The sequence below is a fragment of the Hibiscus syriacus genome, unplaced genomic scaffold (genome assembly GCF_006381635.1).
Source record: "Hibiscus syriacus cultivar Baekdansim isolate YM2019G1 unplaced genomic scaffold, ASM638163v2 tig00019138_pilon, whole genome shotgun sequence".
Classification (NCBI taxonomy): domain Eukaryota; kingdom Viridiplantae; phylum Streptophyta; class Magnoliopsida; order Malvales; family Malvaceae; genus Hibiscus; species Hibiscus syriacus.
Genome location: NW_024062464.1, coordinates 5,287 through 77,375, shown reverse-complemented (window position 1 = coordinate 77,375; position 72,089 = coordinate 5,287). Strand labels below are relative to the sequence as shown.

Here is a 72,089-nt window from a genome sequence, read left to right as displayed (position 1 = left end):
TTGATGCATCGATGCACTATGAATGTGCATCGGTGCACTTTGCCCAGAATCCTCTTTTTGAACCCGAAAGTTCATTCATTTGGATTAAATCCTTTATGTTTAATCCCCTTTTTCATTCTTAACTCTAGTACACATCCTTAAACCAATTTATACTCATTTATTTCATCTTAAACCTTCAAATCCTATCCTTTATATGAAATTCAAGAATTACATTAATAAATCAACATGTTTGAATTCTGTTTTTAACACTTCGTATATCTTAACTAGATTGATGACAAGTCAAATTTAACTTTCAATTCTAGTTATGAACTCTATTCCAAGATTTCATTTAAGAACTTCAAATCTTAAATCTCTCCTAACTCAATCATCCTTTGATGTTAAGATAACTTAAGCTTTCCTTAAGCTTAGTTATCATCTAATAATCAAAACCTAATATTAAATTTAACAAGAAACTCAATAATCAGAAATCTTACCTTTGCTTTGGTTCACACGTACAAGGAAGAAAGAAGAAGAAGATAACTCTGGAAGGCTTTGGTGTTCTCTTCTTTTCATTCCACTTGTACTCATATATATCCTTATCCCTTCTTTAATTAATTTTCCTTACAAATGACTCTTTTGCCCTTCCATTCCTTCTTCCTTTCAATTCAATCCTACACAATCATTTACATATAAATCTTTATACTATTTATTCATTCTATTTTAATCACCAAAATCTGAAACTTTCCAATTTAGTCACTAACCCGGTATTGAGGATGTTACATTTACTCTCGAAACACCGCTACAGAACAGTTTTGTTGTAGTGGCCGGTTGATGAAACACTTATGGAGATACGTTTCCGCTGTTTGTGAGTACTAAAATATGATGTGGATATGTGTGCAAGTATACACAATCGAACAAGTAATAAAGTAATGAGTGAGTATCGTTCTCCACAGGGATTGGGGGAAATCAAATAAGTTTGTCACGACACTTTACTTTGTCACCTAAGTAAAGTTAATAAAGGTATATACAAATGATAATGTTGTGGCAAAATGAAATGTATTCAGTGCAAACAAATGGAAATACCAAGGCAAAATGAAATGTAAATATAATATTTAATTGATAGGACTTTGTCTTTCTCACACGACAAGCTACTATGGGAATGAGTGATGGGAGTCAATCTGGAAAACCTAAGTTTACTTCTTAGAATGGTTTTACTTCTATGCCTAGTCTGCCCTATAGAGTCTCCTAAGGTGCCATAAGCTATCTCTAGTAAGGGACTCGACAGATTGAAGATGCCCTGGCAAAACCGATTGGCGTAAACCCCTGCAGTGATCCTATTGGTCCAGATAACAGGATATGTCTCGGCAATACCTTTTTGCGGCAGTATTAACATCTAACCAACGTTCAAGCACCACTCTTTTTAGTCGAATGAAATCATATCCTTATCTCTAAGGTGGATTAGGCCTAGTTACTACCTAGAACCCCTTCTGTTTATGTAGTTCCTCCCTAGTTTCTCTCGAACACTAAGGATGTTTTGCCAAGGTATTCTCTCAAACCCTAAAAACCTCCTAAGAAAAGACTACTCTCGTAGCTCCTACAACCTTAAGGTATTAAGTTTCATAAACAAAACAAAATAAAGCATAGAAAAATAACCATTCATTGAAATAAAAAGTTAAACATCCAAGCGAACTCCCACCAAATAGGATTAGTTCATGGTGGGGTACGAAATAACCAAGCACAAAGCAAGTATCATTCGTTCCTTACAACCCGAATAACAAAATATGAAAGCAAAGATCTAAGGGGAGGAGAAAAAGCCTTCAGCGTGCACTGCTAGAGCTTCCCTCAACCACCATGAACTGCTCCCAACGAGCTAGCTCCTCTCGGAGGCCTAGAACGCCACTCCCTCAAGCTTGTCACGGAGAAATGCCATGACAAAATGAATTGATGGAGAACGTTTTCTCCGAATTTTAGGCTCTTGTAGGCTTGTCAAAAGTCCCATTTCCATTGTGGCTTCATCCTCTATTTATAGGGGGAGAAAACCCTAAAGGTTTGTGTCAAAATTCTAAAGATACCCCAAATCATGTTTAATTCACGTGATGATCGGGTAGAGCTAGTAATGATTCTGTTGGGTAGCTGGCAATGGTCCAGCCTGGGTGGTTGACTGGGCAGGTAAGGATCTGCCCTGATCCAGGCAGATTTCTCGGTCATGATCAGAGATCCCGTGAAAATAGGGACAGTTGGCTCTAAAAATATCTTCTTTCATTTTGTTCGCTCTCGAAATGCCAATCCAGGTCGACATTTTCATTCTGCTAAGCAATCTTATTATGCCACGGCATTTCCTTTTTTTTTCTTTTCCTTGCTATCAAATCCTGCACATCATCAAACAAACACCTTCCCCATAAAACAACACCGATAACAAAATAAAATGCCACGGCAAATAGAATTCCACCTCATGCAGCTATATGCTCCTAAATACATCTAAATGATCCTAAATGGGCTCTTAGACATTCAATAACTTAAGTGAAAAGGTCCCAAAATATGACCTTTTTACGGAGTTATCAATACGTTACGGATATAACCGGTATGAGGTTGCATTACTTGTGAACCTACATTTGCGTACATCTGATTTGTCGGTGGGCTCTTCGAGGGATACTGCACCTGTAACCCCCCAGACTCGGTCTGTAAGTTAGACCCAAACCTAAGTGGTCACATGTCCCATTCAGAGGTTTTTTTAAAATATCTTACAATACATTAGATATAATACATAACAAAATGTATTAATAATACAGATATATCCAAAACGATAGCAAATACATGTCACCAAATATAACCGAAAAACATATAGAGATATATGGTCGTACAAAATAAGTAGTTGATCTCCCCTGATGCCAAATCTGCTAGCTTACGGTCTACTGTTATCTGAAAAAGGGTAAAAACTATAGAATGAGCTAAAAAGCCCAGTGTGCTTCAAACAATGTATAAAAACATACTAATAAAATATTTCAGTGAAATCATTTCATCAAACATGTTTGTTTTATTTAAAATATGAACACTACCTCCATCCGTCACGAACAAAATGTGTAGGTTCCCCAGAACCATACACCCCGTCACGTCCAGTAAGGCCCTGAGCACAAAGTCGAGGAGCCTGCAAGTATTCTTTCTCCAACAATATTTCCCCCAATGTCAGTAATAAACAAGTATGCATTCAAGTAAAATTGGTGAATAATTCATGCTTTAAAAAAACCATATACCGAAATACAGAAATAAGATATCAGGAAATCAATATTCGGGAATCAAGTATCATGTCATAACATTATTATGAATTATCACCAATCTAAAATAATTCAAATAATATTTTTTTTAAATAGTAAAATAACATTGTCATGAAACACACCTGTAACAGTCTGAGAAATCAGATAGGGAAGCTTATTACTGGGTTTGTCAATCACGCTCTGCTGCAATGCTAGATCCTACGAATTGGAAAAATCCATATTGGAATCATAATATAAATAATCTAAATATTATTTAAATAATATACGGAAACCTACCAGTAATTCTCGTAGTACGCGGTTCAGGCTGATCTAACGAATGAATAACTCCAGACCTAACTGATCTTCGTTCAGGTGAAACATGAGTACCTTCATAAAATATTTTACTGAATCAATTCCTTATCCAATTCTCAAATAAATAATCCAAATACTAAAATACTAAGCCTTTTTGGGTTCAAATGCTTGATTCGGGGATTTTGGGTCAGAATTTGACAAAACGACTTCGGAATCATATTCAGGACGTCGAAAACATAAAATATGACCTTTCGAAATTCTGAATTCTAGGTCAAAATCAAAGTCAACAGGTTTGACTAACAATTCGAAGACTTTCGGGTTTGAATTTTGTGAAACGGACCCCAAAAACAGATTCAGGACGTCGAAAAATGTCAGGATAAGTATTCTCGAAAAAGATTAACGGTTGTTTAATAGCCGGTCAAAGTTCTGGTCAAAAGTGGTCAACTATTTTACGAAATTAATATTTTTTTTTTCAAAATTACGAAAATAGCATTTTTTAAAAAAAATACAAAAATAGCACCATTTTCGAATTAATTCCCAATATATCACCAGTTTCAAAATAATTACTAAAATGTCACCCGATCACGGTCAACAGTCAACGGTCAACGGTCAACGGGTCGGGTCAAACCGGTCAACCATTGAAAATAACCGGTCATTTTGAGCTTCCCCACGCGCAGTGGCAGCGCGTGGGATCGTTTCTGGCAGCGAAAAATTCACGGAAAATTTCTAAAAATTATTTTGATCGATTTTGAGATACTTACAAAGATCGGTTCAAATTTTTGAACGGCGGAAAGCTCGATTTCATCAAATCGGAAACTTTGACCGCTTCACCTCCCCACGCGCCGCCGTCGACGGAGATCGAGGATGACACCGGCGGACTCAGAACGGTACAAGGAACACGATGGTGCGGGAGGTGTCGTAAACGGAGCAACGATGGACGATGAATTTAAGATTTTCTCGGTGATTGAGCTAAAAAAACATCGAGACTTTGACTGGAAATTCCCGGCGTTTCGCTTCAATTAATTTAAGAGGTTTGTTCCTCGCTCGATGATGAACACGATGGTGGTTTCAAAACGACGATCAAAATTCGGACGGCGTCGGGATCGTTGTCGGAAGTTGACGTTGGGGAAAGAAGTTTAGGCTCAATTTAAGAGCAATTGGTTTCTGATTTTTCAGAAACCAATTACCGTATATAATACCAAACTTCACCAAATTTTCTTGGGTAAATTCAGGGTTTGGTCCTAAATTTTCTTTAACTCTAAAATAAGCTACAAATTTTTAAAATCTTTTAATTTAGTCCCCAAATTTCACCAAATTAGTTAATTAAAACCTCAAATTACAATTATATATTTTTTTTCAAATTTCGGGTTGTTACAATTCTCCCCCTCTATAAGAAATTTCGTCCTCGAAATTTACCTTATGCAAATAGAGGAGGAAATTGAGCCTACATTGACTCCAATCTCCCAAGTAGCTTCTGAGGGACTACGATTACTCCACTGAATTTTGACCATTGGAATACGCCTATTCCGAAGAACTGGTTCATCCCTCTCTAAAACCTGAACATGCTCCTCCTCATATGACAAATCAGGTCTTAGTTCTACCTCATCAACTTGAATGATGTGATCTGGATCTGGACGGTATCGCCTCAACATAGACACATGAAAAACATCATGAATACGACTAAGCTGGGGAGGCAACTCAAGCTAATAAGCAACAGGTCCAACTTTCTTAAAAATACGATACGGCCCAATAAACCACGGACTCAATTTACCCTTACGTCCAAATCTCAATACCTTCTTCCATGGAGATACCTTGAGAAAAACCTTATCTCCAACCTCAAACTCGATATCCTTACGTCGCTTATCTGCGTATGATTTCTGCCTATCGAATGCCTCTTTTAAGCAATCACGGATCAATCTGACAGTATCTTCAATCTCTCGAACCATGTTTGGACCCAAAATTTTTCTATCATGCAACTCTGTGCAACATATAGGAGTACGACATCTACGTCCATACAGAGCCTCGTAAGGTGCCATGCGAATACTTGCCTGGTAACTATTATTGTAAGCAAACTCAGCTAATGGCAAGAAATCTTCCCAACTACCATGGAAATCAATCACACAACCCCGTAACATATCTTTCAACACCTGAATTACTCACTCAGACTGTCCATCAGTCTGAGGATGAAAAGATGTACTGAAATTCAAATGAGTACCCAGAGCCTCGTGCAAAGCTTTCCAGAACCTGGAAGTGAATCTCGATCTCAATCAGATATGATAGATAACGGAACACCATGAAGTCTAACGATCTCAGAAATGTACAACTTAGCCAGTTTGTCCAGAGAATAATTAATCCGGATAGGGATAAAGTGCGTGACTTGGTAAGTTGATCAACAATCACCCAAATAGAATCCTTTTTGGAAGGAGTCAGAGGAAGACCAGTAACAAAGTCCATCTTAATGAGCTCCCATTTCCACTCAGGAATCTTAATTGACTATAACAATCCAGATGGATGCTGGAGTTCTGCCTTAACCTGCTGACAAGTCAAACACCTTTCCACAAAATCTGAAATATTCTTTTTCATACCAGTCCAAAAGTAACTCTCCTTGAGATTATTGTACATTTTGTCCCCGCCAAGATGCATAGCATAAGGACTACTATGAGCCTCCTGAAGAATAACTCGTCTCAACTCATCATCTTTAGGTACGCAGTAACGACCGTGAAAACACAAAATACCATCCTGATTCACAATATACTCTGAACTCAATCCCTATTTAACTTGTTCAATAATGGGGAGAAATGAGTTATTCATAAGTTGTTTGGTCTTAATCTCCTCGGTCAAAGTGGGTTTAACCTGCAACTCTGCTAACAAACTGTTATCATCAAATAAACTCAAGTTGGCGAATAAGGCTCTGAGATCTGATATCGTCTTACGGCTCAAGGCATCTGCCACTACATTAGCCTTCCCTGAATGATATTCTATCTCTAAATCATAGTCTTTTAGAAGCTCCAACCAGCGGCGTTGTCTCAAATTCAATTCTTTCTGAGTATGTAGATACTTTAGACTTTTATGATCAGTATAAATATAACACTTTTATCCGTATAGGTAATGTCTCCAGATCTTTAAAGCAAAAACCATGGCAGCTAACTCCAGATCGTGAATAGGATAGTTACGCTCATGCGGCTTTAATTGACGCGAAGCATAAGCGACAACCTTCCTATCTTGCATCAAAACACAACCTAATCTAGAGTGAGAAGCATCACTGTAGACAGAAAAATCTTTCCCATATTCAGGCTGAATCAGTACTGGGGCTTGAGTTAGAACGGTCTTCAGTTTCTCAAAGCTAGCTTGTTGGTTCTCAGACCAGACAAATGGAACATCTTTCCTCAATAGTTTCGTTAGAGGAGCTGCAATAAGGGAGAACCCCTCAACGAAACGACGGTAGTAACTAGCTAAGCCCAAGAAACTACGAATCTCAGAAATGTTCCTGGGTTGCTTCCATTTCAGAATAGCCTCCACTTTGCTTGGATCCACCCGAATACCATCAGAAGAAACAATATGTCCAAGAAAAGTCACTTCGCTGAGCCAGAACTCACACTTGCTCAACTTAGCGTAAAGCTTATTCTCCCTGAGAATCTGTAGAACAATCTTTAAATGCTCCTTATGTTCTTTTTCACTTCTAGAATACACCAGTATGTCATCAATGAACACAACAACAAACTGGTCCAAATAAGGTCGAAACACTCGATGCATCAGATCCATAATGCAGCAGGGGCATTTGTCAACCCTAATGACATCACTAAAAACTCATAATGCCCATACCGGGTACGAAAAGCAGTCTTCGGAATATCTGAGTCTTTCACTTTGAGTTGATAATAACAGACCTCAAGTCTATTTTTGAAAAGATAGAAGCCCCTCGAAATTGGTCAAATAGATCATCGATTCGAGGCAGAGGATACTTGTTTTTAACCGTGAGCTTGTTCAGTTTCCTATAATCGATACAAAGTCTCAATGTCCCATATTTCTTCTTGACAAAGAGAACTGGGGCTCCCCACGGTGATACACTGGGTCGGATAAATCCCCTATCCAACAACTCCTGAAGTTGGACTTTCAGTTCCTTAAGCTCCTTTGGGGCCATAGGATAAGGAGCCATTGAAACCGGAGTAGAACCAGAATATACTTCAATTTCAAACTCAACCTCTCTATCCGGCGGTAATCCAGACAACTCCTCGGGAAAAACATCAGAAAAATCCTTGACAATTCGGATGCCTTCAATATCAGATTGAGAATTCTGGTATCCAATATATATGCAAGAAATGCCTCGGACCCTTTTCTGATCATCTTCTCAGCTACCGAAGCAGACACAACATTCGTTAGAAATCCACGGCGTTCCCTGATCATTACAATCTTTCGATTATCTAGGGTCTTCAGAACAGCTCTCTTGGTCTCAAAATCAATATTTACTTGATGTTTATCCAATCAATCTACGCCGAGAATCAAATCAAACTCTTCCAAAGGTAACTCCATAAGGTCGGCCAGAAAAATCTCCCCATTGATCTCTATAGGACACTTTCTAAAAATACGATCCAATACAATGGACTTGCCTAAAGGACTTTGAACTATCACCGAATGCTCAGTATTCTCAATAGGAATATTTAGACCCTCATAAACGGAATGCGATACATAGGAATTGGTAGAGCCACTATCAAATAATGCAAAGTAAGGAACTGAATGAATAGTATCAGTACCTGCAGTCACATTAGGTCTATCACGATCTTGTCGAAGTCTGGCAGTGTAAACCAATGAAGGCTATCTGGCATCAGATCTGATTGTACCCCTACTCTGAGATACTCGGCCACCGCTGGAGTCTGAGTAGTACTCTGAGTACGAGCTGGTGTCTGAACAAAATGAGATATCTCTGGACAATCCTTCAAATGATGGTCACCAGACCCACATTTATAACAAGTGCCCAATTTCATCCTACATTCCCCAAAATGATGTTTCCTACAGTAATCGCATGTTGGCAAGGATTGCGACCCAAAATAACCACCATGTCTAGAAGATTGAACATCTGAAGAACCAGATGCAACAGGTCTGACACTCTTACCACCTCTCTAAAAGGATTCACCCCTGCCTTTCTTGCTAGGGTGTGCTGAAGAATCAACAGAACCAGAAGGCCTCCTGAATCGGGTTTGAGCTCGATCACTATCTCTCTTGTGCTCCATACCAGTCGCTCTATTTCCTCAGCAATCTTGGTTATCTCAACCAAAGCATCAAAATTCATCTCTCGGTGGGTAGCGACTCGACTTCTGATCTCATACCTGAGTCCATTCTCGAACCTCAAGCATCGATCTATCTCCGTGTCAACAAGTTCAAGAGTATAACGGCTCAACCGGATGAACTCCACCTCGTAATCCATAACAGACATATTACCTTGCTCCAGATTCTGAAACTCCTGGCGTCGCTCCTGCAGATATCTCTCTCTGATGTAGTGACTCCGGAAGCGCGTCTTGAAAAGATCCCATGTTAATTGGTTCCTCGGAATACTACCAGAAATGGATTGCCACCATCTGAAGCTTTCTTTCTTCAACATAGTTAGGGCCCCCTTTAACTTTTGCTCAGGTCTGAGGTTCATCTCATCCATAATCCTCTCTGTGTCCTCCAACCAATATACTCAGCGTTGTCGGAGGTCCACCAATAATACCCACGAATGGAACTACACCAGCAGCAACCAGAGAATTTGAAATCTCAACCGCAATCATATTACTAGGGGCTCTTGCAGCTCTCTGAAACATGCGGAATATAGCTCTATTAATGATGTCTTCATTCACGTCAGTATCCTCATCTCCAGTGACGGGAGGATCTCTCACAGGAGTAAATTGGTCATCATGAGAAAGGGTCGGATCTACTTGCGGAACAGGAGGATCACGTGGAGACATCGGATCGTCGATCGTAATAGAAGGTCGAGCAACTCGCCCTCAACCACAGCCATGTCCTGTCCTACGACCTCTAGCAGCACTCATCGTTGGATCTATAAGGCTCTACAGAAAGAGTTTAAAACATATGTCAGATTAGCATCAGGGATCTCGAGAAAATTTTAAATCATAACATAAGGTGACATTTTCTTTTATTTCTTAAAAATCCAAAATTTAGGACCCATATACAGTCTGAGTGTTTAAAACCGAAGGCTCTGATACCACCAAATATAACCCCCAGACCCGGTCTATAAGCTGAACCCAAACCTAAGTGGTCACATGTCTCATTCAGAGGTTTTTTTAAAAAAATATCTTACAATACATTAGATATAATACAGAACAAAATATATTAATAATATAGATATATCCAAAACGATAGCAAATACATGTCACCAAATATAACCAAAAAACATATAGAGATATATGTTCGTACAAAATAAGTAGTTGATCTCCCCTGATGCCAAATCTGCTAGCTTATGGTATGTTGTTATCTGAAAAAGGGTAAAAACTATAGAATGAGTTAAAAAACCCAGTGTGCCTCAAACAATGTATAAAAACATACTAATAAAATATTTCAGTGAAATCATTTCATCAAATATGTTTGTTTTATTTAAAATATGAATACTACCCCTATCCACCACGAACAAAATGTGTAGATTCCCCATAACCATACACCCCGTCACGTCCAGTAAGGCTCTGAGCACAAAGCCGAGGAGCCTGCAAGTATTCTTCCTCCAACAATATTTCCCCCAATGTCAGTAATAAACAAGTATGTATTCAAGTAAAATTGGTGAATAATTCATGCTTTAAAAAAACTATATACCGAAATACAGAAATCATATCAGGAAATCAATATTCAGGAATCAAGTATCATGTATCATGTCATAACAGTATTATGAATTATCACCAATCTAAAATAATTCAAATAATATTTTTTTTAAATAGTAAAATTACACTGTCATGAATACACCTGTAACAGTCTGAGAAATCAGATAGGGAAGCTTATTACTGGGTTTGTCGATCACGCTCTGTTGCAGCGCTAGATCCTACGAATTAGAAATATCCATATTGGAATCCTAATATAAATAATATAAATATTATTTAAATAATATACGGAAACCTACCAGTAATTCTCGTAGTACGCGGTTCAGGCTGATCTAACGAATGAACAACTTCAGACCTAACTGATCCTCGTTTAGGTGAAACACGAGTACCTTCATAAAATATTTTACTGAATCAATTCCTTAACCAATTCTCAAATAAATAATCCAAATACTAAAATACTAAGCCTTTTTGGGTTCACATGCTTGATTCGGGGATTTTGGGTCAGAATTTGACAAAACGGACTTCGGAATCAGATTCAGGACGTCGAAAAACATAAAGTATGACCTTCTGAAATTCTGAATTCTAGGTCAAAATCAAAGTCAACGGGTTTGACTAACGATTCGAAGACTTTCAGGTTTGAATTTTGTGAAACATGCCCCAAAAACGAATTCGGGACGTCAAAAATGTCAAGATAAGTATTATCGAAAAAGATTAACGGTTGTTTAATAGCCGGTCAAAGTTCTGGTCAAAAGTGGTCAACCATTTTACGAAATTAATATTTTTTCAAAATTACAAAAATAGCACCATTTTAAAATTAATTACCAATATAGCATTATTTTCAAAATATTTACTAAAATGTGATTTTTCAAAAATTATGAAAATAACATTTTTTTAAAAAAATTACAAAAATAACGCCCTTTTCGAATTAATTCCCAATATGTCACCAGTTTCAAAATAATTACTAAAATGTCACTCGATCACGGTCAACGGGTCGGGTCGGGTCAAAACCGGTCAAACCGGTCAACCATTGAAAATAACCGGTCAAACCGGCCATTTTGAGCTTCCCCACGCGCAGTGGCGACATGTTGGGGCGAGTGGGATCGTTTCTAACAGCGTAAAATTCACGGAAAATTTCTAAAAATTATTTTGAGCGATTTCGAGATACTTACAAAGATCGGTTCAAATTTTTAAACGGCGGAGAGCTCGATTTCATCAAATCGGAAACTTTGACCGCTTCACCTCCCCACGCGCCACTGTCGACGGAGACCGAGGATGACACCGGCGGACTCAGAACGACACAAGGAACACGATGGTGCGGGAGGTGTCGTAAATGGAGCAACGATCGCGATGAATTTAAGATTTTCTCGACGATTGAGCTAAAAAAAACGTCGAGACTTTGATTGGAAATTCTTGGCGTTTGGCAGCGTTTCGCTTCAAATAATTTAAGTGGTTTGTTCCTCGCTCGATGATGAACACGATGGGGGTTTCAAAACGACGATCGGAATTCAGACGGCGTCAGGATCGTTGTCGGAAGTTGACGTTGGGGAAGGAAGTTTAGGCTCAATTTAGGAGCAATTGGTTTCAGAAACCAATTGCCGTATATAATACCAAACTTCACCAATTTTTTTAGGTAAATTCAGGGCTTGGTCCTGAATTTTCTTTAACTCTAAAACAAGCTACAAATTTTTATAATCTTTTAATTTAGTCCCCAAATTTCACCAAATTACTTAATTAAAACCTCAAATTACAATTATATTTTTTTTCAAATTTCCGGGTTGTTACAGCACCGGTTGCGGTGGATACGCTGCCTGTGTCGGCTGCTGGTTCAGCATGTTAGGGTAGGTTGGATTCGGATTGTACTGCATGTTTTGAGGTGGGTATGGCGCGGGCGACTACGGTAGAGGATAGGCTTGTTTAGGTTGTTGTGGTAGCTGTAGCTGTGCAGGTGATTGATACTGTGGTGGTTGCAGCTGCTGCTACAACGGAAGCTGTGGTTGCTGAGTTTGGGGATCCGTTCCAGGTGTGCTCATTTCGTACTGCAACCCTTGTTCATTGTGGTTCTGATAAGCCGGTGAATATTCCTCGGTTGTATTTGTAGTTATTTCGAGGTTTGGGTCATATTCTTGAGGGTAAAACTCGTACTCCGTCTGTGCTTGAAGAGTTTCAGAGTCTGTATCAGAGCGTCCAATGCCTCCTCCTCTCGCTAGTATCTTCCTTTGTGAGATAAAAGATGAAAGCAAAACAAGCTCTTATGGTTATTTATAACAATCCAAGCTTCTTAATATAAATGGAAACAAAAAATGAAGCCCAATGCCAGCTAAAGTCCAAAACTACGAAGCATCGAATTTTGAATATAATGTATAGTTAAGAAATTGTGCAATGTATATAGTTAGGAAAGTTGCAACAATTATAGTTGACTGTGGGGGGAGATGAGTATGAAGCCATGAGAGGAGGAATTAAACAATTATAGTTGACCTGGAGAGTTTTGATTCTAGGAAAGCTCATTTGAGTTGTTTATAATTTATTTAACAAAGTCTACTCCGACGTGAGAGATGGGTTGGAATGATCGGACGGTTTTCCATTAACTGTTGTGTAATCACCATTTTCACCTTGATAGCAGCCCTTCCACGTTGTAGCTCCACCTGACGGTTCCAGCAGCTTCCAAAGAAACACCAGTTGTCCCTCCACAACAGCAGTGTTCCATTAGTTTCCATCACCTCACCAGTTGTCCCTCCACACCGACAGTAACCCGTGGTTGCCCTTTTGTCAATGACATTGCCAATAACAACCACCCAGCTGGTTTCCTCTCCCGCCAGCAATGCAAGGTTCTAGATCAAATCATCACAAAAAAATCAGATTTTTATGTAATAAAGGTTAATCTATAAAACCCAAGAGTATTGTAATCTTTTGAGAGGACCCCGATCCAAAATAGAACAAAAAAAATTGTAATAGGATTTTTTTCTCTAATTCTTCAAAGCAGCAATACAACGGCAGAAATTACATTTCTCAGGTTTCCTCTTTGAATCTGTTATTATTATTATTATTATTATTATTATTATTATTATTATTATTATTATTATTATTATATTTTATTTTTCAAACTAGAGTAGCAGTATTAAAAAAAACGAACAGGGATTCGAAATAATAAAAAAATAAGAAAAAGGAAGAGGAGTGAGAGTTTACCTTCAATGGTTACCTCGCCGAGCCTCGGATCAATGGATGGTATAATTTGGGGTTGAGTGGCCGAAAGATAGTAGTATAGTTTGGGGTTCTTTTTTATTTTTTTTTGATTTAAAGAGAGATAGGGGCTGGGTTGTCGTTTGGTTTCCGTTGAATGAAAGAATGTATCCGGTCAGAGCGTAACGACCACCAAATCGGTGGCCAGCGTTGGTGAGCTCTTTCTGTTTAAGCTACGCCAAAATGAGGATGAGAAAAGAGAGAAGAGGAAAGGGCTGGAGAGATAGTGTGAACACAGGGAAGGGGGTATTGTTTTAGGAATATATTAAAGTTTGGGTTATATCCCCTCAAGCCCCTCTAGTTTAGTTGCATATTTTCATTTGGATGATTAATTTTGGAGTAATCACCCTTTTAGTCCTTCTTTACCACGTTTTGTATATAGATGTATGTGTTATAAAATATATATACGTATTATATAAGTGTTTATAACACTTTTATAAATATTGTGCAATCTATATAATATAAATAGTGTTATATATATAGGAATATTAAATATATGTTATACGTATGTTAATATACATATGTACATGCTTAAATATGTTGGTTTTTCTTTCATTTTTCTATGAATTTATATATTAGAAAGTTTACATTTTATTTTAAATGATATGCCTTTAATTTGATTTTTCATTTTATTTTATTTGTCTATAGTAAATACTTTCCCATATGTATATATATATATATATATATATATAATAATATAAATTATTTTAATCATGTTTTAATATTTATTTATTTTTCAATATTAAGAAAAGACAGTCTTAATGCGACTAGATGTTCTATTCAAATGTTTTAAAAATAAATAAATATTATTTATAAAAATATAAAATTATATTTTCTTAAAAATTACTAATAAATTTAAAATAATAGGATTATAAATTAAATATATTGTTGAATTCTTAAATTTCCAATAATAGAGACAACTTATAATTAATAAGTATCAATTTTGGACGCAATAGGGGTGCTAATCCTTCCCTAAACGTAACCGACCACGAACCCTTTTTATTATTAAAAAGAATAAATTTTTGGTTATACGCAAGATCAGTTTATCTTTTAAATTATGTTTTCTTAAAAACTATTTTAAAAGATTATTTTTTGGTATTTGACCTACATAACCCAAAAAGGTCAATGGCGACTCCCAAAATATTTTTTAAATCAAAATCATTTATTTATTCATTTTATTTTTCCTGCCAAGAAAAAAATTCGTACTCGAACGAAAACCGGTTACGACAGTTGCACACAAGCGGTAGACTTTCAAACGTCCCATTCTCGTATACAACGGAACGCCTCGCAGTAGATTAGATCCAAACCTAACACACACCGACCCAAACAATCAAGCCCAACTCTACCCCTATCCGCATCCAATAGTAATAAAACCCGGTTTCAAAACACGTCCAACATTCAACCTGCCCTCTCTGTAGTATCAAACCAACCATCCAACATTCACGAGCTGCTCACTCCCACCTTCAAACATTAGTAACCCTAGACATGGGTTCTCAGACAATTAATTCATAAACCAATAATATATAAACAGTTAATTCTGATTGTTTGCAACACTAGTCAATTAGCAACCTGGTAGAATGGCCTCCTTGCAAATGCATGTTTAAGATGTGGAACTTGGTACGGTTTGCAGACATCTGTGGACTGTGAGAGTGACGATCTCCACGTATATCACCACTTGCTGGAGCCTGCCATTTCAGTCTACCACCATCTGTAGCCACGTTTGCTTTGAATCAAACCTTCCAATGCAATCTTATCCATTACCATATGTTGTACAAAAAGTAGAGCCTGTCACGTGAAGGATCCCTACGTTGACTCATCTAACCACCTCACCATGTGTTCTTGCACGTGTTTCAAATTTACCAGCTGGAGTAAATTGTAAGTTTAACTAAACCTTGTGTGAACGGATAATAGATTTTAAAATTTAATTATGTAATAATACGTGGGGGGGGGGGGAATACAAAACTTTACTTCTAAATAATCAATGAAAATCCTTGACGTGGAATCTCCTCCTCCACCTTTGAAGTGGACCTCCTCCAACTGAAAAAACAGGGGCGCGAGCGTGCTGGATATTAATTAACCGACCTTCTTTTTTACTCCAAGTATCGCCGTTGTGAAAATACACAAGGAAGAAGAAACAATCCCTACATTTCTCTTATCCATTCTCTCTCTTCTTCTTCTTCTTTTCTGGATTTACCCCTTCGCTGTCTCTATCCGGTTCAGAAATTCAACGCAAATCAGGTTCTTCGATCCTTTTTCGTAGTTCTGGAAATCGAGAGATCGAATTTTTTGAAAGGAAGGGGAAAACTTGAACGAAGAGTAGTATTATGCGGCGATTCGTGGACAACGCCCTCGCCGTTACCAAAGAGTGAGTTTTTCTCATTTTTAAATTTCCATATATTTATGCGCATGTCGGTATATGCACGTCTCGGATCGTTTTTCTGATTTTATTTTTTTTGTAATGTCTTTGGATTTTTTTGGAGCTTTTTTTTATTGATTCGAAAATTTTCAGGGAACGTCTTTAAGATTTTATTGACAATGTTTTTAGAGAGAAGTAGTTGGGAGCTTTTATTAGCTGAATCAAGTTCAAGAAAAGGGGGAAAATTCATTTCTTGAACCTCTGGGTTGATGATTCGTTTGCATTTTGCTATTAGTTCTCTGTTTTTAGTTCATATATATTCGTTTTACTTTCTATTGAAAAGGAAAATGAAAAAAATGCCCACCCAATAGAACGTAAGTGTTTTCATTAGATTGAAGTATGAGTAGAGAATGCGTTCTTTTTGCAGGTCAGTAAAGACTTTTACGTATGAGTCTTTGAACAATATTGCGAGGTTGATAAATGGAGTGTCGGCACTTTTATTGGCCATTCTTGTCGGAAAGGCAAATAGTCTTGATGGTGCTCAAGGATGGGAGCTTAGGCCCACTTTTCATGGACCTCGATTTCCACGGTGGATGAGAAGTCTGTATTTTTTTCCTTCGATGTGAGAAAAAAATTGCTCGAGTATCATGGACTATGTTTTTATTTTGCATTACCCACTTGTAAACTTAAGTAAAACCTTTTGCCAGAGTGGTTTAATTCATTAACATCATCATTTAAGTTCATAGTTTCATTCTTAGATTTGTCTGTCTTTGATCTCTGTTGAGTAATTATTGGAGCACTAAAAGATTAAATGGAAGAGATCAAACAAGTTCTGCTGATTTTTCTTGTCAAGATATTCTGCTGGAGAAGTCTAGCGTTGCTTGCTGACATTTGTGTGTTCTTACATCATAGGTTCAATGTACCACCGTAGAGCCTCTCTTAATTGGCTTCTTAAAATGGTTTTGAATATAAATTTATGACTATTTGTTAATAATATGCCTAGAAATTTGCATATGGAAGCTTTTATTAAACTCAGATTTGTTGCACCACTTGGTTTCTTTGATGTTACTATCTGCAAAAGAATCCAAAGTAATAGTACTGCTGCATGCAAAAAAAAAAGCCATAGTAATTTTTTCCTCTTTTTTGGTAAAAGCAAATGTAATTTTGTTTTTACTTGACATATTTTTCTACTTTCATCTAAAATCTCTCCTCTTTGCCTCAATCCACACATAGATGAATTATTGAATTTGTGATAAGTGTCACTCTATAATGGAATTTTTACTGTATTAACTGATTGTAATTCCAATTAGTGGTTGACACTTTGGTTTTCTTGTTTATGACAGTGGTGTTTCCTCATTCAACCAGTTCATCCATGAGCTTTCTGTGGATGATACCTCAAGTGTAGAATACTTGTCCACAGAAGATGAGCCTGATGATGGAATATACCCTTTATCACCATCATCTCATGGGTCAAGAACCAGCAAAACAGACATTCACATCAACCACAATTCGCACTGGACAGACTGGGTGGCATACATATTTTCTTGGATTTTATTACCTGCTAGGGTTCTGCTGAGGATATCATTGCTTCTTTTTGTTTTGTTAAATAATCAGGAATCAAAGGCTTCTTCAGATACGGGGAGCCCCTTTCCTAGGACATTCCATTCCTTTAGGAAAGGACACACTTCAAAGGACTATGTTGTCCAGCGCACCATTGACAGGAGACGTGGAGTCATCGAGGTTTATATACTAGGACTTACATCTTACTTCCTTAAAGCTTAACTCCTTGTTATGAATGTGTATCAGGATCTTCATCTAGCAATTGAGATCTTCATAGAAGCTATATTTGACATGTTTCACAAGGCTACATATTATGTGTTCTCCCCATCCACAGCTTTCAGAATCTTTGGAAAATGGTTCTCATCTTCCTCTGCCGGTGATAAGGATATTGACGATGATACCTTGAATGCTTCAGTTTCCACTTCTACACTTGGAGCCAATCATCCAGCTCCTAGAGAAAGGAATATTACAATTCACCATGCTCTTAACACTGACGTGAGGACATGTCGGGATGTCATAACAGAGCTGGGGTAAGTGTGAGGTTATTTTCAGAATTTTGTTTCCTTTCTTTTCTTTAGCCACAGTAATGCTGCTTCTGTTTCTTACCCCATGTTCCTTGTTCCTGTTTTAGGTATCCATATGAAGCTATTCATGTTATTACTAATGATGGATACGTTATCCTTTTAGAAAGAATACCAAGGTATAATTATTCATTTTCTTTTCGAATTATCACTTTTGCTTGAATGCTATGGTTTTTTACGCCTCTAGTCTGATTTTGTAGACGGAATGCACGCAAGGCTGTCTTTTTACAGCATGGTATTATGGATTCATCTATGGGGTAAGTAACAACCTGCACTCTGCTTATGCACTAAATTAAGCTATATGCTTGACCCTTTTGCCAGAGCAGTTTTTTGTGGGTTTTGTTTTTTTAGTTATATTTGTCCTTTAACTGGTATTATATTTGGTATTGTTCCAATGGATTCCCAAGAGAAGTTTATTGACAACGCTGAACCATAATGCTTGATGTTGGTTTACCACAATAAACTGTTTCTTTCTGTTAATAGTATTTTGGATGATAACATTATCTGTACTTTGAAAATCCGGTTCATAAATATAATTATATTTCTAATTGAGTGAACTTTTGTTCCGGAAGTTTGATTAAAAGCTAATGTTACTAGTATCTTGGATGATAATATTATCGGTATCTTGAAAATCGGGTTCTCAACTATAATCTAATCAAGTGAACTTTTGCTCTGGTAGTTTAACTAAAAGCCACCACTTTGTTTGGAAGTACCAAGCCTTAACCCCTCGTAAATGTAATTAGCTAGACGAACTATTACTAATTCTCTTCTATCAAGAATGACAATAGTACAAGACTTGTTACATCTGAAGAATCTGTTTCTTTTTCTTCTTTTTCCTTAACCCCTATTAAATTTAATTAGCTAGACGAACTATTACTTATTCTCTTCTATCAAGAATGACAAGAGTAAAAGACTTATTACATCTGAAGAATCTGTTTCTTTTTCTTCTTTTTCCTTTTTAAATTTTGGGGGAAAGGGGGTTTTGAACCTAGCTCCTTGAGCACGCAAAATGTTGTGAACTGAATTCCCTTTTCTGCAAGAAAGAAAATACCCCTCAACCATGCTAGAACCCCTTGTTTGAATACGTAATATTGAATGATGGGAAAAAGAATGATTATTGTTCTTATTACAAAGTATATGCAGAATAGCTTACATATTTACATCCATTACTCGTGTCTCAAGTTTGAAAATGAAGATTTCCATGAACTATGACTATTGTCCCAGTATTTCTTAGGTGTTATTTTAAGTTGTAATGTCTCTAATATCCACTTTTGGTCTAATGGTTTCTTTTTAGAGGGGGAAAAAGATGTTTTGGCAATAGTTCCACTATTTTATGCATCAAAGGAATCATCAATCATTATTCTTGTGATGACATCAATAAATATTAGTACTTAGTGAGTTCTTATTTTTCTGATTTGTCACCATAGATTGGAATGAGTTGAAGAAGAGGATTTATGTACATGTCTAGCTGTTTTTAAAACTAAATATCAGATCACTGGACCAGCATTTATATGGAATATATGATCTTGCATCTATTGAGAACTTGAATGCATACATGTGACATCAATTAACATAATCCCTTCATTGTCTTCTTATTGTTATCATTGTCGAAACCTTATTATTTACTTCCCCTACTACTTGTAACTCCTTTTCCCTTTTTACTAAAATATTTCAGTTGGGGAAGTTCTCATGTGTTGATTTGTTTTCTCAGTTGGGTTTCCAATGGCGTTGTTGGTTCTCCAGCTTTTGCAGCATTTGACCAAGGTTTATTTTACGCTTGAAACTATTTGTGTCATCCATAGTAAATTGGTATAAAATTGCAGTGAATGATGTTATTGCTTGAATTACAGGCTATGACGTATTCCTTGGGAATTTTCGTGGTTTAGTCTCTAGAGAGCATGTGGATAAAAATATCTCCTTAGGACAGTAAGTAAATATATGATTCAATTGTCATTATCTTTGGTTTATTATCTCTCAGACATTTGAACTAGAAATTGAAGAAATATATATTCAACATGTCCTGTTTTCTGTCACTAATTTGATCGCTACATAGGAGCACATTCATCCATCCAAGAATTGTTTATCTATCTTTTACTTGTCACTAAACCATGCTATTTTGAGCCAGATATTGGCGATTCTCCATAAATGAGCATGGGACAGAGGATGTTCCAGCTATGATAGATAAGATTCACAAAGTTAAGACTGCTGAATTGAAACTTAGCCAACCCGATGGAGAAATAAAAGACGAGCAGCCATACAAACTTTGTGCAATCTCACATAGCATGGGTGGAGCTGCTATGCTGATGTATGTTATAATTCGCCGGATCGAAGAAAAACCTCACAGGCTCTCAAGATTGATTTTGCTTTCACCTGCAGGTTTTCATGACGAGACTAGTTTTTTCTTAACAATGGCGCATTATGTTTGTCTTCTTTTGGCCCCTATCCTGGCGCTTTTCGTGCCTGCCTTGTATATACCTACCAGGTTCTTTAGAATGCTGTTCAACAAGTTGGTCAGAGACTTCCATAACTACCCTGCCGTTGGGGGACTGGTTCAAACTATATTGAGTTATGGCTTCGGCGGAGATAGCTCAAATTGGGTTGGGGTGCTGGGATTACCTCACTATAACATGAATGACATGCCGGGTCTGTCGTTTCGTGTGGTCCACCACCTCGCACAAATAAAAAGAACGAAGAAATTTAGAATGTATGATTTCGGGAATGCAGCAGTCAATATGGAGGTGTATGGATCGCCGGAACCAATAGACTTGGGCGAGTATTATTCGCTGATAGATATTCCAGTCGATTTGCTGGCTGGGCGGAAGGACCAGATAATTAGTTCATCGATGGTTTCAAAGCACTATAGGTTGATGAAGGATGTAGGTGTAAATGTATCATACAACGAATTCGAGTACGGGCACTTAGACTTCACATTTGCCCACCATGAAGAACTCTTGGCATTCGTGATGTCAAGCCTGCTCCTTATGGTGGAGCCTGATCTGAAGCGCCACTCTAGTCAAAGGAAGGCTCTAAAGTTGAGAAAAAGGGGACAGTCTAGCCCTGAAGTCTCCTCCGAATGATTGATTGAGTACGTACAAAACCATCCATTTCCATGTGTTTTTGCTTTTGGATTCGGCATGGTATCTTGTTGTATCGGATGTTGGGACTTTGTTGTATGTGAATGAATTGCTGGATCATCAGATACATTGTTGTAATTAGTAAAACAAGTACTGAATGGGTTGACTCATTTGCTGACGTTAACATACAACTTGTGACTTTGAAGCTCGAGTTTAATATACTCTACTTCATTTAAGATAGACGAGGTTTGGACCTATTTTCAGTCATACCACGGTTTGTACGTAATCGGGGATACGGACCAGTTTTATGGCCGTCATGAGTTGGATATGAAAATTGAAGACTTTTTGTCTGGATGTTTGATGATGTCTTATCTGTACCTTACAGGCTATACATGCAAAACCTAAAACAGACAAAAGGAAGAGTTAATCATTTCTCACCTCGACCCTGAGAATGATTCACCAGTTCATAACCAGTAGAGAGAAAGCAACAAGACCAAAGAGGTTGACTGAAACTAGTTAAAGTCGAGCAATAACAGGAAATTATAGATCAAAGCAATATCATAAATGGACAAGGGTGCAAGTATAGAGTGCAAACCCCATGGAGGGTCGGTTTCTTGAGGAATGGAGAGGTAGGTTTTACATCTTCACAACATGCATTGTGTAATCACCATTTTTACCTTAGCCTCCAGCAGTTGCCAACACTTCAACAGCAGTTGTCCCTCCACGTCCACGTTCCAGCATCTTCCACCAACAGCAGCTGGTCATCCACGTTTCAGTAGCTCTCCAACAACTGCCAACACTTCAACAACAGTTGTCCCTCCACGCGCACCAACAAACAAGCAACAACACAAAAATTATCATATGTAATTTTCATTTTTTCTTTTATCTTACACATGTAAAACCAGGGTTATAAAAACCCAAAGAAAGATTGTAAGAGACAGGCAGCAGTAGATGGTAAAAAACAAGAGCAATACAAAGAAAATCAGAAACAAAAATACAGGTTCTCTTCAATTTAGTTTTTTCTTTTATTTTTCAGCTTTATATATATATATATATATTCAAAATAAAACAGCAAATATAAGAGAAAAATATAGGATTTTTACCTTGGGGTTTCGGGTACCACGTCACCGTCGAAGTCAGGTATAGCGTCGGGAGGTGAGCTTACGCGGTGGTTGAATTTTTTAGGGGCATCGGTCATATAAGAGGAAGAGAGTAAGAGATGAAAAGGGAGATAAGCCTTGGGTTTAGGCTCGTTTAAGGAGCGTTTTAGCCTTCCTCGGTTGAAGGAGTTACCGGTCGGAGTGTGAGGACCACCAAATCGGTGGCTAGCGATGGTGGGTTGTTTTGGTTGAGCGGCGCTGAAGTGAGGGGATAAGAAAAGGAGAGGAGATGAACGGGGAAGGGAAGAAGAACGTTTAAGTTTTTTTTAGGTTTTAATTTTAGTTTTTTTAGATAAATATATTAGGATTTATTTTAATTTAAAAAAATTTCTTTTCATACCCCTAAACATTTACAACATTTTTACATTTTAAACCAATAGTTTTAGGGTTAAATCACATTTAAATCCCTTATATTTCCTACGTTTTTTCGTTTTGGTCACTGATATCCTTTCTTTATTTTTATTTTTGAATTTGAGCATATTAATTTTATTTTGTTTCTATTCTAGTCATATTTACATTTTATTTTATTTTAACATTGATATTATTTTTATTTATTTATGTTTTGGTTATTGTTATATTTTATTATTTTATTTTAATGTGTTGTTTGGTTTGTTCACAATTTTGTCATTTACGTTTTATCTTATTTTAAATTTTTGATATATTGTTTTTGTTTGATTATATTTTTGTCAATGTCTAAATTATAATTTGGTTATTGCTTTTATTTTATTTTTAATATTGTCATTTATTTTTCAATACTTTAAATTTAGTATTTTAATTATTGCTCTTTATTATTTCTCTTTATTATTATTTTTATTTTATTTTAGTCATATTAATATATATTATTTGATTAATTTTATAAATTGATAATATTTATTTATTTTTTTATATCAAAGAAAGGGACAGTCTTAAAGCAACTAGATGTCCTATTCAGATATTCTTAAATAAATAAATATCCTTATTTTATAAATTATATATATTTTAAATTATTAGGAAAATGTTTTTATTTATTTATTTATCAATATTAAGAAAGGACAGTCTTAAAATAATTGGATGTTCATTTTCTGATATTTTTAAATGAATAAATAACATAATTATAATAACTTAAATACATATATATATATATATATTTACTTTACTTTTATATTTTAATATATTTTCTTAGAATTATCTTAGGATTGTAAATTAAATTCGAATTCAAATTCTTAAATTCTATTATTAGAGACAATATATAATCGACAGGTACCAATTTTGGGCGTTGTGGGGGTGCTAATCCTTCCCCAAACGTAACCGACCACAGATCCCTTTTTATTAATAAAAAGAATAAATTTTTGGTTATAAACGCATATTGGTTTATTTTTTTTTTTAAATGGTGTTTTCTTAAAAACTTTTTTAAAAGATGATTTTTAGGTATTCGACCTACCTAACCCAAAAAGGTTGATGGCGACTCTCAAAACATTTTTAATCAAAATCATTTTTATCCACATTACTTTTTCAACCAAGTAAAAAATTCGTGCACGGGCGAAAACCAGTTACGACAGCTTGGTGACTCTGCTGGGGACCGGTCAAACTTTAAAATCAATTATAAATTGTCTCTATCAATTAGAAATTAAAAATTCATATTTATTTAATTTTTAATTCTTTTCTTTCAAAATTTTTATTACTTATTATTTTCATAATATTTATATGTATATTATTTTTATTAATATTTTTATTTTATTTAAATTTCATATTATTTTGTTTGTCAGAGGGTTGAATATTTCTCCTCACACACATCACTTGCATTTGCATAAAATAAGCTTTATAATCAAGCTTGTCCCTTTTAAGTGGGAGTGAAAGCGACGTCTTCGTGAGAATTTATTCTCCGTGTCAAACCTAGCAAGTAGCTTCCGGGGTTCATATGCTCTATGTCTTCGTGAGAATTTATTCTCCGTGTCAGGCATAGGGAAATGTATCCCCTCGAATTGAACTCGATCCACTTAAGTCTGTAATGGACTAGGATTGAGGGTTTGGCAGCCCAAGGGGGCACCGACAAGGACAGTTCGAGTACCTTTACTATTAGAACTGAAACCCTACATATAATAAACCCTAGAAATTCACCTGATCTAAGACAATGTTGAACCTATGTCCATAGGTGTACACAAAGGAGAAATAAGCTCTAGCTTTTAATTTATTTTATTCTTTTTCCTGAATAAATGCATGCGAACTAGAAATCATGCAATTAGGTTAATTTTTCCAAACAAAGCATGGAACTAGAAAGCATGAGGTTAGGATTTATACCTTGATAGATAGAATTTTTTTTCTTTATATTAATTGGTACTAACCATTTCATTTTATTTTATTTTTTTTTTATTTTTTATATGTTGCTCTAATTTGTTCATATTGATTACTTTTGTTTGCATTGCATGATCATGGCATAACCAAAAGGTGTTGGCTTGAAAGACTGTTCATCCTATTGGAAAGAATTCATAAATGGACAAAAAAGCTTTATGATCAAACAAAATATGACGCATCCATTGAATGGCATCCTGAGGGAACTCCGAAGATAGAGGAGAGCTATACACCCAAAGATCGTATGCCCATTGAAGAGCAAAAGGAGATACGAGAAATAAGAGAGCAAATGTCCAAGATGATGAGTAGAATATCTGTTTTGGACAAAGGAAAAGAGATTCCTGCACAAAAAGAAAGAGAGGTCAATGAATATAACCCTATAATTTCAGATACGCAAGGGACTTCAAATCTTAACCAATTTGAGAAATTACAGACAATCATCATTCGTATTCACAAATCGTCTGGAGATACCAAAGAAATGGTGATAACTGTAAAAGCTCCCAGAGATGAGAAGAAATCATGTAATCTGAAATCGTCGAAATCTAGTTTGCTCCCGACGTTTAAAACTCAGGTTCAATCCAAGACAAAAGGCGGTTCTCATTTTGATGCTATCCCCATATCATATAAAGAGTTATATGATAAGCTACTTGAAGCGCAAGAAGTGGCTTCGTACTACATAAAACCGTTCCAACCTCCGTATCCGAATTGGTATGACATCAACGTTTATTGTGAATATCATGCCAGAGTTGTTAAACATCTCGACATGATATGGTCCAAGTTGCCTTATTCGAGATCTGATTAGATGTGAAGACATGAAAGGAATTAGGATAAATCCTCCTTGTGATGTGTTTCAAGAGTCAAATCAGAACAGACTCTACTCTCCTAATTAATCTCTGCAGAGTTTGACATATCTACATCTATACTCTTCAAAGATGATATATTCTCTTTTCAAAGATGAAAGCTTTATTGAATTTCTGCACAAGTCCAAGCAGAGAAAGTTGGTTTTATCCAAGACAAAATGGGGCATCAAGGTTATAATTTTGATTACGGCAAGAGTTCAATAAATGAAACATTTCTTCTGAGACTTAAATGAAGCAAAAAAGACATAAAGATTGCTCTTCCAAATCAGAAATGCAGTTTGAAATGACATTTTGACCAAGTGAAGAAAGACCAAGTTCACCACTTTGAAATCAAATAAAAATGAACTTAATATTCATGCATCATATTTAGGCATTTGCAAAAGGTGCATTTCCATTCATTTTATCCATGTTAAATTTTGACATGAATTTCAAAGATTTTAGCAAAGATTCAAATCCATCACAATGGATCAATATTTCCAAAGAAAGTTCAGAATGGGAAGAACTCATCTGAAGAAGGAAGAAGAAGTTCATAATGAGAAGAGCTTGTTCAACCTTTTGCTCAAATCCATCACTTGATGGATCAGCTTTTCCAGAGAAAGTTCATAATGAGATGAACTCATCTGAAGAAGGAAGAAGAAGTTCATAATGAGAAGAGCTTGTTCAACCTTTTGCTCAAATCCATCACTTGATGGATCAGCTTTTCCAGAGAAAGTTCATAATGAGATGAACTCATCTGAAGAAGGAAGAAGAAGTTCATAATGAGAAGAGCTTGTTCAACCTTTTGCTCAAATCCATCACTTGATGGATCAGCTTTTCCAGAGAAAGTTCATAATGAGAAGAACTCATCTGAAGAAGGAAGAAGAAGTTCATAATGAGAAGAATTTGTTCAACCTTTTGTTTGAATTCATCATTTGATGGATCAGCATTGCCAGGTAGAGTTCATAATGAGAAGAACTCATCTGAAGAAGGAAGAAGAAATTCATAATGAGAAGAATTTGTTTAACATTTTTCTCGAATTCATCACTCGATGGATTAACTTTTCCAGAGAAAGTTCATAATGAGAAGAACTTATCTGAAGAAGAAAAAGAAGTTCATAATAAGAAGAACTTGTTCAACCTTTTTCTTGACTCTATCACAGAAGGATATAGATCAGCATCAACATTTCCAGATAAAGTTCATAATGAGAAGAACTTATCTGAAGAGAAAGAAGAAGTTCATAATGAGAAGAACTTGTTCGACTTTAGCTTGATTCATCACCTATGGAGTTGAATGAAAGAAGAACCTCACTTGAGGATCAATATTTTCAGAGAAAGTTCATAATGAGAAGAACTCGTCTAAAAAGGAAGAAGAAGTTCATAATGACAAGAACTTATTCAACCTTGCCTTAATTCATCACATATGAAGTTGAATCAACACCTCTTTTGAGGATCATCATTTCCAGAAGGAGTTCATAATGAGAAGAACTCACCTGAAGAAGAAAAAGAAGTTCATAATAAGAAGAACTTGTTCAACCTCTTATTAGATTTTATCACAGAAAAAGATAGATCATCATTCTAGTGGAAAAGTTCATAATAAGAAGAACTCGTCTGAAGTGAGCGAAAAAATCATAATGAGAAGAACTTATAGCTCAGAAGTTTGAACAATTCAAGCTAAAATTGGTGCTTTATGTCTTTGCTCCATTCTTATTCCACAACAACGAGCAAAGAGGGGCAGCTGTAATCACCATTTTCACCTTGATAGCAGCCCTTCCACATTGTAGCTCCACCTGACGGTTCCAGCAGCTTCCAAAGAAACACCAGTTGTCCATCCACAACAGCAGTGTTCCATTAGTTTACATCACCTCACCAGTTGTCCCTCCACACCGACATTAACCCGTGGTTGCCCTTTTGTCAATGACATTGCGCCAACAACAACCACCCAGCTGGTTTCCTCTCCCGCCAGCAATGCAAGGTTCTAGATCAAATCATCACAAAAAAATTAGATTTTTATGTAATAAGGGTTAATCTATAAAACCCAAGAGTATTGTAATCGTTTGAGAGGACCCCGATCCAAAATAGAACAAAAAAAATTGTAATAGGATTTTTTTCTCTAATTCTTCAAAGCAGCAATACAATGGCAGAAATTACATTTCTAAGGTTTCCTCTTTGAATCTGTTATTATTATTATTATTATTATTATTTTATTTTATTTTTCAAACTAGAGTAGCAGTATTAAAAAAAAGACGAACAGGGGATTCAAAATAATAAAAAAATAAGAAAAAGGAAGAGGAGTGAGAGTTTACCTTAAATGGTTACCTCGCCGGAGCCTCGGATCAATGGATGGTATAATTTGGGGTTGAGTGGCCGAAAAATAGTAGTATAGTTTGGGGTTCTTTTTTTATTTTTTTTATTTAAAATAGAGATAGGGGCTGGGTTGTCGTTTGGTTTCTGTTGAATGGAAAGAATGTATCCGGTCAGAGCGTAACGACCACCAAATCGGTGGCCAGCGTTGGTGAGCTCTTTCTGTTTAAGCTACGCCAAAATGAGGATGAGAAAAGAGAGAAGAGGAAAGGGCTGGAGAGATAGTGTGAACACAGGGAAGGGGGTATTGTTTTAGGAATATATTAAAGTTTGGGTTATATCCCCTCAAGCCCCTCTAGTTTAGCTGCATATTTTCATTTGGATGATTAATTTTGGGGTAATCACCCTTTTAGTCCTTCTTTACCACGTTTTGCATATAGATGTATGTGTTATTATAAATATATATATATATATGTATTATATAAGTGTTTATAACACTTTTATAAATATTGTGCAATCTATATAATATAAATAGTGTTATATATATAGGAATATTAAATATATGTTATACGTATGTTAATATACATATGTACATGCTTAAATATGTTGGTTTTTCTTTTATTTTTCTATGAATTTATATATTAGAAAGTTTACATTTTATTTTAAATGATATGCCTTTAATTTGATTTTTCATTTTTATTTTATTTGTCTATAGTAAATACTTTCCCATATGTGTATATATATATATATATAATTTAATATAAATTATTTTAATCATGTTTTAATATTTATTTATTTTTCAATATTAAGAAAAGGATAGTCTTAATGCGACTAGATGTTTTATTCAGATGTTTTAAAAATAAATAAATATCTTATTTATAAAAATATAAAAATAAATATATTTTCTTAAAAATTACTAATAAATTTGAAATAATAGGATTATAAATTAAATATATTGTTGAATTCTTAAATTTCCAATAAGAGAGACAACTTATAATTAATAAATACCAATTTTGGGTGCAATAGGGGTGCTAATCCTTCCCTAAACGTAACCGACCACGAACCCTTTTTATTATTAAAAAGAATAAATTTTTGGTTATACACAAGATCAGTTTATCTTTTAAATTATGTTTTCTTAAAAACTATTTTAAAAGATTGTTTTTTGGTATTTGACCTACCTAACCCAAAAAGGTCAATGGCGACTCCCAAAATATTTTTTAAATCAAAATCATTTATTTATTCTTTTCAAAATTTTTATATATACTTATTATTTTCATAATATTTATATTATTTTATTAATGTTTCATTTTATTTTTCAAGTATTTTATTTCATTATTTATCTGTCAGAGGTTTGAACATTTATCCTCACACACAACACATGCATTGCATAAACATAATCTCTATAACTGAGATTTGTCCCTTTTAAGTGGGAGTGAAAGCGACGTCTTCGTGAGAATTTATTCTCCGTGTCAGACCTAGCAAGTAGCTTTCTGGGTTCATATGCTCTATGTCTTCGTGAGAATTTATTCTCCATGTCAGACATAAAGAAATGTGTCCCCTCGAATTGAACTCGGTCTGCTTATGTCTGTAGTGGACTAGGATTGAGGGTTGGCAGCCCAAGGGGGCATCAACAAGGACAATTCAAGTACCTTTACTCCTAGAACTGAAACTCTGCATATAATAAACCCTATAAATTCACCTTATCTAAGACAGTACTGAACCTCTGTTCATAGGTATACACAAAGGAGAAATAAGTTCTAACTTTTCGTCTTTTGATTTATTTTATTTTCTTTTTCCTAAATAAATGCATGCGAACTAGAAATCATGCAGTTAGGTTAATTTTTCCAAACAAAGTATGGAACTAGAAAGCATGAGGTTAAGATTTATACCTTGATAGATAGAATTTTATTTTGTTTGCATTGCATGATCATGGCATAATCAAAAGGTGTTGACTTGAAAGACTGTTCATCAAATTGGAAAGAAATCGTAAATGGACAAAAAGTTTTATGATCAAACAAAATATGATGCGGCCAAATAAAGACATCCTGAGGAAACTCCGAGGATAGAAGCAAGCAAAGCACACAGAGATCCTATTATATTAATATCAAAAGTACACCACAAAGATCCTGCCAGATTGATACCAAAAGCAATCTATGGTAAGAGTATCAGTCAGGGCATTCAGAGTAGAGAAGGTTTTTATGAAGCTCAAGCATGTTATTTGAAGGACTTGAATGACCAAAACAAGAAATTGAGCACAGAAGTGGAAACCATGCATGAAGATTTCCAAAAGATCAGTCAAGCTTTTCAAAATGTTGGCATAGGAGATACCCCAGAAGAGTGGATAACATGGGTTACCAAACTAAAAAAGAACTGCAACATATATGAAGATCTAATCCAAGAACTTCTTGGACAAAAAAGTTCTCTTACAAAGGAAAATGAGCAACTCCGAGAAGTGACACAGAAGATGAAGAAACACCAGAATGTCATGGAAGAAGCTACAGTCCAGACAAGCAATATGACCCATAAACTGATAAACCAAGCTGACTTTACAAAGAATTAAAGCATACTGATAACTCAACTTTTGAGCATGAATAGAAACTAACATGGCTTTAGAGAAGTTATGAGGGAAAGTTATCCCCTATATATGAAGTTTTAGATAGGACTGAAAGTTGTCCCCTACCTGTAAAAGTTTTGTTTGATGCACGGAAACTTTTGTGTTCAATGAAATCTGTTCTAAGATGATTACTCTTGAGTAACACCTTTTCATACATGCATTTGCATTTTGCATCTGTACATTTTTACGTTTGTATTTACATTTACATTTTTAAACTTACATCATGCATTAAAACATATTTAATTAAATAATAATGTTTATTTATTTTCAATATCAAATAAAAGGGCAGTCTTAATATAACTGGATGTCATATTCTGGTATTTTAAATAATTTACATTTACATTTGCATTTGGTATCTTTTCATTTTTCTATCATAATACATTAAAACATTCATTCATTAAAATAAAGATTTCAATCGAAGTGATCTTGGTTTTTCCTTGTAGCAAGAACGCTTAGCACAACACAAGAAAAATGCCTAAAGAAACTGAGGATAGGCTATCCAAATTAGAGATAGAGCAAAAGGAGATACAGGAAGAATTGAGGAGCAAGTTGGCACAAATCGAAGCTAATTCTCAGATCGATCTACTGAACAATATGAAAGAAATGATTGAGAAGCATTTGACTGCTAGAAAGAGTCTTGTTGAAAACTCCACAAATACTCTGGGTATTACACATGTTCACATTCCTGAGCACACCTCTGTACGTCAAGAAATCCAATCACCAGTTCACTTCACTGTTAAGAACCAACAATATCAGGCTGGAGTTTCGTTCCCCACCGACTGTCTTACTGCTTCTGGGTTAAAGCCAAATGAATTATGTACTACTTCGAGAGAGACGGTTGAGTCATTTTATGAGTTTGACGCCAAAGAACTGAACTTGGTCCCCGACTTAATTCTCCCACCAAATTTTAAAATTCCAGATTTTGAGAAGTATAATGGGACCACATGTCCTGAATATCATATCACTATGTACTGTCGTCGTATGACTGGCTATGTAGAGAATGAAAAATTATTGATCCACTGTTTCCAAGACAATTTATCCGGGTCTGCATCCAAATGGTATAATCAGCTAAAATGTACTCAAATACGTTCTTGAAGGGACTTATCTCAAGCCTTTTTGGGTCAATACAATCACATGGATGATATGGCTACTGATTGAACAATGTTGCAAAACATGAATATAAAGTGTAATGAAAGTTTTCGACAGTATTCACAATGATGGAATGACGTCGCTTTTCAAGTGCATCCACCATTGACTGAAAGGGAGTTCACTACTTTGTTCACCAGTACATTAAAATTTCCCTATATTAATCACATGATAGGGGCTGCCATTAATAATTTCTCTGACATTGTCATGATTGGAGAAATGATCGAAATAGCTATCAAGAATGGCAAGATAAGTGGCTCTGACAATACTGACGTCGAGAAAGAAGCTGAGGTTAATATAATGAGGTCTTATTCAGTTAAACATGGTGCCAAACCTTATAAAGTGGTCAAGAAGAAAAAGAATGTGCAGGGTTTTCAATTTCCTCCCTTCCATTATTCGAGTGAAAAACTGCATTCAAAAATGCTCTCAGCCATATTAACTACTCCATGACTTGTTCCACCACAGTGGCCTCCAAATGAGAATTGGACCAATAAGGAGGTTCCTTGGATAAATCAGACTGGAATTTCAAATTGTTCAGCTAAGGTTCCTGGTAACCTCAAGGGAAATTTCCAAGATCCTTTAGAGCAAGCAATTCAAAAATATAAGGTAAAAGAAGGGGTGAAGGTTAAATGTTAAGAAATTGTTGCTTCAACAGAGACTAATGTGACCAAATCCTGCAAAGAATATCAGGTGCAAGAAAATCAAAAGACTTCCATGGATGTAATTCGAGATTGGCCCATAGGTCTAAGAAAGAATGGAGCAGAAATAACCCAGAAGACACCTGAGATACCTATATCAGATTTTCTGAAAACTAGTAAGGCAAGGAGCAACTTAAGGAGTCTGGTTAATAATACCCCAGTTGTAGCTGAAATGAACTTCCAGAACCCCCTCGATCACAGGAGGGCATTTATTCGCACAGAACGATCAAAGAAAGTGATAATCTCTCGAGCGAGAAAAACTCTGAAGGTGTTTCAAGAATCTATCTTAGATATGTACCCTCATTTGGTTAAATGTCAATACATTACACCAAGATTGGTGAAAGTGTCACCAAAGCCTTATGTCCATTGCTATGATCAAAATAGCTTATGTAATTTTCACTTGGGGGTATCTGGGCATTCAACAGGGAATTGCTGGTCATTGTTAAAAGAAATAAAGATGCTCGTTGACAAGGGAGTCTTGACACAAGAAATGATCAAGAAATGGGGGACAAATAAGGATGAGAATCCTGAGCCAAGTACACACCCAACATTCAAGGAATAATATATGCAAGCTAAATAAACAAGTGGAAGTAGTTATCTACCACTGTAGTACCTTCTATTTTCAGCATCTTGTTTGAACATGTTTTTTGTTCCTTTCTCCGCCTTGTGTGCAATAAATAAACTTGTGTTGCTTTTATGGTTATGAACAAAGAATTAAATTTTAATCTTTAAATTCTTGAGTATCAAGTAGATTAAATATTCTTTTAATTTTTCAAGAATTATAGATCTTTGGCAAGTGGTAAAATTATATCTTCCATATCTCATCCAACGCCAATTACCCGATCCTTACCAAAACCAAATCCTGACACTACAATTATCTGAGATTCTGAAGAAATATCTATACCTTTTTTTGAGACACCAACTCCAGATGTTTACCTTCTCGGGTAGAGTTGATTGATGATACCACCTTCCACCATATATATGACTTCAAAAGTCACACATTTGTCCTTCCAAATACAAAACCATCATAAACCAAAAGACCTCAAAAGAACCAAACTTTCAATTATCCGTGAATCTTCCTGCAAGAAGAGACGAGATGAGGCATCATGGATCAATTTATCGAAGATAATTTCGAGTGATTAGGGCATACTCAAAGAAGAAAAAAAGGGATTGATTTAAATAAATATATCATGCATTAATTACATTGTTTTCATGTAAATGAAAGTTAATCTTGAATATTCATCCCCCTGGAGATATCTCTTTTTACAAACACTTCTAGGTATGAGACGACTGAACTTTGTACACAGTTCAGGCATGCAAATTCAGTGACTTATTGCCCAAAGATGAATGGGGCGATTGAAGGAGAAAATAAGAACGTTAAGAGAATCATTACAAAGATCACTAAAATTTACAAAGGATTGACACGATAAGCTACATTTTGCCTTATATACATGTTGAAATATTGTTTGAACATCACTGGGGTAACACCTTATTGTTCAGTCTTACCGATTTGAGTTAAGATCCCACCACTTTATATCTTGAAGAAGGTAAAATTGGAGGAGGCTGAAGGGATCCAAGCTCGATTTGATCAATTAAACCTTATTGATGAGATAAGATTGAAAGCTATTTGCCATGAGCAGATATATCAAAAACGGATGATGAAAGATCATAACAAGAACGTACATCCAAGAGAGTTCCAAGATGTTGATATAGTGCTAAAAAAGGAGACTGAATAGATCCAAGCTTGATTTGATCAATTAAGCCTTATTGATGAGATGAGATTGAAAGTTATTTGCCATAGGCATATATATAAAAAACGGATGATGAAGGATCATAACAAGAAAGTACATCCAAGAGAGTTCCAAGATGTTTATCTAGTGCTAAAAAGGAGACTGAATAGATCCAAGCTTGATTTGATCAATTAAGGTTTATTGATGGGAATGTATTGAAAGTTATTTGCCATGGGCAGATGTATCAGAAGTGGATGATGAAAGATCACAACAAGAAAGTACATCTGAGAGAGTTCCAAGAGAGCGATCTAGTGGTTAAAAGGATATTGCCTATACATAAAGATTTCCATGGGAAATGAATATCAAATTGGGAAGGGTCATATGTTGTAAAAAAAAGACCTTTTCCGGAGGAGCATTGAATTTGGCAGAAATGGAAAGGAAAGTTCTGAGAAACCAAATAAACTCAGATTTTGTCAAGAAGTATTATGCTTGAAAAAAATAGAAAAAAGGAAAAAAAAAGGAAAAGAAGAAAAAAGGAAAAAAAGAAAAATTGAACCAAGATGGGTGACTCATAGAGCCTCAAGTTACAAAATTGATCAAGTAAAATTAGTTCAAAGATTCATATTCAGCTTGAAACGCAAGAAGTGTTGGAGATATAAGAAAATGAAAATTGGTAGTCTAGAGGGATCTAGATGATGGAAAAATCCCCAATAAAGCAGATCCAAGTCAAGCAAAGCAAGATTGAATGCATCCAATTAAGAGAGAATATCTTCAGAATTCATTCCGCCTCTCAAGATTGATTTTTATTTGCAAAAATTGGTTTTTAAAATCTTTAATGCATGATATAAAAAATGATAAAAGGGGGTTCAAGATGTAAATTTTTAAATAACATCTTGAAACCAAAGGAGGATTCGTGTTGAAAACCTGAAAAGGCGGCTCGAATATTGAATGGTGCAACAACGACATAAGAGACGATCTTAAGCTCTTAATAAAGCACCACACATCCCAAAGATGTTCCTGAGAGTTAGACACAAGAAGTATCTCTATGAGATGAGCATAACAACGAGAAGTATCTCTACAAGATGAGCATAACAATCATTTCTTCATGTTAACCAAAAGAGACATATATGTTGGACTAACCTGAGAGACCTTACTTTACCAGAATCCACCTACACCTTAAATCAGTCAATAGTTTTGACACTTGCCATAGGACTATGATTTTTGAATGAGTTAAAAGAGTAGTTGATTTATTTGATATTCATTAATTTCATGTCTTATGATTTCATTCTATTGTGAACCTGTAAAGGACAATATTTTACAAAATTTGTCATTCTTTGATAAAGAAATGAGGAAAAACATTTTTCAAACAAGACAGTCTCAAATGAGGAAGGTCCTTAAAGCAGATTGTTGCCTATTCTACATCTATTGTAGAAAGAATAAGTCAGACCAGAATGATGAAACATTCTTGAAATCAAGTGGTCTGAAAAGCCATAAAGTTTGGAAAATTGAACTTGTGACACTCTCCTGTAACATCATTAGCAGTTCATCAAGAAAGATTATCACTTATCTCATGTTAAAGATGATAAAGCATCACCAGACTAATTATTTTCCCCAACCATCAATCCATGTCTCTAGCAGATTCTCCAATCACATGGTCATAATTCCCATTAAGTGTATTATGTGAATGAACAAGTCACCACTTTCACTCTGGTTATACTGTGATACTGTTCTCAAGTCCTGGTACATCATTGCTAATTCTTCCATGTCGATCATTTTCCTTATCAGGATTATATCCATTATGTCATTCAGAAGATTGTTGAACTTAAATAAGACATTAGAATAGATTCTACACTTGTATGCCTTTCATATTGGGTAACATTAGTTACATGATTCCAAAAGTAAAGATAACCAGTTTTACCATCAACTAAACCCTTCCATGGTTCGGGAAAAGTGAGATATAGCAGTGAATATCTTGAAACAGCAAAAGAGACAGTCACTGTAGCAGTCATTCCAAGAAAATGCACCAACAAAAATCTTCTAGTTCATCCCTATGATGTTTATTTCTTCCAGTAAGGTTGTTACACTGGATGCCACCGACAACAAGGTCGAATCCGTTAAATCTACTCATCAATTGCTCCAAACGATCACATTCAATTCTTGAACATTTCAAGGATATGCCAAGACAGTAAAAGGCAACATCTGCATCACTGATTCTAGAGAAAAAAGACAGAACATTGATACCACCTGGGAACATGTCTTTAGCAGATCCTCCTCCTCGTGTATGGTTTTTAGGGAAACCTAGAAGCATTTCCACCTCATCAGGTTCAAGAGGAACAACTTTATTCCTTCCAACCCATACCAGATTCCATTTTCGGCAATCATCAAGAACATACTTTTGGACACTCGAAGAAGACTCATCATAAGCTTCAAGAGCCTTACGGATCCTTTTTGTCAATTTGGCACTTCCTGTATATATTTGTAAACAGATCAACTTTGTTCTGGGAGCCCAGAAAGGCCACCATTTTGTGTCAATGAAAAAGCATCATGTATGGTGCAAGGAGGAAGCAGAATAAAAGTAAATCTGTTCTCAATTGGCAGATTATGAATATAGCTCATTTTCCGTGCAGCAGCACAAAAATACTTCAAATCTACAAATTCTGGATTTACATCGTATAAGTACCATGACATTTCAGTTCAAGCACCAACTGGAGCAAGTGCCACGTTTTCATAGTAGAAATAAGGAGACCCAATAGCATCTTCTGGAAGTGTTCTTTGAGTTATCTGATCTGGTTTGGTATGAACCCCAAAACCAATCATTAGATTTGAAAGATGAATTTGCTCATAGTAGAAATAAGAAGACCCAATAGCATCTTCTAAAAGTGTTCTTTGAGTTATCTGATCTGGTTCGGTATGAACCCTAAAACCAATCATTAGATTTGAAAGATGAATTTGATGATAGTCTTCATTAAGAAGCTTCTTTTCAAGCTTCCTCTGCTTCTTCCTTTTCAAAAATATCATAACCCGAGTTTTGCCTTTTCTTGTAATTAGGATCATTTCATAATGGCTTCTTATCTTCTCTTGAAAGAAGTGCGTTAGCAGCCTTAGCCATTTGAGCAGTATATATAAAATATGTCAACTCTGCAATTGATGAATTTGGATCACATATCTCCATGGCTATTGAAGCCTCAGGCTCTGAGTACCCCATTTTCGTCAAGTATAACAGTTTATTCTCCTCATCAGAATAAAAAATTCAGGATTTCCTCAGTAGCAGAAGAACTATCAATATCTGTGAAATCATCCTGAAAGATCACTTCATAATCAGATGAGTAGTTATCAGAATCAACATGTTGTATGGAAAAGTATATTCTAGAAATAGCCTTCACTGAAAAAAGGTTCACTGTGTCAGCCTGGAATGAGTTACCAAACGATTTATACCGCTCTGTCCAACTAGATCCTTCCAGATCCAAGAAGTGGGCACCTCATTCAGAAGAGGCACATATCTCAATCATTTCCGTCAGAATGATTGAGCACTTCTTAAGTTTGTGACAACATAAAGAGATTTCCTCAAGTTACTTGACAACTGCTGTTTAGTGACACCAGAATGAGAGTATTCAAGATAAACATATTTGAGGCACGAATAAAGCTACAAGTACCCACAACAGTACATTGTCAAAATTGAACCTCGTGGGGATCACGATATTGAAATCAAACAAACGTTGGAAGTAAGCCTTACAGTTTAGAAGGTTGGGGGCATTCTAAAGGTCCAATTCAGACAGATTCATACGGGACATCTTGAAACCCATTTCAAATAGAAATAGAATAGTGGGGCATTTTGGGTATTCTTGGAGGCTCATTTCAACCAGAAATAGAATGTTGGGACATTTTGAAGGTTACTTCAGACAGATCCATATGGGGCATTTTGAAGTCTCAGATTAACAAGAAGCAAATATTGGGCATGTTGAAAGCCCCTTTCAAATATAATCAGGAATATTGATGTATTTTAAATGTTGGGGCATATCGAAAGCCCATTTCAGACAGAAATGATTCATGTGGGACATTCTGAGGGCCCACGTCAGTATGAATATTTGGGCATTTTGAAAGCTCACATCAACAAGAAGCAAATGTTGGGGTATGCTGAAAACATATTTCAATCATAATCAGGAACATTGACGCATTTTGAATGTTTACGTCAACAAATGTTGGGGCTTACTGCAAGCCCATTTCAATCAATTGGAATGTTGACACATTTTGAATGTTTGTATTAGCTAATGTTGGGGCACACTGAAGGCCCACATCGTCATGTGTTAAAGATCATTGATTTTGACCAAATATTTCTAATCAGACAGAAAGACATGAAGAATGAAAAAGGTAAAACAGTGACAGTCGAGCTATCTATACATAATTACTTCGTTCATCAGGCAGTTACATCAGGGTCATGTTGTTGAACAAATATTTACTCAGCAAGTATGGTTTCAAATACCCAATCTTCTTAACCATGTGTCACATGACAGTGTGTTCTTTGTTAATCTATATCATGATTGCATGAATAAAGATGGTCCTCAGGCAAACCAGTCGATCCAGGGTTCAATTCCTCAAAATCTCGGCTTTGAATTTTATATTTTGTGTGTCGGTGATGATTGAAAATATTTCTTTGAGATTCCTGACAGTTAGTTTCAACCATAATGTTGAGGTTACGAAGCTGTTTTTCACATCAGTTGTTGTTTGCTTGATGACATTGAATAAAGAGGCTCAGATTGCATTACCCTTACTCCCATTGTTATTGGTGTTATCATTGCCAGCCAGGGTGAACGGAGTTTTCATATATTTTGGTTTTATCATGGGCGTTTCATCCCCAGCGACAAGAATTTCATGGATATCGTTCTATACATGGCTCTTATAGCTGATGTGTTTTCATTTCTTACAACACTCATTATGGAAGAAAACATGATCGGTATTACACTTTCCCTTGCCCAAGTTGATATCAAGATCAGTTGGTATCTCTTATTCAATTCGACACTAGCATATCTTGTGAATTGGACCAATTTTTTGGTCATGCCAGCATTCCATTTGTATTCCCACTGAATTTTGTTTTCAAGAGGTCTTGTGACATCATACAAAAGCTTTGAACACTGTGCAAAGAGCTTCACTGACCAGAAATCTGTGCAGAAGTCACAAGAAATGATGAATGTTTTTCAAATACTTTACAAACATCTTAGCAGAAACCACATGAGATGATGAATGTGTTGTCAAATATTTTACGAACCAGTTATTCTGGTACTGAACCAATGTTGCAATCATATGGTATTTCCATTTATGGATCCAAGATGAAGTTTTTCTTCTTCAACCCCAAGGTCAGAAGTGAGACATGATGAATATTTCTTTCCATTGAAGGGAAGCAGAAATTTTAACAACAAGAAACTAGTGGAGCCAACTAATGTTGAACGACAGGATGTTGTTAAACATCTCGACATGATATGGTCCAAGTTGCCTTATTCGAGATCTGATTAGATGTGAAGACATGAAAGGAATTAGGATAAATCCTCCTTGTGATGTGTTTCAAGAGTCAAATCAGAACAGACTCTACTCTCCTAATTAATCTCTGCAGAGTTTGACATATCTACATCTATACTCTTCAAAGATGATAGATTCTCTTTTCAAAGATGAAAGCTTTATTGAATTTCTGCACAAGTCCAAGCAGAGAAAGTTGGTTTTATCCAAGACAAAATGGGGCATCAAGGTTATAATTTTGATTACGGCAAGAGTTCAATAAATGAAACATTTCTTCTGAGACTTAAATGAAGCAAAAAAGACACAAAGATTGCTCTTCCAAATCAGAAATGCAGTTTGAAATGACATTTTGACCAAGTGAAGAAAGACCAAGTTCACCACTTTGAAATCAAATAAAAATGAACTTAATATTCATGCATCATATTTAGGCATTTGCAAAAATAGGTGCATTTCCATTCATTTTATCCATGTTAAATGTTGACATGAATTTCAAAGATTTTAGCAAAGATTCAAATCCATCACAATGGATCAACATTTCCAAAGAAAGTTCATAATGAGAGGAACTCATATGAAGAAGGAAGAAGAAGTTCATAATGAGAAGAGCTTGTTCAACCTTTTGCTCAAATCCATCACTTGATGGATCAGCTTTTCCAGAGAAAGTTCATAATGAGATGAACTCATCTGAAGAAGGAAGAAGAAGTTCATAATGAGAAGAGCTTGTTCAACCTTTTGCTCAAATCCATCACTTGATGGATCAGCTTTTCTAGAGAAAGTTCATAATGAGAAGAACTCATCTGAAGAAGGAAGAAGAAGTTCATAATGAGAAGAATTTGTTCAACATTTTGTTTGAATTCATCATTTGATGGATCATCATTGCCAGGTAGAGTTCATAATAAGAAGAACTCATCTGAAGAAGGAAGAAGAAATTCATAATGAGAAAATTTTGTTTAACATTTTTCTCGAATTCATCACTCGATGGATTAACTTTTCCAGAGAAAGTTCATAATGAGAAGAACTTATCTAAAGAAGAAAAAGAAGTTCATAATAAGAAGAACTTGTTCAACCTTTTGCTTGACTCTATCAAAGAAGGATATAGATCAGCATCAACATTTCCAGATAAAGTTCATAATGAGAAGAACTTATCTGAAGAGGAAGAAGAAGTTCATAATGAGAAGAACTTGTTCGACTTTAGCTTGATTCATCACCTATGGAGTTGAATGAAAGAAGAACCTCACTTGAGGATCAACATTTTCAGAGGAAGTTCATAATGAGAAGAACTCGTCTGAAAAGGAAGAAGAAGTTCATAATGACAAGAACTTATTCAACCTTGCCTTAATTCATCACATATGAAGTTGAATCAACACCTCTTTTGAGGATCATCATTTCCAGAAGGAGTTCATAATGAGAAGAACTCACCTGAAGAAGAAAAAGAAGTTCATAATAAGAAGAACTTGTTCAACCTCTTATTAGATTTTATCACAGAAAAAGATAGATCATCATTCTAGTGGAAAAGTTCATAATAAGAAGAACTCGTCTGAAGTGAGCGAAAAAATCATAATGAGAAGAACTTATAGCTCAGAAGTTTGAACAATTCAAGCTAAAATTGGTGCTTTATGTCTTTGCTCCATTCTTATTCCACAACAACGAGCAAAGAGGGGCAGCTGTAATCACCATTTTCACCTTGATAGCAGCCCTTCCACATTGTAGCTCCACCTGACGGTTCCAGCAGCTTCCAAAGAAACACCAGTTGTCCATCCACAACAGCAGTGTTCCATTAGTTTCCATCACCTCACCAGTTGTCCCTCCACACCGACATTAACCCGTGGTTGCCCTTTTGTCAATGACATTGCGCCAACAACAACCACCCAGCTGGTTTCCTCTCCCGCCAGCAATGCAAGGTTCTAGATCAAATCATCACAAAAAAATCAGATTTTTATGTAATAAGGGTTAATCTATAAAACCCAAGAGTATTGTAATCTTTTGAGAGGGCCCCGATCCAAAATAGAACAAAAAAAATTGTAATAGGATTTTTTTCTCTAATTCTTCAAAGCAGCAATACAACGGCAGAAATTACATTTCTAAGGTTTTCTCTTTGAATCTGTTATTATTATTATTATTATTATTATTATTATTTTATTTTTCAAACTAGAGTAGCAGTATTAAAAAAAAGACGAACAGGGGATTCGAAATAATAAAAAAAAGAAAAAGGAAGAGGAGTGAGAGTTTACCTTCAATGGTTACCTCGCCGGAGCCTCGGATCAATGGATGGTATAATTTGGGGTTGAGTGGCCGAAAGATAGTAGTATAGTTTGGGGTTCTTTTTTTATTTATTTTTTGATTTAAAAGAGAGATAGGGGCTGAGTTGTCGTTTGGTTTCCGTTGAATGGAAAGAATGTATCCGGTCAGAGCGTAACGACCACCAAATCGGTGGCCAGCGTTGGTGAGCTCTTTCTGTTTAAGCTACGCCAAAATGAGGATGAGAAAAGAGAAAAGAGGAAAGGGCTGGAGAGATAGTGTGAACACAGGGAAGGGGGGTATTGTTTTAGGAATATATTAAAGTTTGGGTTATATCCCCTCAAGCCCCTCTAGTTTAGCTGCATATTTTCATTTGGATGATTAATTTTGGAGTAATCACCCTTTTAGTCCTTCTTTACCACGTTTTGTATATAGATGTATGTGTTATTATAAATATATATATACGTATTATATAAGTGTTTATAACACTTTTATAAATATTGTGCAATCTATATAATATAAATAGTGTTATATATATAGGAATATTAAATATATGTTATACGTATGTTAATATACATATGTACATGCTTAAATATGTTGGTTTTTCTTTCATTTTTCTATGAATTTATATATTAGAAAGTTTACATTTTATTTTAAATGATATGCCTTTAATTTGATTTTTCATTTTATTTTATTTGTCTATAGTAAATACTTTCCCATATATATATATATATATATATATATATATAATTTAATATAAATTATTTTAATCATGTTTTAATATTTATTTATTTTTCAATATTAAGAAAAAGACAGTCTTAATGCGACTAGATGTTCTATTCAGATGTTTTAAAAATAAATAAATATATTATTTATAAAAATATAAAAATTAATATATTTTCTTAAAAATTACTAATAAATTTGAAATAATAGGATTATAAATTAAATATATTGTTGAATTCTTAAATTTCCAATAATAGAGACAACTTATAATTAATAAGTACCAATTTTGGACGCAATAGGGGTGCTAATCCTTCCCTAAACGTAACCGACCACGAACCCTTTTTATTATTAAAAAGAATAAATTTTTGGTTATACGCAAGATCAGTTTATCTTTTAAATTATGTTTTCTTAAAAACTATTTTAAAAGATTATTTTTTGGTATTTGACCTACATAACCCAAAAAGGTCAATGGCGACTCCCAAAATATTTTTTAAATCAAAATCATTTATTTATTCATTTTATTTTTCCTGCCAAGAAAAAAATTCGTACCCGAACGAAAACCGGTTACGACAGTTGCACACAAGCGGTAGACTTTCAAACGTCCCATTCTCGTATACAACGGAACGCCTCGCAGTAGATTAGATCCAAACCTAACACACACCGACCCAAACAATCAAGCCCAACTCTACCCCTATCCGCATCCAATAGTAATAAAACCCGGTTTCAAAACACGTCCAACATTCAACCTGCCCTCTCTGTAGTATCAAACCAACCATCCAACATTCACGAGCTGCTCACTCCCACCTTCAAACATTAGTAACCCTAGACATGGGTTCTCAGACAATTAATTCATAAACCAATAATATATAAACAGTTAATTCTGATTGTTTGCAACACTAGTCAATTAGCAACCTGGTAGAATGGCCTCCTTGCAAATGCATGTTTAAGATGTGGAACTTGGTACGGTTTGCAGACATCTGTGGACTGTGAGAGTGACGATCTCCACGTATATCACCACTTGCTGGAGCCTGCCATTTCAGTCTACCACCATCTGTAGCCACGTTTGCTTTGAATCAAACCTTCCAATGCAATCTTATCCATTACCATATGTTGTACAAAAAGTAGAGCCTGTCACGTGAAGGATCCCTACGTTGACTCATCTAACCACCTCACCATGTGTTCTTGCACGTGTTTCAAATTTACCAGCTGGAGTAAATTGTAAGTTTAACTAAACCTTGTGTGAACGGATAATAGATTTTAAAATTTAATTATGTAATAATACGTGGGGGGGGGGGGGGAATACAAAACTTTACTTCTAAATAATCAATGAAAATCCTTGACGTGGAATCTCCTCCTCCACCTTTGAAGTGGACCTCCTCCAACTGAAAAAACAGGGGCGCGAGCGTGCTGGATATTAATTAACCGACCTTCTTTTTTACTCCAAGTATCGCCGTTGTGAAAATACACAAGGAAGAAGAAACAATCCCTACATTTCTCTTATCCATTCTCTCTCTTCTTCTTCTTCTTTTCTGGATTTACCCCTTCGCTGTCTCTATCCGGTTCAGAAATTCAACGCAAATCAGGTTCTTCGATCCTTTTTCGTAGTTCTGGAAATCGAGAGATCGAATTTTTTGAAAGGAAGGGGAAAACTTGAACGAAGAGTAGTATTATGCGGCGATTCGTGGACAACGCCCTCGCCGTTACCAAAGAGTGAGTTTTTCTCATTTTTAAATTTCCATATATTTATGCGCATGTCGGTATATGCACGTCTCGGATCGTTTTTCTGATTTTTTTTTTTTTTTGTAATGTCTTTGGATTTTTTTGGAGCTTTTTTTTATTGATTCGAAAATTTTCAGGGAACGTCTTTAAGATTTTATTGACAATGTTTTTAGAGAGAAGTAGTTGGGAGCTTTTATTAGCTGAATCAAGTTCAAGAAAAGGGGGAAAATTCATTTCTTGAACCTCTGGGTTGATGATTCGTTTGCATTTTGCTATTAGTTCTCTGTTTTTAGTTCATATATATTCGTTTTACTTTCTATTGAAAAGGAAAATGAAAAAAATGCCCACCCAATAGAACGTAAGTGTTTTCATTAGATTGAAGTATGAGTAGAGAATGCGTTCTTTTTGCAGGTCAGTAAAGACTTTTACGTATGAGTCTTTGAACAATATTGCGAGGTTGATAAATGGAGTGTCGGCACTTTTATTGGCCATTCTTGTCGGAAAGGCAAATAGTCTTGATGGTGCTCAAGGATGGGAGCTTAGGCCCACTTTTCATGGACCTCGATTTCCACGGTGGATGAAGAAGTCTGTATTTTTTTCCTTCGATGTGAGAAAAAAATTGCTCGAGTATCATGGACTATGTTTTTATTTTGCATTACCCACTTGTAAACTTAAGTAAAACCTTTTGCCAGAGTGGTTTAATTCATTAACATCATCATTTAAGTTCATAGTTTCCTTCTTAGATTTGTCTGTCTTTGATCTCTGTTGAGTAATTATTGGAGCACTAAAAGATTAAATGGAAGAGATCAAACAAGTTCTGCTGATTTTTCTTGTCAAGATATTCTGCTGGAGAAGTCTAGCGTTGCTTGCTGACATTTGTGTGTTCTTACATCATAGGTTCAATGTACCACCGTAGAGCCTCTCTTAATTGGCTTCTTAAAATGGTTTTGAATATAAATTTATGACTATCTTGTTAATAATATGCCTAGAAATTTGCATATGGAAGCTTTTATTAAACTCAGATTTGTTGCACCACTTGGTTTCTTTGATGTTACTATCTGCAAAAGAATCCAAAGTAATAGTACTGCTGCATGCAAAAAAAAAAGCCATAGTAATTTTTTCCTCTTTTTTGGTAAAAGCAAATGTAATTTTGTTTTTACTTGACATATTTTTCTACTTTCATCTAAAATCTCTCCTCTTTGCCTCAATCCACACATAGATGAATTATTGAATTTGTGATAAGTGTCACTCTATAATGGAATTTTTACTGTATTAACTGATTGTAATTCCAATTAGTGGTTGACACTTTGGTTTTCTTGTTTATGACAGTGGTGTTTCCTCATTCAACCAGTTCATCCATGAGCTTTCTGTGGATGATACCTCAAGTGTAGAATACTTGTCCACAGAAGATGAGCCTGATGATGGAATATACCCTTTATCACCATCATCTCATGGGTCAAGAACCAGCAAAACAGACATTCACATCAACCACAATTCGCACTGGACAGACTGGGTGGCATACATATTTTCTTGGATTTTATTACCTGCTAGGGTTCTGCTGAGGATATCATTGCTTCTTTTTGTTTTGTTAAATAATCAGGAATCAAAGGCTTCTTCAGATACGGGGAGCCCCTTTCCTAGGACATTCCATTCCTTTAGGAAAGGACACACTTCAAAGGACTATGTTGTCCAGCGCACCATTGACAGGAGACGTGGAGTCATCGAGGTTTATATACTAGGACTTACATCTTACTTCCTCTTCAGCTTATCTGTTTTATTGCCTCTTTGTTTATTTTTCCTTAAACCTTAACTCCTTGTTATGAATGTGTATCAGGATCTTCATCTAGCAATTGAGATCTTCATAGAAGCTATATTTGACATGTTTCACAAGGCTACATATTATGTGTTCTCCCCATCCACAACTTTCAGAATCTTTGGAAAATGGTTCTCATCTTCCTCTGCCGGTGATAAGGATATTGACGATGATACCTTGAATGCTTCAGTTTCCACTTCTACACTTGGAGCCAATCATCCAGCTCCTAGAGAAAGGAATATTACGATTCACCATGCTCTTAACACTGACGCGAGGACATGTCGGGATGTCATAACAGAGCTGGGGTAAGTGTGAGGTTATTTTCAGAATTTTGTTTCCTTTCTTTTCTTTAGCCACAGTAATGCTGCTTCTGTTTCTTACCCCATGTTCCTTGTTCCTGTTTTAGGTATCCATATGAAGCTATTCATCTTATTACTAATGATGGATACGTTATCCTTTTAGAAAGAATACCAAGGTATAATTATTCATTTTCTTTTCGAATTATCACTTTTGCTTGAATGCTATGGTTTTTTACGCCTCTAGTCTGATTTTGTAGACGGAATGCACGCAAGGCTGTCTTTTTACAGCATGGTATTATGGATTCATCTATGGGGTAAGTAAATGCTTGACCCTTTTGCCAGAGCAGTTTTTTGTGGGTTTTGTTTTTTTAGTTATATTTGTCCTTTAACTGGTATTATATTTGGTATTGTTCCAATGGATTCCCAAGAGAAGTTTATTGACATCGCTGAACCATAATGCTTGATGTTGGTTTACCACAATAAACTGTTTCTTTCTGTTAATAGTATTTTGGATGATAACATTATCTGTATTTTGAAAATCCGGTTCATAAATATAATTATATTTCTAATTGAGTGAACTTTTGTTCTGGAAGTTTGATTAAAAGCTAATGTTACTAGTATCTTGGATGATAATATTATCGGTATCTTGAAAATCGGGTTCTCAACTATAATCTAATCAAGTGAACTTTTGCTCTGGTAGTTTAACTAAAAGCCACCACTTTGTTTGGAAGTACCAAGCCTTAACCCCTCGTAAATGTAATTAGCTAGACGAACTATTACTTATTCTCTTCTATCAAGAATGACAATAGTACAAGACTTGTTACATCTGAAGAATCTGTTTCTTTTTCTTCTTTTTCCTTAACCCCTATTAAATGTAATTAGCTAGACGAACTATTACTTATTCTCTTCTATCAAGAATGACAAGAGTACAAGACTTATTACATCTGAAGAATCTGTTTCTTTTTCTTCTTTTTCCTTTTTAAATTTTGGGGGAAAGGGGGTTTTGAACCTAGCTCCTTGAGCACGCAAAATGTTGTGAACTGAATTCCCTTTTCTGCAAGAAAGAAAATACCCCTCAACCATGCTAGAACCCCTTGTTTGAATACGTAATATTGAATGATGGGAAAAAGAATGATTATTGTTCTTATTACAAAGTATATGCATAATAGCTTACATATTTACATCCATTACTCGTGTCTCAAGTTTGAAAATGAAGATTTCCATGAACTATGACTATTGTCCCAGTATTTCTTAGGTGTTATTTTAAGTTGTAATGTCTCTAATATCCACTTTTTGGTCTAATGGTTTCTTTTTAGAGGGGGAAAAAGATGTTTTTGGCAATAGTTCCACTATTTTATGCATCAAAGGAATCATCAATCATTATTCTTGTGATGACATCAATAAATATTAGTACTTAGTGAGTTCTTATTTTTCTGATTTGTCACCATAGATTGGAATGAGTTGAAGAAGAGGATTTATGTACATGTCTAGCTGTTTTTAAAACTAAATATCAGATCACTGGACCAGCATTTATATGGAATATATGATCTTGCATCTATTGAGAACTTGAATGCATACATGTGACATCAATTAACATAATCCCTTCATTGTCTTCTTATTGTTATCATTGTCGAAACCTTATTATTTACTTCCCCTACTACTTGTAACTCCTTTTCCCTTTTTACTAAAATATTTCAGTTGGGGAAGTTCTCATGTGTTGATTTGTTTTCTCAGTTGGGTTTCCAATGGCGTTGTTGGTTCTCCAGCTTTTGCAGCATTTGACCAAGGTTTATTTTACGCTTGAAACTATTTGTGTCATCCATAGTACATTGGTATAAAATTGCAGTGAATGATGTTATTGCTTGAATTACAGGCTATGACGTATTCCTTGGGAATTTTCGTGGTTTAGTCTCTAGAGAGCATGTGGATAAAAATATCTCCTTAGGACAGTAAGTAAATATATGATTCAATTGTCATTATCTTTGGTTTATACCAATGAATTGTTTATCTATCTTTTACTTGTCACTAAACCATGCTATTTTGAGCCAGATATTGGCGATTCTCCATAAATGAGCATGGGACAGAGGATGTTCCAGCTATGATAGATAAGATTCACGAAGTTAAGACTGCTGAATTGAAACTTAGCCAACCCGATGGAGAAATAAAAGACGAGCAGCCATACAAACTTTGTGCAATCTCACATAGCATGGGTGGAGCTGCTATGCTGATGTATGTTATAATTCGCCGGATCGAAGAAAAACCTCACAGGCTCTCAAGATTGATTTTGCTTTCACCTGCAGGTTTTCATGACGAGACTAGTTTTTTCTTAACAATGGCGCATTATGTTTGTCTTCTTTTGGCCCCTATCCTGGCGCTTTTCGTGCCTGCCTTGTATATACCTACCAGGTTCTTTAGAATGCTGTTCAACAAGTTGGTCAGAGACTTCCATAACTACCCTGCCGTTGGGGGACTGGTTCAAACTATATTGAGTTATGGCTTCGGCGGAGATAGCTCAAATTGGGTTGGGGTGCTGGGATTACCTCACTATAACATGAATGACATGCCGGGTCTGTCGTTTCGTGTGGTCCACCACCTCGCACAAATAAAAAGAACGAAGAAATTTAGAATGTATGATTTCGGGAATGCAGCAGTCAATATGGAGGTGTATGGATCGCCGGAACCAATAGACTTGGGCGAGTATTATTCGCTGATAGATATTCCGGTCGATTTGCTGGCTGGGCGGAAGGACCAGATAATTAGTTCATCGATGGTTTCAAAGCACTATAGGTTGATGAAGGATGTAGGTGTAAATGTATCATACAACGAATTCGAGTACGGGCACTTAGACTTCACATTTGCCCACCATGAAGAACTCTTGGCATTCGTGATGTCAAGCCTGCTCCTTATGGTGGAGCCTGATCTGAAGCGCCACTCTAGTCAAAGGAAGGCTCTAAAGTTGAGAAAAAGGGGACAGTCTAGCCCTGAAGTCTCCTCCGAATGATTGATTGAGTACGTACAAAACCATCCATTTCCATGTGTTTTTGCTTTTGGATTCGGCATGGTATCTTGTTGTATCGGATGTTGGGACTTTGTTGTATGTGAATGAATTGCTGGATCATCAGATACATTGTTGTAATTAGTAAAACAAGTACTGAATGGGTTTTGACTCATTTGCTGACGTTAACATACAACTTGTGACTTTGAAGCTCGAGTTTAATATACTCTACTTCATTTAAGATAGACGAGGTTTGGACCTATTTTCAGTCATACCACGGTTTGTACGTAATCGGGGATACGGACCAGTTTTATGGCCGTCTTGAGTTGGATATGAAAATTGAAGACTTTTTGTCTGGATGTTTGATGATGTCTTATCTGTACCTTACAGGCTATATATGCAAAACCTAAAACAGACAAAAGGAAGAGTTAATCATTTCTCACCTCGACCCTGAGAATGATTCACCAGTTCATAACCAGTAGAGAGAAAGCAACAAGACCAAAGAGGTTGACTGAAACTAGTTAAAGTCGAGCAATAACAGGAAATTATAGATCAAAGCAATATCATAAATGGACAAGGGTGCAAGTATAGAGTGCAAACCCCATGGAGGGTCGGTTTCTTGAGGAATGGAGAGGTAGGTTTTACATCTTCACAACATGCATTGTGTAATCACCATTTTTACCTTAGCCTCCAGCAGCTGGCAACACTTCAACAGCAGTTGTCCCTCTACGTCCACGTTCCAGCATCTTTCACCAACAACAGTTGGTCATCCACGTTTCAGCAGCTCTCCAGCAACTGCCAACACTTCAACAACAGTTGTCCCTCCACGCGCACCAACAAACAAGCAACAACACAAAAATTGTCATATGTAATTTTCTTTTTTTCTTTTATCTTACACATGTAAAACCAGGGTTATAAAAACCCAAAGAAAGATTGTAAGAGATAGGCAGCAGTAGATGGTAAAAAACAAGAGCAATACAAAGAAAATCAGAAACAAAAATACAGGTTCTCTTCAATTTAGTTTTTTCTTTTATTTTTTCAGCTTTATATATATATATATATATATATATTCAAAATAAAACAGCAAATATAAGAGAAAAATATAGGATTTTTACCTTGGGGTTTCGGGTACCACGTCACCGTCGAAGTCAGGTATAGCGTCGGGAGGTGAGCTTACGCGGTGGCCGAATTTTTTAGGGGCATCGATCACATAAGAGGAAGAGAGTAAGAGATGAAAAGGGAGATAAGCCTTGGGTTTAGGCTCGTTTAAGGAGCGTTTTAGCCTTTCTCGGTTGAAGGAGTTGCCGGTCGGAGTGTGAGGACCACCAAATCGGTGGCTAGCGATGGTGGGTTGTTTTGGTTGAGCGGCGCTGAAGTGAGGGGATAAGAAAAGGAGATGAGATGAACGGGGAAGGGAAGAAGAATGTTTAAGTTTTTTTTAGGTTTTAATTTTAGTTTTTTTAGATAAATATATTAGGATTTATTTTAATTTTAAAAAAATTTCTTTTCATACCCCTAAACATTTACAACATTTTTACATTTTAAACCAATAGTTTTAGGGTTAAATCACAATAAAATCCCTTATATTTCCTACGTTCTTTCGTTTTGGTCACTGATATCCTTTCTTTATTTTTATTTTTGAATTTGAGCATATTAATTTTATTTTGTTTCTATTCTAGTCATATTTACATTTTATTTTATTTTAACATTGATATATTATTTTTATTTATTTATGTTTTGGTTATTTGTTATATTTTATTATATTTTATTTTAATATGTTGTTTGGTTTGTTCACAATTTTGTCATTTACGTTTTATCTTATTTTAAATTTTTGATATATTGTTTTTGTTTGATTATATTTTTGTCAATGTCTAAATTATAATTTGGTTATTGCTTTTATTTTATTTTTATTATTGTCATTTATTTTTCAATACTTTAAATTTAGTATTTTAATTATTGCTCTTTATTATTTCTCTTTATTATTATTTTTATTTTATTTTAGTCATATTAATATATATTATTTGATTAATTTTATAAATTGATAATATTTATTTATTTATTTATATCAAAGAAAGGGACAGTCTTAAAACAACTAGATGTCATATTCAGATATTCTTAAATAAATAAATATCCTTATTTTATAAATTATATATATTTTAAATTATTAGGAAAATGTTTTTATTTATTTATTTATCAATATTAAGAAAGGACAGTCTTAAAATAACTGGATGTTCATTTTCTGATATTTTTAAATGAATAAATATCATAATTATAATAACTTAAATATATATATATATATATTTACTTTACTTTTATATTTTAATATATTTTCTTAGAATTATCTTAGGATTGTAAATTAAATTCATATTTGAATTCTTAAATTCTATTATTAGAGACAATATATAATCGACATGTACCAATTTTGGGCGTTGTGGGGGTGCTAATCCTTCCCCAAACGTAACCGACCACAGATCCCTTTTTATTAATAAAAAGAATAAATTTTTGGTTATAAACGCAGATTGGATTATTTTTTTTAAATGGTGTTTTCTTAAAAACTTTTTTAAAAGATGATTTTTAGGTATTCGACCTACCTAACCCAAAAAGGTTGATGGCGACTCTCAAAACATTTTTAATCAAAATCATTTTTATCCACATTACTTTTTCAACCAAGTAAAAAATTCGTGCCCGGGCGAAAACCAGTTACGACAGCTTGGCGACTCTGCGGGGGTCCGGTCAAACTTTAAAATCAATTATAAATTGTCTCTATCAATTAGAAATTAAAAATTCATATTTATTTAATTTTTAATTCTTTTCTTTCAAAATTTTTATTACTTATTATTTTCATAATATTTATATGTATATTATTTTTATTAATATTTTGTATTTTATTTAAATTTCATATTATTTGTTTGTCAGAGGGTTGAATATTTCTCCTCACACACATCACTTGCATTTGCATAAAATAAGATTTATAATCAAGCTTGTCCCTTTTAAGTGGGAGTGAAAACGACGTCTTCGTGAGAATTTATTCTCCGTGTCAGACCTAGCAAGTAGCTTTCGGGGTTTATATGCTCTATGTCTTCGTGAGAATTTATTCTCCGTGTCAGGCATAGGGAAATGTATCCCCTCGAATTGAACTCGATCTACTTAAGTCTGTAATGGACTAGGATTGAGGGTTTGGCAGCCCAAGGGGGCACCGACAAGGACAGTTCGAGTACCTTTACTATTAGAACTGAAACCCTACATATAATAAACCCTAGAAATTCACCTGATCTAAGACAATGTTGAACCTATGTCCATAGGTGTACACAAAGGAGAAATAAGCTCTAGCTTTTAATTTATTTTATTCTTTTTCCTGAATAAATGCATGCGAACTAGAAATCATGCAATTAAGTTAATTTTTCCAAACAAAGCATGGAACTAGAAAGCATGAGGTTAGGATTTATACCTTGATAGATAGAATTTTTTTTTCTTTCCATTAATTGGTACTAACCATTTCATTTTATTTTATTTTTTATTTTTTATTTTTTATATGTTGCTCTAATTTGTTCATATTGATTACTTTTGTTTGCATTGCATGATCATGGCATAACCAAAAGGTGTTGGCTTGAAAGACTGTTCATCCAATTGGAAAGAATTCATAAATGGACAAAAAAGCTTTATGATCAAACAAAATATGACGCATCCATTGAATGGCATCCTGAGGGAACTCCGAAGATAGAGGAGAGCTATACACCCAAAGATCGTATGCCCATTGAAGAGAAAAAGGAGATACGAGAAATAAGAGAGCAAATGTCCAAGATGATGAGTAGAATATCTATTTTGGACAAAGGAAAAGAGATTCCTGCACAAAAAGAAAGAGAGGTCAATAAATATAACCCTGCAATTTCAGATACGCAAAGGACTTCAAATCTTAACCAATTTGAGAAATTACAGACAATCATCATTCGTATTCACAAATCGTCTGGAGATACCAAAGAAATGGTGATAACTCTAAAAGCTCCCAGAGATGAGAAGAAATCATGTAATCTGAAATCGTCGAAATCTAGTTTGCTCCCGACGTTTAAAACTCAGGTTCAATCCAAGACAAAAGGTGGTTCTCATTTTGATGCTACCCCATATCATATAAAGAGTTATATGATAAGCTAATTGAAGCGCAAGAAGTGGCTCCGTACTACATAAAACCGTTCCAACCTCCGTATCTGAATTGGTATGACATCAACGTTTATTGTGAATATCATGCCAGAGCTCAATGACATACCATTGAGAATTGTCTTGCCTTCAAACGTCGAGTCCAAAGTCTTTTGGATCAGGGAATCTTACAGTTTATAATAAATGATCGACTTAGTTTGGTAACTGAAGATCCTGCTAGATTGATACCAAAAGTATTCCACGGTAAGAGTATTAGTAGGGACGTCTAGAAGGAAGAAGATTTGCTGAGGTATGAAGCTCAAGCATGTTATTTGAAGGATCAAAACAAGAAATTGAGCACAAAAATGGAAACCATGCATGAAGATTTCCAGAAAATCAGTCAAGCCTTTCAAAATACTGGCATAGGAAACACCCCAGAAGAGGGGATAACAGGGGTCACCAAACTGAAAAAGAACTGTAGCATACATGAAGGTCGAAACAAGAAGCTTTCTCATGATTTACGAGTTGCAGAGGAAAGACGCAATACAACTGTCATTGAATTGGGAAAATGTCAAGCCAAAAATCAAATGTTGAATAGTGTTATGACCAACATGGAAGCATTATATCAGATTCATCAGCTTGAGATTGATACTGAATTAAAAGCCACTAGAGCTAAGAACAAGACATTAAAGAAATGTTTAGATGATTATGGGAATCTTGTACGAGAACTTATTGAACATAAAGATTCCCTCACAAGAAAAAATGAGCAACATTGTTCACAACTCTGAGAATTGACACGGAAGATGAAGGAAAAAGACAATATCATGAATAAAGCTGCTGCTCAAGCAAACAATGTGGCTCATAAGCTGGTGGACATAGCTGGCTTCGTGAGAGAATTAAAGCAGATTGATAACTCCACACCTGAGCATGAGTGGAAGTTAATTTGGCTTTTAAGGAAAATAGAGAAATTAGGAGTGAAAGTTATCCCCTACATGTAAAGTTTTGTTTGATGTACTGAAACTTTTGTGTTCAATGAAATCTGTTTCAAGATGATCACTCTTGAGAAACACATTTTTCATACATGCATTTGCATTTCACATTTTTGCATTTTCATTTTACATTCGTATTTTTATGTTTGTTGTCATATTGCACAGTTTACATTCCTATTTTTTACATTTTCACATTTACATTACAGTTTTATTTAAATATTGTTATATGCATTAGTTATAAAAAACATGTAAATAATTTATGAAAGGTTTTATAAAATTAAAATCGAGATCATTCATTCATTAAAAGAAGGATTTCAACCGAAGTGATCTTGGTTCTTACTTGTAGCAAAAACGCTTAGCACGACATAAGAAAAATGTCTAAAGAAACTGAGGATAGGCTAGCCAAATTTGAGATAGAGCAGAAAGAGACGCAAGAAGAATTGAGGAGCAAGTTGGTACAAGTTGAAGCTAATATCGCAAATTCTCAGATCAATTTACTAAACAAGTTGGAAGAAATGATTGGGAAACATTTTACCACTGGGAAAAGTCTTGTTAAAAACCCCACACATCCTCTTGGTGTTACATCTGTTTACATTCCGGGGCACACTTCTGCGCATCAGAAAATCCAACCACCAGTTCACTTCACTGTTAAAGACCCACAATATCAGGCTGGAGCTTCGTTCGCTACTGATTGTCCTATTGCTTCTGAGTTGAAGCCAGATAAATTTTGTAATGAGGTCCCTGACTCAAATGAATTATTTGAAAAGAAAAAACTCATCCAAAGATTGAAAAATATAGAAGAGGTGATAAAATCTAGAGAGACGACTGGGTTAATTTATGGGTTTGAAGCCAAAGAGCTAAGTTTGGTCCCCGACCTAATTCTCCCACCAAAGTTCAAGGTTCCAGATTTCGAGAAGTATAATGGGACCACATGTCCTTCATCTCATATCACCATGTATTGTCGTCGCATGACTAGCTATGTGAAAAATGAAAAGTTGTTGATCCACTGTTTTTAAGACAGTTTATCTGGACCTCCTTCCAAATGGTATAATCAGCTAAAACGTACTCAAATACGTTCTTGGAAAGACTTAGCTCAAGCCTTTTTGGGTCAATACAAGCACATGACTGATATTGCCCTTGATCGAACAACGTTACAAAACATGAATATGAAGTACAACGAGAACTTTCGACAATATTCACAACGATGGAGGGACGTTGCTTCTCAAGTGCATCCACCATTGACAGAAAGGGAATTCATACTTTGTTCATCAATACATTAAAATCTCCCTATATTAATCACATGATAGGGGCTGTCACTAATAATTTCTCTGACATCGTCATGTGTGGAGAAATGATCGAAATAGCTATCAAGAAAGGCAAGATAAGAGGCTTTGACAGTACTTACGTCGAGAGAAAAGCCGAGATCAATACAGTAAGGTCTTATTCAACTAATCATGGGACCAAATCTTATAGAATGACCCGAGAGAAGGCTCATATTGATGAAATTCCGATGACATATGAAGAACTGCTCCCATTATTAGTTCAGCATAATCTTGTGACTCCAGTCAGTCTAAACCAAAAAAGCCCCCATTTCCTGAAGGGTATGAAGTTAATGCAATATGTATCTATCACAAGGGAAGTACGGGGCATGCTATTGAGAATTGTGGGGCATTAAAACGCAAGGTTCAGAATTTAATTGAATCAGGAGCATGGACATTCGAGAAATGATAGGGCAAGCCTAATAAACAAGTGGAAGTTGCTATCTACCACTGTAGTCCTTTCTATTTTCAGCATCTTGTTTGAATATGTTTTTTGTTCCTTTCTCCGCCTTTTGTGCAATAAATAAATTTGTGTTGCTTTTATGGTTATGAGCAAGGAATCAAATTTTAATCTTGAAATTATTGAGTATCAAGTAGATTAAATATTCTTTTAATTTTTCAAGAGTTATAGATCTTTGGCAAGTGGTAAAATTATACATTCCATATCTCATCCAATGCCAATTACTTGACCTTTACCAAAACCAAATCTTGACCATACATTTATCTGAGACTCTGAAGTAATGTCTCTACCTATTTTTGAGATACCAAATCCAGATGTTTACCTTCTTGGATAGAGTTGATTGGTTTATAACATTCCACCATATACATGACTTCAAAAGTCACACCTTTGTCTTTCCATATAAAAAACCGTCATACCATAAACCAAAAGACCTCAAAAGAACCAAACTTTCAAATTATTCGTGAATCTTCCTGCAAAAAGAGACGAGATGAGGCATCATGGATCAACGTATCGAAGATAATTTCGAGTGATTGAGGCATACTCAAAGAAGAAGAAAAATGATTGATTTAAATAAATATATCATGCATTAATTACATTGTTTTCATGTAAATAAAGTTAATCTTGAATATTCATCCCCCTGAAGATACCTCTTTTTACAAAGATTTCTGTGTATGAAATGATGAACGGTATTGTTTCATTTATCCTTTAAAATATATGTATATATATGTCCTTTGTTGTCCCCACTTGAGACTGAATGATTTTTCTTCTGATACAACCCTAACCAAGGATCACTCTCCACATTGGGGGCAAAGTGAAGGATATCTGCTCACAGAATAAAGATTATCAATACAGTTTTATTATGAAGACAAGTCTCCATGAAGTAAAGAAAGTTTTAAACTATAAGTTATGTCAAATACAAAGTGCTTGAAGATCAATCCAGTCAAGAATAACGAAAGAATTTACAGAATACAAGAGGAAAAGGAGATGCTCAAAGCAATTGAAGTCCTATACTCATTCATCAAAAAAAAGGAAAAAAAAAAAAAAATTGAATCAAGATGGGTGAATCAATGAGCCTCAAGTTACAAGGTTGATCAAGTGCAATTAGTTCAAAGATTCATATTAAACAAGAAGCACAAGAAATGTTGGAGATGAATGAATCTTATGGAAAAATTCCCAGCAAAGCAGATCCAAGTCAAGTAAGGCAAGATTGAAGACATCAGAATAAATTGATTCTTGGTTCAATTACCCTTAAACACTTGTTCGAGCCTTTTTATCCCTTTCTTTCATAACCATGAGCCCTGGCCTACGTTACATACCTGAAAAGTCCATTTTAATCATATATGGATTTCTAAGTGAAAGAGACTATCTTCAGATTTCATTCCGCCTCTCATGATTGATTTTTATTTGCAAAAATTGGTTTTTAAAATCTTTAATGCATGATATGAAAAATGATAAAAGGGGGTTCAAGATGTAAATTTTGAATAACATCTTGAAACCAAAGGAGAATTCGAGTTGAAAACTTGAAAAGGCAGCTCGAATATTGAATGGTGCAACAATGATATAAGAGATGATCTTAAGCTCTTAATGAAGCACCGCACATCCCAAAGATGTTCTTTAGAGTCTGGAAACAAGAAGTATCTCTACAAGATGAGCATAACAACGATTTCTTCAAGTTAGTGGAAGCCCAAAAAGGCATATATGTTGGATTAACCTGAGAGACCTTACTTTACCATAATTAACCTACACCTTAAAGCAGTCAATAATTTTGACACTTGCCATAGGACTATGATTTTTGAATGATTTAAAAGTTTAGTTGATTTATTTGATATTCATTAAATTCATTGTTTATGATTTGATTCTATTATGAACCTGTAAGAAATAGTACTTTACAAAATTCTTTCATTCTTCAATAAAGAAAGGAGAAAAAATATTTTCAAATAGTACAGTCTCAAATGAGGAAGGTTCTTGAATCAAGTTGTTTCCTATTCTACTTCTATTGTAGAAAAAGAAAGTAATGCCAAAATTATGAAGCATTCTTGAAGGCAAGGGGTCTGAGAGTCCAGAAAATCTAGAGAATTGAACTTATGACGCTCTCATGTGACATCATTAGCAATCCATCAAGAAAAATTATCACTTATTTCATGCTGAGGGCGATAAGAATCTCCAGACAAATTATTTTCCCCAGCCATCAATCCATGTTCTCTAGAAGATTACATCACAGAGCTATAAGTCCCATTAAGGTGTATTATGGGAATGAACAAGTCACTACTTGCACTCTAGTTATACTGTAATGTTGGCTCAAGTCTTGATACATCATTGCTGCTTCTTCCATGCTGATTATTTTCTTTGCCAAGATTATATCCATTATGCCCTTCAGAAGATTGTTGAACTTGAATTTGATAACTTATGGCACAGAATAAGACATTGGAACAAATTCTACACTTATAGACTTTTCATACGAGAGTGTGATATATCTTGGAGCAACAGAAGAGACAGTCATTGTAACAGTCATTGCAAGAAAATGCACCAATAAAAATCTTCTCGATGATGTTTATTTCTTCTAGTAAGGTTGTTACATGGGATGCCACCGACAACAAGGTCGAATTCGCCAAATCTACTCATCAATTACTCCAATCAATCACTATTCAGTTCTTGTGCATTTATTTGCAAAGGTATGCCAAGACAGTAGAAGGCAACCTTTGCATCACTGATCCCAGAGAAAAGAGACAGGACATTGATGTACCTGGGAAATATGCCTATTAAGACTGAAAGATAATAAGCCATTGTATCGACCTGGAATGAATTACCAAGCAATTTATATCCAAAAGATGATCACCTCATTCCGAAGATGCACATATCTTAGACGTCTCTGTTAGAATAATTGAGCACTTCTTAAGTTTGTGACAACATGAAGAGAATTCCTCCAGTTACTTGACAACACTGTATTTAGTGACACTAGAATAAGAGTATTCAAGATAAACAGATTTGGGACATCTTGAAGGCCCATTTCAACCAGAAATAGAATATTGGGGCATTTTGAAAGCTCACAACAATATGAATATTTTAGCATTCTTGGAGGCTTAACTCAGCAAGAAGCAAAAGTTGGGGCAGGCTGAAAGCCTATTTCAATCAGAATCAGGAATGTTGATGTATTTTGAACGTTCATATCAGCAAATGTTGGGGCATGCTGAAGGCCCATGTCTTATGGAAAAATCATTGACTTGAACAAATATTTTCAATGAGATAGAAAGATATGAAGAATGAAAATGGTGAAATAGTCACAGTCGAGCTGACTATACATAATTGATTCGTTCATCAGGCAGTTACATTATGATCATGTTGTTGAACAAATATCTACTCAGCAAAGATAAAGATGGTCCCCAGACAGAACATTCGATCCAATGTTCATTTCCTCAAGATATCAGCTTTGAATTTGATCTTTTGTGTGTCAGTAATGATTGGATATATTTCTTTGAGGTTTCTGGCAGTTAGTTTCAATCATAATGTTGGGGCTACGAAGCTATTTTTACAATAGTTTTTGATTAATCGATGACATTGAAAAGGGAGGCTCGACTCACTTATATTACTGTTATTCCCGTTGTTACTGGGGTTATCATTGCCAGCCAGGCTGAACTAAATTTTCATCTATTTGGTTTTATTATGTGTGTTTCATCTACAACAACAAGAATTCCATGGACCTATTTCTGTGCATAGCTCCTATAGTTGATGTGTTTCTACTTCCTACAACGCTCATTATGGAAGAAAACATGATCGGTGTCATACTAGCCCTTGCCCGAGATGATATCAGGATCAGTTAGTGTCTCTTACTCAATCCGACACTAGCATATTTTGTGAATTTGACCCAGTTTTGGTCATGAAACACACCAACATCTTACTTGTACTCCCATTGAGTTTTTTTCTCAAGTGGTCTTGTGACATCATACAAAAGTTTTGAACACTATGAAAAAGTTTCCCTGACCAGAAATCTGGGCAGAAGCCACATGAAAGGATGAATGTGTTGTCAAGTGTTTTACGAACATCTGAGCAGAAGCCACAGTTGGATGAATGTGTTGTCAAATGTTTTATGAACCAGTGATTATGGTGTTGAACCAATGTTGTGATCATATGGTTTCCATTTATTGATCCAAGATGAAGTCTGTCTTCTTCAACCCCAAGGTTAGAAGTGAGATATGATGAAGATTTCTTTCTATACAAGGAGAACTGAAATTTTAACAACAAGAAACTAGTGGAGCCAACTAAGGTTGAATGACAGGTTGTTGTTAAGCATCTCGAAATGATATGGTTTGAATGACTTTGTTCGAGATCCAATTAGATGTGGAGACATGAAAGGAATTAGGATAAATCTTCCTTGTGATATGTTTCAAGAGTCAAATTAGAACAGACGCTGATTTCCTAATTAATTTGCTGAGTCAGGCATATCTACATCTACATTATTCAAAGATGATATATTCTCTCTTCAAAGCTGATAGATTCTTTTTTTTGAGATGAAAGCTTTATCGGATTTCTAAAAAAGTTCAGATGAAGAAAACCGATGTTATTGAAGACAAAAATGGGGCATCAAGGTCATATTTCTGACTACAGCAACAGTTCCATAAATGAAACATTTCTTCTGAGACTTAAATGAAGCAAAGAAGACACAAAGATGCAGATTGATCAGATGATTCTTCAAAACTATAGCATAAGTTGCTACACTGATATCCAAAGGTTACCCTGGAAATAAATGATCAAGTGAAGGAAGACCGAGTTTGCAACTTTGAAGTCAAATGAAGGGCTCAACATTCATGCATTCATAAGAACATCATTTGCATAATAGAAAATGCATTACATTGCTACATTTGATTGCATTCAAACATGAAGTTTTACAGGTTTTCATATGAAAAAAGAAGATTCATGATGGAAAATACCTTACAAGTGTAAGGTAGAATTCAAGCCTCAGGTACAGGAATCATGCAAACATCTGAAGAATAGATGGTCGCAATCCACAGAAGAAGTATTATTTTAAAGTGGGGCCTGTTACCCAACTAAAAAGTTATTTCGAAAAATGAGAAAACAATTTCCAAAGTTTCTCATTTAATTTTTTTCTGAAAATGAAATTGTTGAATAGTAAGAAAATGATTTCCAAAGTTTCTTACTTAGTAAACTATTTCCCAAATTTGTAAGTCCCACGGGCCATCCATAAGACCTTCAGTGCAGGATGTTTTCAAATAGCAATTTATCTCACTTGAGATTGTTTTTCTTAAAACAAATTGTTTCTCGCTGGAGAAAGTTTCACTTGAAATAGCAATTTATCTCACTTGAGATTGTTTTTCTTAAAACAAATTGCGTCTCGCTTGAGACAATTTCACTCGAAACAATAATTTATTTCACTTGAGATTGTTTTCTTAAAACAAACTAGTTCTCACTGGAGAAAGTTTCCCTCGAAACAACAATTTATCTCACTTGAGATTATTTTTCTTAAAACAAACTTTGTCTCGCTTGAGACAGTTTCACTCGAAACAAGAAATTTTATCTCACTCGAGATTGTTTTTCTTAAAATAACCACAGAAGGAGTTCATAATGAGAAGAACTCATCTGAAGGAAGAAATTCATAATGAGAAGAACTTGTTCAACCTTTTGCTTGAATTCATCACTTGATGGATCAACATTGTCAGGTAGAGTTCATAATAAGAAGAACTCATCTGAAGAATGAGAAGAAGTTCATAATGAGAAGAACTTGTTTAACCCTTTGCATGACTCTATCACAGAAGGAGATAGATCAACATCAACATTTCCAAAAGTGTTCATAATGAGAATAACTCATCTGAAGAAGGAAGAAGAAGTCCATAATGAGAAGAACTTGTTCAACCTTTTGCTTGAATTCATCACTTGATTGATCAACATTGCCAGGTAGAGTTCATAATAAGAAGAACTCATCTGAAGAATGAGAAGAAGTTCATAATGAGAAGAACTTGTTCAACCCTTTGCATGACTCTATCACAGAAGGAGATAGATCAACATCAATATTTCCAGAAGTGTTCATAATGAGAATAACTCATCTGAAGAATGAGAAGAAGTTTATAATGAGAAGAACTTGTTCAACCTTTTGCATGACTCTATCACAGAAGGAGATAGATCGGCATCAATATTTCAGAAGTGTTCATAATGAGAAGAACTCATCTGAAGAATGAAGAAGAAGTTCATAATGAGAAGAACTTGTTCAACCCTTTGCATGACTCTATCACATAAGGAGATAGATCAACATCAACATTTCCAGAAGTGTTCATAATGAGAAGAACTCATCTGAAGAGGAAGAAGAAGTTCATAATGAGAAGAACTTGTTCAACCTTTTGCTCGAATCCATTGCAGAATGAGACATATCAACATCAACATTGTCATTCTTAATCAAATCCATCACAGAATGAGGTGAATTGTATTTCCCAGTGGAAGAGTTCATAATGAGAAGAATTCGTCCGAAGTGAATGAAAAGTTCATAATTAGAAGAAATTTTAGATCAGAAGTTTGAACACTTTAAGCTAAAAATGGTGCTTTATATCTTTGCTCCATTCCTGTTTCACAGAAATGAGCAAAGAGGGGCAACTGTAATCACCATTTTTACCTTAGCCTCCAGCAGCTGCCAACACTTCAACAGCAGTTGTCCCTCCACGTCCACATTCCAGCATCTTCCACCAACAGCAGCTGGTCATCCATGTTTCAGCAACTCTCCAGCAACTGCCAACACTTCAACAACAGTTGTCCCTCCACGCGCACCAACAAGCAAGCAACAACACAAAAATTATCATATGTAATTTTCATTTTTTCTTTTATCTTACACATGTAAAACCAGGGTTATAAAAACCCAAAGAAAGATTGTAAGAGACAGGCAGCAGTAGATGGTAAAAAACAAGAGCAATACAAAGAAAATCAGAAACAAAAATACAGAAAATGTTCTCTTCAATTTAGTTTTTTCTTTTATTTTTTAGCTTTGTATATATATATATATTCGAAATAAAACAGCAAATATAAGAGAAAAATATAGGATTTTTACCTTGGGGTTTCGGGTACCACATCACCGTCGAAGTCAGGTATAGCGTCGGGAGGTGAGCTTACGCGGTGGCCGAATTTTTTAGGGGCATCGGTCACATAAGAGGAAGAGAGTAAGAGATGAAAAGGGAGATAAGCCTTGGGTTTAGGCTCGTTTAAGGAGTGTTTTATCGGTCGGAGTGTGAGGACCACCAAATCGGTGGCTAGCGATGGTGGGTTGTTTTGGTTGAGCGGCGCCGAAGTGAGGGGATAAGAAAAGGAGATGAGATGAACGGGGAAGGGAAGAAGAAGGTTTAAGTTTTTTTTAGGTTTTAATTTTAGTTTTTTTAGATAAATATATTAGGATTTATTTTAATTTTAAAAAATTTTCTTTTTATACCCCTAAACATTTACAACATTTTTACATTTTAAACCAATAGTTTTAGGGTTAAATCACATTTAAATCCCTTACATTTCCTACGTTTTTTCGTTTTGGTCACTGATATCCTTTCTTTATTTTTATTTTTGAATTTGAGCATATTAATTTTATTTTGTTTCTATTCTAGTCATATTTACATTTTATTTTATTTTAACATTGATATATTATTTTTATTTATTTATGTTTTGGTTATTTGTTATATTTTATTATATTTTATTTTAATATGTTGTTTGGTTTGTTCACAATTTTGTCATTTAAGTTTTATCTTATTTTAAATTTTTGATATATTGGTTTTGTTTGATTATATTTTTGCCAATGTCTAAATTATAATTTGGTTATTGCTTTTATTTTATTTTTATTACTGTCATTTATTTTTCAATACTTTAAATTTAGTATTTTAATTATTGCTCTTTATTTTTATTTTTATTTTATTTTAGTCATATTAATATATATTATTTGATTAATTTTATAAGATGATAATATTTATTTATTTATTTTATATCAAAGAAAGGGACAGTCTTAAAGCAACTAGATGTCCTATTCAGATATTCTTAAATAAATAAATATCCTTATTTTATAAATTATATATATTTTAAATTATTAGGAAAATGTTTTTATTTATTTATTTATCAATATTAAGAAATGACAGTCTTAAAATAACTGGATGTTCATTTTCTGATATTTTTAAATGAATAAATATCATAATTATAATAACTTAAATATATATATATATATATATATATATATTTACTTTACTTTTATATTTTAATATATTTTCTTAGAATTATCTTAGGATTGTAAATTAAATTCATATTCGAATTCTTAAATTCTATTATTAGAGACAATTTATAATCGACAGGTACCAATTTTGGGCATTGTGGGGGTGCTAATCATTCCCCAAACGTAACCGACCATAGATCCCTTTTTATTAATAAAAAGAATGAATTTTTGGTTATAAACGCAGATTGGCTTATTTTTTAAAAAAAATGGTGTTTTCTTAAAAACTTTTTTAAAATATGATTTTTAGGTATTCGACCTACCTAACCCAAAAAGGTTGATGGCGACTCTCAAAACATTTTTAATCAAAATCATTTTTATCCACATTACTTTTTCAACCAAGTAAAAAATTCGTGCCCGGGCGAAAACCGGTTACGACACATTGCAATGGTTCTCTGCTGAAACTATATACCCACATACATATGTGTGGGTGGGTGTGGAGAATTCTTTTCAAATTTGTCTATGGATTTTGCTGCTCAGTGTTAGCTATTAGTTTTAATTTAGATTTTCCTTTTATCATATTGTACGTATTTTATATATGACTATCAATCTTCTTTATCTGAATATTCATCTACGTCCTTGATAATCATCAACTAACATTGTTTCTTTAGTCCAAGTAGGAAAATTCCTTGTACAGCATCTGAACCGAGTCTTGTTCTATAATTGAATCCAAGAAATAATTATTAAAATTACCAACCGAAACTTGGAGAGAGAGAGAGGAGGAGGAGGACGCGAGCTGCAATAGATAGAAAGGGTTTATTCGATTACATATTTACATTGTTTGGACTCCCAAGAAATGGAAATGGTGCTCTTAGAGCTATCAAAACATCCAATAAACTTCATATTTCTCTGCTTTCGACACAAAACGAATCATTGCTGATGACAATGATAAATTCTAAGGTACTGGTTTAGAATGGTATTCGGCTCCTATTATAATTGATAATCAAATCTTAAACAAGAAAAAAATTATTTAATCAAAGAAAAGGACAAATAAAAAACGAGGACATAATAAAGGGAAGAGTCAATAGAGAATTATACAAAAGGTTTACTTTTTTTTATTATAAAGTAATATTTATTCAGATGTTTTCTTAGTCTATTAATGACATACACTATGCTTGTGATAGAACATTATTATTTTCTGTTGCATTTTTCCAATAGTTTGGTAAAAATATGCATATTTTAAATAATTTTATTAAAGAGAGAGGTATATTATAATTTAATCTGAGAAATATTTTAAATTAAACACGACTTATGTATTTGATTAAAAATAAAAAAAAATAAAAAATATTGCAAAATTAAAGTAATTAGACCCGTAATAAAATTAAGATGATTAGATTCAATATTATTCAAGATATGATTTGTCAGACTAATTTGAGAAATCAAAATTAAATTAAATTTGAATTCGAATAAAAATAAAAATAATCTAAACTGGGATATAATTAAATTTGCAAATCAGTTTAATAAAACAAATAAGGATAATTCAATTTGAAAATGTTTTCTTTTTCATTTAAATGTCACGGTGATCTAAAGATGAGACTGAATTCTTAAAAAGCAGAAAAAACATCATCATTATTAGTATTATTATTGTTAAACATAGGGGAGTTCATTATTTGGTTTTAACCTAATTAATCAATCGAATCGAATTAGTTCGATCGGTGAACTGTTAATACTTTTTTCAATATTCGATTCACGGTTAATTAGGTTCGAAATCAGTTAATTAATCGAATTAACCGAAATTATTAAATATTATATAAATTATATATATTATAAACTTATTTTAAGCTCAAACCCATCAAAAATTAATATCCTACTATTTTTTTAATCACACTAGACTCATTAAATTATCAATACCTAATTAATTTTTAACTCTAATAAAAAATACATATATTATATTTAAATTAATCTAATTATAAAAAATTATAAAAAAAAATCGGTTAATTCTGTTAACCGACCAAAATAACTAAACTTTATTCAATTCGATTAATATTTTCAAAGAAAATTTTGGTTCGGCTAACGATTAAAGAGAAAAAAAATCGATTAATTCAATTAATAGTAATTCGGTTCAGTCGGTGGCCGAATTAACCGTTTGAAAACCCCTAGTTAAACAGATGAACATCATTCGGTATGTAATATCTCTGGCCAATGCACGCATAAGATTAACAAAGGTGAAACGAAACCGGATTAAATAACTTTTGATCCTTAAACTTGTTAATTTTTTTATAACTTGATCCTAATATACTTTCTATTTGCAATGATGGTTGAACATGAGTTTTTAATTATTTTGATGATATAACACTGAGATTGTACAAAATTTGCTTTATCTCCAACCAAAATGCGGTGGGAGCTAAGAAAAGGCTGTATTCTTTTGCAAATAAATCAATCTCAGACAAGTTTCTCATTCTCAAACATCTCGAAAATGGAAAACCGAATAAGAAAAATTCTAAGAAATTGCATGACACATGATTGTACAGAAAACAGAGTTGCAAGTGTGTTTGCTCTCACCTATATGAACAATTAGGCAAAAAGTCAGGGAATCTCCGTCCAAATAAGGAGAGGAAGCTAAAGAGACTCACGGGTCGTGCCGCTTTATAGGATCATAGTGAAGACCCTTGATAACGGAGCCAACCTGATTCGCAGCGATACTTTTTGTTATCTCGGCAAACTGGATGATACAACCCCAACTTGAACCGAAGGATAACCGGGAAGTTTTTTCGGTTCTGGGCTTGATCTTCCCTGTAGAAGAGCTGCTCTCTGGGGGTTTAAAAGCAGAAGCTGTTGCATGTCGACTGGAAGCACGTTTAACACTGCCTGTAGATCACCTTTCAGTTTCTGGCACATTGTTGTGGAGTCTGATAAGCCCCTTCCAGATTGCAACAGCTGAATATCACATGCAGCGAATGGTTTTAAAATCATTACACCGTGCCCCAGTAGTCATATTTATAAATTTAAACATGAAAACATTAAATACGTAATTTGAGAAAAACAATAATTATGAAGAACATACATGACGGATGCTTATACGAATCATGTATTGGCATTTCCCTTTTGGCTCAGTCTTTTTTGGGGGCAAAAATGAGAGTATGAGGTCACTTCATGGAAGACACAGGCTTTAGTTACATGTCCTAAAGATAACTCTTCTAGCAGAGCATATCTTACGATTCGTTTTAAACTAAAAGAAGACTTAAGGTGCACTATGATTTCACTAGGATTCTCTTCTTTTTTGTTGTTATTGTATTTTTTTTTGGAATGAAATTTTGTTGTTATTGTAACATATACAAAACACAAGCTTGTTTGCATGATAATAGTGCTGACGCATGGTCTATTGGCACATTTAGGGAAGAGAGAGAGAGGGTCATTCAAGACGGGAGTTGCTACATTAAGCTGATCGCTGAAGAACAAATGACAAGAAAGTTCGATTGCAAAATTGATGGTTGGTAAAGTAGAGCTGCTGGCAGAAGACAGTTAGGAAGCGGTGAAATTACTCATTCAAAACCCAAAGAGAAGGAAAAAAATCATCAAAACAAAGTTGAGTACAAGCTTATTCAACCAGAACATCAAGTCTAGTGAAATTTGACACCTTTTTGGTTGTTATTTTGTAAATTGCTATATGCTTTTGCCGACTTTATGCTTCCAAAAGCAAAAGGCACGTTATTTTAATTCCACAAACAATCAGTTTATATGAATTAGAGGTTTTCTTTCAACTATTTGCTCATTTTTTGGCCAAATATTATTTGTTGTATCCAATATGCTTTTGCTTTATATCAAATGAAAACACACCCAAAAGAAAATATACGAAGTAAATGTGATCAGTGATTCTATTATTTCTTTGAATTTTACTTATTTTGTACTTTAGCTATCAACATATTAAAGAATAAAATTAAGCATTAACATTTGGATCCAAAGGCTGTTTGCATCTAGATATGAAAATTCTTATTCAGTAAGACTCCTCATATTCTGATTTCCATGTCGGTAGTTTCTGGCACTACAAAATTGACGGTAGCAGAGTTATAACATTGGAGAGAAAAAGACGGGGAAGCAAAACTAAGATTAACATAGAGAGAACTACATTAAAAGAAGTTCATGAAGATTCGAGAGCGGGAGTCTTGGATACTTTTTTTTTTTGAAGAAGAAGAAGGGATGAAATAAGAAAAAGGGAGGAAATCGGAATGAAAAAGAAAGACAGCAAAGGTTGAGGAAAGAGTGGAAAGGAGAACAAGGTCTATGTGTCAACATGAATCAGGAGCCCCTATTCCAGACTAACTGATGCCCTCGGACTAATTAACAGTTCTCCAAGCAGATTACTCTTAATAGCGTTGAAGCAATCAATATCAGTCAGAAACATCTACTATCATCCTGAAAAGGGGGGAAATTACCTGTATTTCTTCAAGAAGATGCCTCTCAATAGCATTAAGGCAGTCAACAATTTCCAGTTCAGGCATTCTAGATATAAGGAGATGTATGTCCGTTAAGAAAACGCCTGAATGCAAAGAGAATCCATCTCTAACTAAAATGAACAATTAAAATAGACTCTAGGAACCACAGATTGCATGCAAAAGCTGGATGACAAAATTAACATGCACAAGCAATACACATAAAAAAGAAACCAACTAACAAAGCTGAGAAACATTCACATTACCCATACAGGTCCAGCCAGTTAGATCTCATACGCTTGGATAGAAACTTGCCTCACAGCATTGTGGAGGAGTTGGTTCTATGATAAGAATTGGCTCAACGATAAGTAACAACTCCCACAATAACCAAAGTTGCAATAAAAGCCCTCCGACTGTTCCGAAAATATCAGAATCATGAAATAGACCTTGAGGCATTGATTGATTATTGGGAAGAAAGGGAGCCATAGATGAAGCAGATTCCTCATATGACATTCCACTTTCCAAAGGTAAGCTGTGAGGAGGTGGCAAGGTAACTTTAAGCATTGCATTCCCAATTGGAAGCTCCATTAATTTGCTAGGTACAGGACTATGCCACAAGGAAACGTAACCAGCAATATGTTCAATAGCTTTTCTTCCTATATCAAAGTAAAGAGGGCCCATGATTTGTAACAAAGGCCTAAACACACTAGAGTAAGGCCCATGCGACAAAATTACTACTGATTTTTGTTCCCCGCCTAGTTTTAGCCTCTCATCATGCCTTTGCCTATTGAATACATAACCATACAAGTACTTTGAACTTTTATTACCAATACTTGATCTCGGAATCAAATTCTCTTCTGGTGTTGAGGTTGTTTCTTTATGATCAATTTCAGTTATTTCAGATGAAGTAAAATGGGCCTGTTCGAAATGTTTCTGCCTTCGGAATCGAAAAAGAAGACGCAATCGTGGATACTGGAGCAGTTCTGGTAATGCGAAACGGAATCCGAACTAAAAGCAACCTCAAGTTCCTCTTCTTGAGTGAGACTACCAGGTGGATAACAGTCTTCTATGAGCTGACCTTGTTCGAGATCAAATCTAATGATACAAAAGGCAACTACCCATCGCTGCAAAGCATCCGAATCAGCTTCTAAACTAAGCTCCGACTTCACAGAAAACGAAGGGGATCGACTCATTTCCTAGTGCTTTTTTCAACAGCCTCCCTCATTAATAAAAAATACCAAATCTTAATCATCTTCATCCACCATTCTCATGAAAGTTAACTCATTAAATACCAAATTATTCAATTAAATACAGTTCTCTTCTTTCAGAACTCCTGTATGCAAAAAGGAAAAAAATAAGAACTACAGAAAATGTTTATTTCGTTACTGAACAGAATTTGGGGAATGGGGACTAAAGCAACTAAATTGCAAAAACTGGGAGCAGTGTGAATGTCATAATTGCATCCTAAGCTAATAATTAAACCAAAAACAAAGTGAAAAAAAAACAAGGATCTAAAAAATGGGTAATTGAAACTTACCAAAATGGAAGAACCCATAAACGGTAGTAGAAGAAACAATCTGGGTCAGAGGAGATATGAGTTCCCAATTGGCCAGCAACAGATGGGTAGTCGTTAATTTTCTGAAAAAATGAGGGAAAATATGAGGTTTTTTTTTATATTTGATTTTGCTTTGCTTCGAAAACCGTACCAAAAATTCCCAATTATTGAAAAGTATAATTTACATTAACCAACTTTGATAACATACTGAAACATTTCGATGGTGAATTGAAACAGGTAATCTAATTCCGGTTATATTTTTCAGACGGAAATTTAATCTCTCTTTCTTCAATGCAGAATGAGTGCTGCTTCCCACACTGGGAATCGCGAAAGGTAAATGGTGGATGTAATATTACGATGATTAAAAAGGATAAACTTCCAAGTTCACCTTCTCATTCATTATTGTGGAATATTAATCGAATTTAATGTTATGAATTTATTTTAATTCTTAAATAAAATTATTCTAATTTATTTATTTAAATTTAAACGCCTAAGTTGAAAAGCTTTAATACACAAATTATGTATTAGTTCACCTATAACCATTTATCATTTTTAATACATTATTAAAATATATTTACTATAAAACGACCGACTGAATTAATGTCGCAATTGTTTAAAATTCTTTAAAATTTGATAAAGATTCCTCCAAAAGAATTTTTTTTATATAAATATGGGGTAAGTACCTGTATTTGTTCAAAGATAACTCTTAATCATTTAATATTGAACGTTTAAATCTTTAATAATCCTGATGCTTAAACTCGAGACCTCAAAAAATAACAACAATTCTTTTACAACTAAGATCGATTGATTCGTGCATATTACTCCTACTTATCTTCTGCAATTTGAATTATTAATGTATAATAAATTGTTCTTATGTTAATTTTAAATTAAACGTTTATTTTATTATATAAGATGGATTGATTCAAACCACAAAAGGAACAATTCTTATAATATTTTTTGTGGTTCGTACTCATTCACAAACTCACAAACCCTTGGGTAGTTTTCAATTTTTTTCGTTCATGGTAGTGGTAGTGGTGTTCTCCGATCGCCGCTTGTTATTTTTATTTATGTTTTATTGTATTTACTATAATAATACTATTGGCCCTTTCTCTAATAAAGGGTATCATGGCTATCGGTAAAGGTTTTTATTTGGAATTCTTCTTGATTTTTTATTTTATTTGAATACATGGTTGTTGCTTTCCCGACGTATGGTTACTCTCTGTTCGTTTGTTCAAGACGATCAATTGATTATCGGATAAAGGTGTCGGATGGGATTGTTGTTAAGGGGAAATCACTTTTTTCATTGGCTATTTTAATTATTCTTCAAGTTTCTCTCCTCCATGTTTATGCTCAGAGTCGTTGGTTTGTTCAATTTTTTACATCGTTGATTCACTTGTTAATGGTTTTGTTTATAGTTTATCTCTCTGCGATCATTGTTATATGTTATTTCGATAATTATGATTAAATTTATTCAATCTATATTTAGTAAGACGTTTGTTGATGTGACTTCGATAAATGAAATATCTTGTTTATGCTAAAAAAAATATTTGTGGATTTGTTAATTGGGCCAAAGCAACTTCTTCAGTGTGGAACGCTTAACCATTTTCTGTTGGCCCACGCGCTGGGTGCTCTTTCCAACAACCCAAACCATGCCCAGTCGAACATTCATCATTTTCATAAATCTTTTCAAGAACAACGTATAAGACAAAAGGAGTCGTATATATAATAAAGGATAAACTACATACTTAGTACTTAAATTGTCAGTTTCGATC

General features: G+C 34.7%; 3 protein-coding genes, 1 long non-coding RNA gene and 1 pseudogene across 4 annotated transcripts; 2 read left to right on the top strand and 3 right to left on the bottom strand.

Moving 5' to 3' along the window:
• The first annotated feature begins 15,668 nt into the window (after nt 1-15,668).
• Nucleotides 15,669-21,256, top strand: LOC120209542 (gastric triacylglycerol lipase-like). The gene is made up of 9 exons (XM_039208525.1): nt 15,669-15,944; nt 16,363-16,539; nt 17,279-17,675; nt 17,742-18,025; nt 18,127-18,195; nt 18,277-18,333; nt 19,788-19,840; nt 19,927-20,002; nt 20,202-21,256. Exons 1-9 carry the CDS (start codon nt 15,904-15,906, stop codon nt 21,151-21,153), a joined length of 2,106 nt encoding a protein of 701 aa, XP_039064456.1. The 5' UTR covers nt 15,669-15,903; the 3' UTR covers nt 21,154-21,256.
• LOC120209543 lies at nt 17,485-45,976 on the bottom strand. Its single transcript, XR_005524406.1, has 3 exons — nt 45,897-45,976; nt 40,800-40,804; nt 17,485-17,690 (listed from the first exon to the last, which is right to left on the bottom strand). It is a non-coding gene; the product is annotated as an uncharacterized LOC120209543 (long non-coding RNA).
• Nucleotides 43,948-49,349, top strand: LOC120209541 (gastric triacylglycerol lipase-like). Its single transcript, XM_039208524.1, has 9 exons — nt 43,948-44,141; nt 44,562-44,735; nt 45,480-45,876; nt 45,985-46,268; nt 46,370-46,438; nt 46,520-46,576; nt 47,997-48,049; nt 48,136-48,211; nt 48,312-49,349. Exons 1-9 carry the CDS (start codon nt 44,101-44,103, stop codon nt 49,261-49,263), a joined length of 2,103 nt encoding a protein of 700 aa, XP_039064455.1. The 5' UTR covers nt 43,948-44,100; the 3' UTR covers nt 49,264-49,349.
• Nucleotides 49,350-66,782: 17,433 nt separating this feature from the next.
• Nucleotides 66,783-69,032, bottom strand: LOC120209545. Its single transcript, XM_039208526.1, has 3 exons — nt 69,005-69,032; nt 68,766-68,896; nt 66,783-67,269 (listed from the first exon to the last, which is right to left on the bottom strand). The coding sequence occupies exons 1-3, from the start codon at nt 69,030-69,032 to the stop codon at nt 67,042-67,044; spliced, it is 387 nt and encodes a 128-aa protein (XP_039064457.1). The 3' UTR covers nt 66,783-67,041.
• Nucleotides 69,033-69,053: 21 nt separating this feature from the next.
• LOC120209540 lies at nt 69,054-70,194 on the bottom strand (annotated as a pseudogene).
• Between the last annotated feature and the right edge of the window lie 1,895 nt (nt 70,195-72,089).

Excerpts from the sequence above, each read along its gene's own strand:
- LOC120209542 (XM_039208525.1), top strand. The coding sequence starts at position 15,904 with ATGCGGCGATTCGTGGACAACGCCCTCGCCGTTACCAAAGA. Across the intron at positions 16,540-17,278 it reads CCACGGTGGATGAGAAGTCT|TGGTGTTTCCTCATTCAACC; the intron begins GTATTTTTTTCC and ends TGTTTATGACAG. Across the intron at positions 18,334-19,787 it reads ATTATGGATTCATCTATGGG|TTGGGTTTCCAATGGCGTTG; the intron begins GTAAGTAACAAC and ends TTGTTTTCTCAG.
- LOC120209541 (XM_039208524.1), top strand. The coding sequence starts at position 44,101 with ATGCGGCGATTCGTGGACAACGCCCTCGCCGTTACCAAAGA. Across the intron at positions 44,736-45,479 it reads TTTCCACGGTGGATGAAGAA|TGGTGTTTCCTCATTCAACC; the intron begins GTCTGTATTTTT and ends TGTTTATGACAG. Across the intron at positions 45,877-45,984 it reads GGAGACGTGGAGTCATCGAG|GATCTTCATCTAGCAATTGA; the intron begins GTTTATATACTA and ends AATGTGTATCAG.
- LOC120209545 (XM_039208526.1), bottom strand. The coding sequence starts at position 69,032 with ATGGGTAATGTGAATGTTTCTCAGCTTT. Across the intron at positions 68,897-69,004 it reads TGTGAATGTTTCTCAGCTTT|TTAGAGATGGATTCTCTTTG; the intron begins GTTAGTTGGTTT and ends TGTTCATTTTAG. Across the intron at positions 67,270-68,765 it reads ATCTTCTTGAAGAAATACAG|CTGTTGCAATCTGGAAGGGG; the intron begins GTAATTTCCCCC and ends TGTGATATTCAG.